At 37.5% G+C, this 60,948-nt stretch overlaps 1 protein-coding gene across 3 annotated transcripts; it reads right to left on the minus strand.

Moving 5' to 3' along the window:
- Positions 1–2,981: 2,981 nt before the first annotated feature.
- On the minus strand, positions 2,982–57,808 carry pak1 (p21 protein (Cdc42/Rac)-activated kinase 1). Of its 3 annotated transcripts, none has more exons than XM_084409866.1 (15): positions 57,626–57,808; positions 22,901–23,117; positions 20,614–20,708; positions 19,491–19,638; positions 18,837–18,874; positions 18,050–18,163; positions 13,611–13,827; positions 11,341–11,404; positions 11,203–11,251; positions 10,155–10,267; positions 9,406–9,523; positions 8,005–8,104; positions 7,439–7,635; positions 5,424–5,561; positions 2,982–4,064 (listed from the first exon to the last, which is right to left on the minus strand). In XM_084409866.1, exons 2-15 carry the CDS (start codon positions 23,091–23,093, stop codon positions 3,978–3,980), a joined length of 1,671 nt encoding a protein of 556 aa, XP_084265992.1. In that variant the 5' UTR covers positions 23,094–23,117; positions 57,626–57,808; the 3' UTR covers positions 2,982–3,977. The 3 variants fall into 3 exon arrangements, with proteins under 3 accessions (XP_084265992.1, XP_084265991.1, XP_084265993.1); XM_084409865.1 differs by having other exon boundaries at positions 57,356–57,743; XM_084409867.1 differs by lacking the exon at positions 57,626–57,808 and adding an exon at positions 24,666–24,748.
- Between the last annotated feature and the right edge of the window lie 3,140 nt (positions 57,809–60,948).

Genomic DNA, 60,948 nt, shown 5'->3' on the forward strand with positions numbered 1-60,948 from the left:
TCTTTCCAGCACATCCCAAAGGTGCTCTATTGGATTGAGATCTGGTGACTGTGGAGGCCATTTGAGTATAGTCATTATCATGTTCGAGAAACCAGTTCGAGATGATTTGAGCTTTGTGACATGGAGTGTTATTCTGCTGGAAGTAGTCATCAGAAGATGAGTGGTAGAACAATACTCAGGTATGCTGTGGTGTTTAAGGGGCTCAAAGTGTGCCAAGAAAATATCCTCCACACCATTACACCAACACCAGGCCTGAACCGTTGATATTGACAGGATAGATCCATGCTTTCATGTTGTTTATGCCAAATTCTGACCCTACCATCATCAGACCAGGCACCATTTTCCCAATCCTCTATTGTTAAATTTTAGTGAGCGTGTGTGAATTTTAGCCTCAGTTTCGGTCACCGGTGTGTTCTTCTGCTGCTGTCCGTCTGCTTCAAGGTTGGACATGTTGTGCATTTAGAGATGCTCTTCTGCAAACCTCGGTTGTAACGAGTGTTTATTTGAGTTACTGTTGCCTTTCTATCAGCTGAACCAGTCTGGCCATTCTCCTCTGACCTCTGTCATCAACAAGGCATTTTCACCCACAGAACTGCCACTCACTGGATATTTTCTCTTTTTTAGACCATTCTCTGTAAACCCTGGAGATGGTTGTGTGTGAAAATCCCAGTATCATCAGCTTCTGAAATACTCAGACCAGTCCTGGCACCAACAACCATGCAACGTTCAAAAACACTTAAATCTGGTGAATGGAGGTGAGTGGAGTGAGTGCATGTAGTTTATATGATAAAACTAATCCTAATGTTAGGAAATAATTCTAGTTTTAATCATTTAAACAGGCTTTTGAGGTTTGGGCAAGAAACTCATGGCAATTATGTGTTTTTGTGTATTTTATTTAGGCAATTTTTTCACAGTGCTGAAAGTCATATATATGGCCACTGTGAAACACAGAACACCTTGTATGATTTTACACTGAAATGTGTTATTTTGACCATGCACTGTGGCTTTAATTCGCGTTTGTGTGAATAGCCCTAAATCCCACACTGCACTGCACAAAATAGCTGCATTTTTGTTTGTGTGTGTATAATTTTCACTCAGAAATTGCTTGTAAATTTAACAAATCATTACAAAGAATCAGCCAGTTTGAAATTTTAAAGTAGAAAGACTAAAATAGTTTTTTTTTTCTTGTAAAACGCACTCCAATTATATTTATTTTCAACTTCAAAATGTTTTTTTTTACAGTGAGTCCCAAGAGCTCTGACCATGGAGCAAATGGACTGTAAATTGCCTTATCAGTAAAATAACCCCAAAAAAGTAAGCAGTAATGCCAAAGAAGGAACCAAAATCCTGCGTTGCATAAGCAAGAATGAGCCATTCAGTCTGGTCCAGTCTACACCCCAAAATCCATTTCACAGACCCAAGAAAGCAGCTTATACGTCCAAGAGCATTCATAAGATTGTTTATAAAAATACACAAATCTTTCATTGGTTGTTGGGGGAGGTCAGAGATTAGCATGTGGTGCGTTTTGTGTCTTGCAATGTTGTTGTTTTTCAGATCAGGATTATTGAATGCCATTTCATTGCAACAATTCACAAAAACTCCCTCTCAGAGAGGCTATAAAAAGAAAATGATCCTATAAAGGGCTTTTCTCTAGTGATCATGCTTCAAAAGTGTAATTCTAGACAGAGATGATGATTTTATTAAGCCTTATCGCCTCAAATACAACTAAAATGCATATATTGAAAGGATCGTCATCATTTACTCGTCTTTATGATGTTCCAAACTTGTTGGAAGGCTTCAGGTCAGGTTGATCATGTCGTGTCTTTTTGGAGTTTCACAGTGTAAATCACCATTGTTGCATAGAAAAATACTCACGCTTCAACATCTCTTTTTGTGTTTGACAAAATAAAACATGGGTTTGGAACAACATGAGAGTGAGGTTAAAGACGATTCTTGGGTGAACGATTCCTTTCACAGTCCAACTATTCTCACAAAAAGCAGACAGTGGACAGAACATTTTGTTCAAACACTATAACCAATTCACATATGGTTTTGCAGTGTTTTATAACAGTCTCTGGTTATTTCCAGCTAATCATCTCAGAAGCGTAACGGAAGTGCAGTAATCCTGAGAGTGCACTGAAATGAAAATGAAAACCTTAAAACCTATTTGACCCTACGTTTTATGGGTTAAACACATCATTGTGAATAATAAGCAGAGTACAGAAACATACTTAAGCCATTCAGTTAAGTAAACAGTGACTGTGTTCAGAGTAGGAAACTAATGCATTGCTTACTTTGCAGTACTGTATGCACTGTACTGTAAACATAATAAAATAAAATAAAATAAATAAGGTTACACTTTATTTTCGGGTATTCATGTTCAAGTACTGAGCAATAATAAACTATACATAATGTACTTACTTTTTAGGGTTTGGGTTAGGATTTTGGTTTGATTTAGGGTTAGTTGCATGTAATTATATATAATTTATAGTTATTACCACAGTAACTACATGTAACGTGTAACAAGGACACTGTAAAATAAAGTGTTACCAATAATTATTGTGCATTATGCACACAGTACAGATCAGTTCTCATCTCAGAAAAAAATCTTTTTAACTTTTACCTATAATTTTTTATATATTTTAAAGAAAATCCTCATTATGTCCAGACTAACATCCAATTATAATCTCTCTACAATCTCATCCAATTATAATTATGATAAATATTATTTATTATTTATTTAAAAAAGTGATTTACTTATTTATATTTTAATAAAATGTTTTAATTAATTAATTAATTAATAGTGAATTTAATCACTTTTTTACTCTTATATTTGAACTTTTTGGAATTTACATACTAAATGAATCTTTTTGATGAAAAGATTGAAAAGTTATTAAACATGACTTGCAGTCGAGAGCATTGCATTGTGGGATACAGCACATGCAGTGTGCCATTCTGAACACCAAAAAAACACCCGGACACTGTGATTAATTCTGAAGTTTATTCGTCCCATTTCATTAAGAATTTCGATTCGTCAAAAGGCCTTATAAACAGTTTATGGCTCGCAGAGATGCTGATTGCTTACAGGAAAGATTTTCTTCATAAACAAATCCCATCAGTCCATTGAACTGGCAACAGATTGCATCTTCGTGGGTTGTGCCATCTTCGTACTATTCGTTTAAGGCCAAAGGGTACATGAACGCAGCATCAGAAAATTTTAATTTCATTAATGTTTGTGGCAACAAACCATCTTAATGCACAGAATGCATTGAGGTTTTTTTCATTTTCCGACATGTGGAGAGTTAATGGGACAGAACGGACCTCAGGTGGTCGTTTCAAAACTGCATCTGAAATGCAGTCTCTTCATGCACAGGCATCCTTCATAGTACCTTAAATCAATAGTCTGTTACAGATCATTAAGTTTCAATATCAAAAAACGCGTATCGGACGAGATCTTTCTGTCGATGAGATCGCGCTACGGTCGTGCCACGCATCTCAGCTAATCTATGAGCCGACAAACGCACATACGCACTCTCACACATACGCAAACACTTTAAAAAAAAAACATTGTAAAATGAACAAACAAATAACCGACATGAAAACATGAATCATGTTCCCATGATTTGACAGGCATTTAACACAAAATCAAACAAAAGACCAATAGAAAAACTGACAGTGAGACCCAGAGAAAGTCAGCCGGTGAAACACGGGGGCAAATCCCCCATAATGCTTTGGGCCTGACGCACCGTGACCCTTTATTTTTCAGTGATGTCATCATTCAGAGCCTTTTTCGGTGACCGCAGCAGTGACTGCAGACACCCCCTCGGACCCCCATCACAGCAGCACTAGAGGACGAGGGACGGATGAACCCTCGGCACGAGAGCTCCTGACCGGGGCGAGAGAGAGAGAGAGAGAGAAAGAGGGCTGACGGGACGGGGCGGAGGACAGGTGGGGCCGGGGGTCGTCCCGTGGGGGGGCTAGCGGTTGTTCTTGGCCGCCTCTTTAGCCGCTATGATCAGTGGAGTGAGGCTGGACAGAGGCTTGGCCACTTTCAGGAACTGGTGCTGCAGGGAGAAGACAGAGACGTCTCTTATTAGGCTCATCGAGGCTGCATTTATTGGATCAAAAATACAGTAAAATCAGCAATATTTTGAAATATTATTATTACAATTTAAAATATATTTTAAAATAGAATTTATTCCTGTGATGCAAAGCTGAATTTTCAGCATCATTACTCCAGTCTTCAGTGTCACATGATCCTTCAGAAATCATTCTAATCTGCTGATTTGCTGCTCAAGAAACATTTCTTATATTTATCAGTGTTGAAAACAGTTGTGCTGGTTCATATTTTTGTGGAATTTTTAGTTCAAGATTTGACTTTTATGAATAGAAAGCTCAAATAAAGAAATCTGTAACATTATAAAAGTCTTTACTGTCACTTTTGGATCTTACTGACCCCAAACTTTTGAACAGTAATGCATATTGACAAACATGTTAAGGGGTCTATTATGTATTAATTGTAAAAATGTAATATTTATTAAGTTTCTTTTATTGTCCATACATCACACGCATTTCAAAAAGTGTTTAAACGTTTTAAACCTGTGGCGGCTAGAGTGTGACCTGTGGATTTCAGTTCTTATTGTAAAAAAATCCTTTCTATTTTCTGCTCCCACTCACTCTAATAACTGAGATTTCCAGCAGCTTTTCACATTCTTTACACAAGTTTCTTCATCCGTCTTATTTAATGCACAATTGAGTCGTGTAATGTGTTACACAACATCACTACTGATGCTCTCATACTTTCAGCTTCTGGGGCTTTTCTAGAAAGTTCTGGCAGCACTTTTATTCCAACCAACAGACGTGATTTTTCTAAATCAGATGTGAGTGTGGGAGTGACATAAGAGCAGGAGGGAGAGATGCTTTTATGGAGACCAGACTGAATGAGATTACCAGAAAATCTAAAATAATTGGAGAAAATATACACAGTACATAACATAAGCAGCCTTTTAAATCTTTAAAATGTTATAGAAATTATTGCTACACATTAAATGGGTCAAAAATGCTCTCTAGGTAGGCGGCTCACTAGGTTTTGAAACACACATGTAATGTATGAAGGACAACAAATTATACTGACAAATATAATAATTTATAATAGCCAAACAAATTATTTGAAATGCACTTAAAAAAAAAAAAAAAAAAATGTAATTTGCATTTCTTAATCCATTTGCTCATCTATTTATTTGTTAGTCATGAAAAGTGATTTATTTTTTACTTAATGAACTGATACAGCTGTATTTTAAGCCACTATTCACTGATCTATAAAGGTCAAGCATTAAAGATTGATACTGGAAGGTAACATTGTTTTTGTAACATTGACAATCCATAAATAACTCTAACACACACACACACACACACACACACACCTGTAAGAGCTCCTTGGCCGAGTCTCTCTTCTCCACGTCCATTTCCAGACAGCGGTTTAAGAAGTCGCGAAACACGGAGGAGAGTTTCTCTGGGTTCTGCAGTTCTGGAGTTCCATTGGTGGCGATGAGGTACAGGGCCTGGACAACAGCAGGGGTTAAAGGTCACACAAAAACCATGAACATTAACAACAGCACCAGTTGCTTTCATTTAAAAGGCTATTTGAAACGTTCTTGTCTAAATTAAAACTTGAGGAATAACCAATCCAGAGGTTTCTAAGAATCTACAAACAGTCCAATATTTGCCCCATTGCTGCCAAATACTTGCCTCAAGTTCACAACTACTTTTCACTAGTCACTACTACTTCATTTTTGTTTGCCACAGTTTTTGCCACGTCATTGAAGATAAAAGCGTTTAGAGCTGATGGAAGTCGATATTAACTTGCTTTCTGTCCAAAATGAAATAATTTTCCATCATTCTTTCTGATGCTGTTGACATCAGGAAAGCATCTCTGATGTCACTGGTGCACATGAGGCCATCATTGAAATAATTCAGTGATTTGAAACAAAGGTTGGATTTCATCATCATCAACTTGGGATCACAAGTGAACAGCATTAGGTCCATATGTGCAGTTGGTCTCATGCTACAGCGTCACATTCCTCTAGTCCAATTCATTTATTTATTTTGTATGTAAGCTGCTAAATTTTAGCACTCTGGAACAGATATATTATTAAAATGATTATATAGATTTAGATAGAGTTTTGTTCCACTCTTTACAAGGCAATAAAGACGATATTAATAAATATATAAACATTTAGCATTGACAGATTTTACGATTATGTTTCTAGATTTTGCATCTTTATTAGTATTGAACATAATGGGTTTTTCAATTGCATCTACTTATTTAAACTTTTTTTGTAATTATGTGTCTTAAAACCTTCTTGCTTTATTTTTTTCATTTTGTATGTAAACTGCTACATTTTAGCACCAGGGAACAGATATATTATTAAAATGATTATATAGATTTAGATAGAGTTTTGTTCCACTCTTTAAAAGGCAATAAAGACGATATTAATAAATATATAAACATTTAGCATTGACAGATTTTACGATTATGTTTCTAGATTTTGCATCTTTATTAGTATTGAACAGAATGGGTTTTTCAATTGCATCTACTTATTTAAACTTTTTTTGTAATTATGTGTCTTAAAACCTTCTTGCTTTATTTTTTTCATTTTGTATGTAAACTGCTACATTTTAGCACCAGGGAACAGATATATTATTAAAATGATTATATAGATTTAGATAGAGTTTTGTTCCACTCTTTAAAAGGCAATAAAGACGATATTAATAAATATATAAACATTTAGCATTGACAGATTTTACGACTATGTTTCTAGATTTCGCATCTTTATTAGTATTGAACAGAATGGGTTTTTCAATTGCATCTACTTATTTAAACTTTTTTTGTAATTATGTGTCTTAAAACCTTCTTGCTTTATTTTTTTCATTTTGTATGTAAACTGCTACATTTTAGCACCAGGGAACAGATATATTATTAAAATGATTATATAGATTTAGATAGAGTTTTGTTCCACTCTTTAAAAGGCAATAAAGACGATATTAATAAATATATAAACATTTAGCATTGACAGATTTTACGATTATGTTTCTAGATTTTGCATCTTTATTAGTATTGAACAGAATAGGTTTTTCAATTGCATCTACTTATTTAAACTTTTTTTTGTAATTATGTGTCTTAAAATGTGTTTTCATTTTGTATGTAAACTGCTACATTTTAGCACCAGGGAACAGATATATTATTAAAATATTATATGCATTTAAATTGTGTTTTGTTCCACTCTTTAAAAGGTAATATTATTTTGTCTTAGGTGTTCCAGCAGAACTGTCTAATTTGAATATTGCTACTATCACAGGAAAACTTTGCAAAAACTTCTGAAGTGACTTGATAAGGTGCACATATTATTGAGTTAGGTTTAGATGTCTTTAATCTTACCCTCAGAGGGTTTTCGTTGAGGTACGGCGGTTCGCCCTCTATCATCTCTATAGCCATGATGCCCAGGGACCAGATGTCCACTTTGGGTCCGTAGGCCTTACGGGTCACCACCTCCGGTGCCATCCAGTAGGGCGTCCCCACCATGGTGCTTCGTTTGCTCTGTTCAGGAGTGATCTGAGCGCAGAAGCCGAAATCAGCTGAGAGACACAGACAGACAGATGTTTAGACCGCCTGGTGTGATACAGTCACTTCATGTGATTTCAAAAATACAGCAGGAATAGTGAAGCATGGTCATAAAATGGATTCTTGCTCCCTCTACTGGTCAAAAGTTGCACAGGTGAAAACATCACATTCAGGCTTCCTTTAAATCATAATCAAAGTCAACGGTGAAAACCGTAATAATTATCAGTAAGACCTTATTTAAACAGCACTCAATGCCAAGGTTTAGGTGCATATGTCACTAATATGCATACAATTTACAATCCAGAACGGCCTTAAATGTTTTAGATGGAAAAACTGAAACACAGATTAGAAGACAAATATTTGTAGATGAGTTGTGCACTCACTGAGTTTGACAGATCCGTCCATGCCTAAGAGAATGTTGTCACTCTTGATGTCTCTGTGAATAACCTGATTCGAGTGAAGAAACTCCAGGGCTTGTAGACACTGCATGGACAAGAACAACCCAGTTAGCACATTAAAACATGCACAGGGTTCACGTGACCTAAAAGCAGTTTCAAACACTAGTGAGCTGCCTAGATAGACAGCATGCATTGCAAACAAGCTCTGCGCAGTGTTATTTTAGTATTATAGGTTTTAGTAATATTTTGAATTTGCTTTTATTTTATATTTATTGTTTTTATTTTCATTTTAATTGACCTTTTAGTAATTTGACAGGATTTTATCAGTATTTCATTTTTATTTCAGTTTTAACAATTTTATCCCTGGTTTCACAGACAAGGCTTGAGTCTAGTCCCAGACTAAAATGCATATTTGAGACGTTTTAACTGAAAGCAACTTGCACTGGAATATCTTAAAATATGTCAGTGTCACTGTTTTGTCTCAAGATGCACAGCAGTAATGTGTTTTTTTCTAAAGCACGTTTATAAAAGCCACTTAAACGCCCTAATTGAACTAAGGCCTAATCCTGCCTTAATCTAAGCCCTGTCTGTGAAACAAGGCTTAAGAAATATTGCATTGGTAACTAACTGAAATAAGTTAAAGCTGAAGTTTTTCATCTAATATTTGTATTAGTGCTGTCGATTGGCGATTAATCACATCTAACATAAAAGTATTTGTTTATATAATATATTAAGATATGTGTGTATAAATATGATATATTATACAGTATATATTACGGCTGCATGATATTGAAGAAAAGTGCGATATGCAATAACTCATTAAATAATGTGATATTCGATATGCGATACGATAATGCTTAAAGTGTGTAAAATAAACTTAAATTATCTTTAAAATATATTTAAAATGATATAACCTACATATGTGTTTCACATTCTTTTTGTGACAAGAAAACATCCCTACAACTTCTGAAAGTGAACAGCAGTGTTTTACTGTAGCATAGGAAGTGTTATTTTAACATCAGTGTAAACCACGGGGTTTAGGGTTTCAGGTTATTAGGCTTATTTAACAACAGAAACTGAATGTGTGTGTGTGTGTGTGTGTGTGTGTGTGTATACATATACACAAACAAACTTTAATAATTTGGGTGCACTGTCTATGTTTATGATAATTAAAATATTTTGTTGTTAGCTTAGCTAACATTAAACTCTATTGGAATTAACGGATTCTCTGTGCGTTTTTTTCTAAGGAACACTGTGAGTTGCTGCCTATGCAGTGTTCCAGTCATTTATGAGGTTCCATTTCACTAAGGATTCTGCTGTAGTAGATATCTAGACAGCAAGGCAGCTTTTTTTGTTTTGGAGAGAGTTGAATAATTACACACTCACTTCCCGACAGACAGCGGCGATCTGCGCTTCATCCATACAGGTTTCCGTCACCACGTCTGTCAGGGAACCTCCAGCCAGATACTCCATCACCACCCAGAGCTCATCCCCCACCAGGTAACTATGGCAACAAGACAGCATCGTCAACAGACGCCACATCGCTGAGTGATGTAGCGGCATCGCCGTGACAACAGAATTATTGGATGTGTCTGCTTTTATTAGTGCAGACATGAAGCAATTCACCATGGACACAGAGAAAAGCTTTGAACCAAGCTTTGGATTTTTTTGAGATAACAAGACTTGTTTTTAAAGAAAAAATATTTTAAATTGTTTAGTTCTTTTTTTGTTTGTCTTGAGCATAATGAAAAAAAAAAAAAAAAAAAAAAGTGCAGGTACAAAAAGCAGAAAGAAAAATAAACAATACAATACAATACAAATAAAAAAAATATAACAAAAAATATAACAAAAATACAACTAAAAATAAAAAGACAAAAAATAAACAAAAAATAAGATCACTTGAAAATTAAAAGAAAATAACAAAATGTAAGAAAAAATAAACGTATATAGTAAAAAAATAAAAGACAAAAGAAAATACAACTTAAAATAAAATAAAACAGTTAAATTCTTTTATAAATTCTGTGAGAAGAAAAAAAGCTTTTGACATAATTTTGCTTCTAAAGTATAAGTGCTATAAAAAAATTGTATTTTAACAGGAAAACCAGATCAATTATTGATTAGGAAAATGATTTTACCTGTCCAGGTAATTGACGATGTTGGGGTTCTTGTTTTCCCTCATGACTAAGATCTCGTTGATGATCAGCTCTTTCTTGGGCTGCTGCTGTAGGTTCATCTGTTTGATGGCCACCTGAAAGACCAAACATCAGAATAAAAGCTTTTAGACACGCTTGAAGATTAATCCGAGAGACTTTGGCTCCATTAGGCCCGTCTCTGAGCATCTCTCCATTAACACGAGTGAGAGTTAGCTTTGAGATGAGCTCTCTTTGTGTGCAGGTAAGATTACAGCGCTCGCTCAGCTCAGAGGAATGTCATCAGATCAATAACACATGCCGTATCCCCTGATTTATTGTTATCGATCAGCCGAAAATGTCGACGTCTCTGTCGGAATCGCATTAATGATGACGATAGGTGCCCTCTATTAAACTGAAAGAGCATGTGGACACTGAAAAGCCTGTCGATATCTCCAACTCCATGATTGGAGTTCTCCAAATAGGCACAAAATCATTAACCCTATAAGCAATAATAATAGTGATGCTTGCCTTATTAGTGGTGTTTGGTAAATAGTGACCTAGTGAGTCGATGTTCCATTTTAAAGGAATAGTTCACTTAAAAAATGAAAATTCGGTCATTATTTACTCACCCTCAAGTTGTTTCAAACCTGTATGAATTTCTTTCTTCTGCTGAACACAAAAGAAGATATTTTGAAGAATGTTGGTAACTAAACAGTTGATGGACCTCATTGACTTCCATAATAGGCAAAAAATACTATGGAAGTCAATGGGGTCCATCAACTGTTTAGTTACCAACATTCTTCAAAGTATCTTCTTTTGTGTTCAGCAGAAGAAAACTATTCTTTTAAGCATTATATTTGTTGGAATAACATCATTTAACGTCTGCACTACGTCATGCATGTGTTGAATGTTGTTTTAACCTAAATCAGGAAATGTTATAATGGCATATTGCAGATGAGCAAACACTCTTCTTGAAGAAAACACACGTCTAGATGACGTATGTGGCATCAGTGGAGAAACGCATTACTGGCTGGCACCTCAAAAGTCTCACCTCTTGTCCCGTGGCGATGTCTATGGCTGTGTAGACTGTTCCAGACGCCCTGATGAGGGAAGGAAGTGAAGATTTGGATGAGTGTTTGAAGATTGTGGGATTTGGCATAAATGAGAAGATATCCATCATAAAACTCACCCCTGGCCAATCTTCTCAAATCGCGTGTACTTCTTCTTCGGGTCACCCACGCTGACTATACTTCCTGTGGAGTGAAGGTCACATGTTATCTTCAGAGATATAACAATAAAAAACAAACACTACAAAAAAAAAGAGAGAGAGGAATGGTGAGGAAAAACAGCAGCATTTTAAAAAGACAGAAAGAATGAAAATGTAACACTTCAGGGTTTGTGACAGAGCTGCACAACTTATTACATTTATAATCAAAATCGTGATATGATTTTGTGCAATTATTAAACTGGAGATTAGAAGGCGACGCTGAGAGAATTTGAAAAATCAGACAAAGGTTAACTGGAGGGCCTTACAATCATAACATAAAATAATATAAAAATAATCAGTAGTAAATCATTTATGCTGTTTATATTTTCATTTTATTTTATTGCAGTAAGAAATATAAACTTATTTCAAAAATATTCTGTTTAATAATCTATTTAAATATTCTATTCTAATAAATAAATAAAATAAAAAAATATTTTTTTATTTTTACACAATTTTGCTTCTTATTTAAATGCTTATTTTTCTTTAAGAATTATATTTATAAAATTATAAAATTAGAATTTTTACAGGTAAACAAAACCGAATATTATGTTTATTATATTTTAATCAAAGTACCTGTGTTCCAAACAATGTGTGTGAAACGTTAACCAATATATTAGCTCTGCTCAACTTTATGACTTTGCCAATGGTCTCCGTTGCAGCCATCACTTTATAGTTCTTTTCAAATGCTTTGTTCTAATAGTCTTTTATAATGCCATTTGTTAAATATTTGTCAAAAAGTGTAATATAACGTTTGCCAAATCAGGCAGCCCTAGTTTGTGAGGATCAACCGAATCGTTCCCCTCAAATTGGTCCCGTATAAGAAGAGGGATGCTCAGCTCTAAGAGGACACTGAGATCAGACTTCAGTCAGACACACGCTGTGGAGTGAGAAGCAAACGATCGTTTCCAGTCAAAGCGAGTTGACCTAGCAGAAGAATGAGAGAGAGTGGGGGGATGAAAAGGCCTCGAAACCTTTGGGAAAAGACAAGATTTACAGGCAGTGAGGTAACAGAGGCTTGGAAAAGACATAAAGGAAGAAGGCCGAGGGCTGATCAGAGTTTTACGACGTCTCTGAGTCTTAAATTCAGGCCACATAAGGGAAAGACGGGAACATCTTCAGTTCGACGTGTAACCCGGCAACCGTTGATGAATGGATGTTTTGGATGAAGAACGACAAATCTTTGGCCAAGAGGGGCCTCAAGTGACAGAGTGGGGCAGGAAAGACACACTGGATGGCTGCAGCAGCATCCCGTTCTTACCAGTAGAGGGCGATCTGAGCACGTCTGTAGCATGGGGTTTTTAATAAGATACAGGTTCTTAGAAAGTCATGCATGGCTTGGGCCGCTCATAAAAAAAAATTACTGGGAATAATTTCAGCCAAAATTACATGCTAAATAATAATAATGTATATAAAATAGAATAAAAAAAATACAACTCAGATGCACAAAAAAAAAAAAATGTATGAATGACTCAAGCAAGAAATAAAAGCATGTTGGAATTTCTCAAATACACCACACATACTTTATATGTCATATAATGTGCAGTCAGCTGGTTATTAACGCAAAAAGAATAAACCTTGACAGGGTGACGGCACATTGACAGCAATAATGACTTAATGACGGCACATTATCCTACTTATTACAGGCCTGCTTACCAAATAAATTAATAATTGGACATGAAATATTGATTTGTATGTAAATTATTATACTATTATACTAATAGAAAGAGACCAAAAGAGAGACATGGAACTAGCATAGCTATGTGAAAACTCAGCTGTCAGGAAATCTAAATAAAAGAAAAAAAATCTAATCGAATAAATTTTTTTATATATTATTATTTATTTTTTGTTAATTTGTGTGTGTGTGTGTGTGTGTGTGTGTGTGTGTGTGTGTGTGTATGTATGTATGTATGTATGCATATATATATAAAATATTTATTAAAAAAACTATTTTAATTGAATTAAAAATAAATATTTAATATCAACATAATTATTTAATAATTACTGTTAATTTTGTGCGTATATATATATATATATACTGTATATATAGAAATACACTGTGTGTATACACACACACACACACATTTAGAGAATATTTAAGAGAATATAAATAAATACATTTTTTGTATAATTTAATAAATAATTATTATTGTTACCTCCAATTTTAGTTAAGCTATATCTCGTGCATCACTTACGCAGTTTCTCGAGTATCTCCTCGTCGGTCATCTTCTTCTTGCGTGTCTTGTCAGCACTTTGCGGGGTGGAGGGTGTGGGGGTGCTAGTGGCGGTGGTGCTGGAGGGTGTCGGGGTGGGACTGCCGGCGTCAGAGGTCGCGTTGGCGATGGGCGATGTGGCGGCGTCTTTGGTGGAGAGCGGAGGAGGAAGAGGTTCAATGACGGAGCGTGTGTAGATCTGTGGGGTGCACAAATGTGTTGTATTAGCAGTGGATTATATCAAATAAAATAGTAACTAGTCCTGACCACTGACCACTAGAATAAACTGTATCAGATCACATGGGCCCAAACGAAGCAATGGATGATTCACAAGGCATTCTGGGAAAGGACCCACAGAGACAATAAAACACATATTCCAGAACAGCTCAGTCTAAAGTGACTCAAGTGAATATAATTCTCTCCTCAGACATTCACAAGCTGAATAAAACCCTCTACATTTCTGCTCACTGGAGCCTCGGGTCTTAATCTGTTCAAACAGAACCAGGATCAAGTTTCCTGCTCTTTTCTTAGAAGACTGCTTTACTACACAGGGGTTGGGCTTGTGTTCTTTAATTCATTTTAGAGACAAAAACACAGGGCACAAACAAGTGGCCGAAGAGCTGAAGTGTGCAGTCAGATGTTGACTCATCACGTGGAAACAGGGTAACAGCAGCTTGACACTCATTTACATCACACACACATTCTCAAAAAAAAAAAAAAAATTTTAATTATATATATATCGCTACAACATTAAGACACATATGAGGTTAAATTTGTCTGAAAAGAGAATAAAAAACTCAAAACTATTAAAATTAGTTTTCATTAACTGAAAAAAGCTACAATATAAATAAAATATATAAATATTTGTTTTAAAATATACAAAATATACATTTATTATATAAAAACTAAAACTTGAAGTACTTTGCAACTCATTAAAATTAAAATAAGTTGAGGTTGAAGTACTAAAATGACTAAAACTAAAACTGAAAAATATCAAATAAAAGATAAAAAAGTCATTTTTAAAAGAGAAAAAAACTAATAAAAACGCCAAAGATACATAACCTAAAATTAAAATGAAAACTGCAAATATAAATAATACTAAAATAACAGTTTCAAACATCCAAAATGAAGTGCTCATTTTGAGTATTTCTCGCTTGGAATTAATTGAATACATTTTTTAATAAATAAAAAAATCCAGAAACTAATTAAAAGACACAAGCATTACTGAATATTCTTCTGTTTTTCTCAGAGCCAACTTTACTTTTCTGAGACATTTTTGCAACGACTCTAAACACACTCTGAGTGATGTAATCAATATATATCCTATGTTTTCCCTAAAATATTTTATTTTATGTTCATTTTGGCAAGTTTTTAGCAAAGACTAACCTATAGATAAGTTCAAAGTTAAGAGACATGCACTATAAGTGACTTGTGGCCACTGTAGCTGTAAAAAGCAGCATCATGTGAATGTGTGCTTGAACACATTACAGGACATCATTCATCTCCTCTGGTTTAAAAGCTGACATAATGAGGGTGAAACCCCTTCGAATTGAGAGCTGACAGCTCACAAAACTACGCAGGAGTGCTGATGGAGCATCTTTAATCATCCAGGCGCCTAAAAGCCCAACAGGCTTGATCCCGTGATCTCCAGACAGATCAAGGGAATGTAATGAGGCTTCACTGCACCCCAGACGGCCCTCAGTCGCTCTCTCCATCAAACACACACGCTCCTGTCCTCAGTGCAGCTGTAATAAACCTCCAGTCACCTACACACCTCTCTGAAGACATGCATATTTATTCGGTAATTACAGGTTAGCTTGAAGGCGCCTAGAGTCAGAGAACTCATTATTCCAGACTACAGACTTGACAGTCATGCAGCTGCCCAGCCAACACCCACAACACAAAACCTTACACTTGTCTGTCTGTCTGTCTGTCTGTCTGTCTGTCTGTCTATCTGGAGATCTATCTATCTATCTAGATATCTATTTGTCTGTCTGTCTGTCTCTCTGTCTGTCTATCTATCTATCTATCTATCTGTCTGTCTGTCTGTCTATCTGTATGTATGTCTATCTGGATATCTGTCTGTCTGTCTGTCTGTCTATCGATCTGTCTGTCTGTCTGTCTGTCTGTCTGTCTGTCTATCTGGATGTCTGTCTGTCTGTCTGTCTATCTATCTATCTATCTATCTATCTGGATATCTGTCTGTCTGTCTGTCTGTCTGTCTATCTGGATGTCTGTCTGTCTGTCTGTCTGTCTGTCTGTCTGGATGTCTGTCTGTCTGTCTGTCTGTCTGTCTGTCTGTCTGTCTATCTATCTATCTATCTATCTATCTATCGGTCTGTCTGTCTGTCTGTCTGTCTGTCTGTCTGTCTATCTATCTATCTGTATGTCTGTCTGTCTATCTGGATATCTGTCTGTCTGTCTGTCTGTCTGTCTGTCTGTCTGTCTATCTATCTATCTATCTATCTATCTATCTGGATATCTGTCTGTCTGTCTGTCTGTCTGTCTATCGATCTATTTGTCTGTCTGTCTGTCTGTCTGTCTATCTGGATATCTGTCTGTCTGTCTGTCTGTCTATCTATCTGTCTGTCTGTCTGTCTGTCTGTCTGTCTATCTATCTATCTATCTATCTATCTATCGGTCTGTCTGTCTGTCTGTCTGTCTGTCTGTCTATCTATCTATCTATCTATCTATCTATCTATCTATCTGGATATCTATCTGTCTGTCTGTCTATCTATCTATCTGGATATCTATCTGTCTGTCTGTCTGTCTGTCTGTCTATCTGGATATCTATCTATCTATTTGTCTGTCTGTCTGGATATCTGTCTGTCTGTCTATCTGGAAATCTATCTATCTATCTATCTGTCTGTCTGTCTGGAGAACTATCTATCTATCTGTCTGTCTATCTGGATATCTGTCTGTCTGTCTGTCTGTCTATCTGGAGATCTATCTATCTATCTGTCTGTCTATCTGGATATCTGTCTGTCTGTCTATCTGGAAATCTATCTATCTATCTATCTGTCTGTCTGTCTGTCTGTCTGTCTGTCTGTCTGTCTATCTATCTATCTATCTATCTATCTATCTATCTATCTGTCTGTCTGGAGATCTATCTATCTGTCTGTCTGTCTGTCTGGAGATCTATCTATCTATCTATCTATCTATCTGTCTGTCTGTCTGTCTGGAGATCTATCTATCTGTCTGTCTGTCTGTCTGGAGATCTATCTATCTATCTATCTATCTATCTATCTGTCTGTCTGTCTGTCTGTCTGTCTGTCTGTCTGTCTATCTGTCTGTCTGTCTGTATGTATGTCTGTCTATCTGTCTGTCTGGATATCTATCTATCTATCTATCTATCTATCTATCTATCTATCTATCTATCTATCTATCTATCTATCTATCTATCTATCTATGTGTCTGTCTGTCTGTCTGTCTGTCTATCTGGATATCTATCTATGTGCCTGTTTTTCTGTCTATCTATCTGTCTATCTGGATGTCTGTCTATCTATCTGTCTGGATGTCTGTCTATCTATCTGTCTATCTATCTATCTGGATATCTATCCACGTGCCTTTTCTGTGTCTGTCTGTCTGTCTGTCTGTCTGTCTGTCTGTCTGTCTATCTATCTATCTATCTATCTGTCTGTCTGTCTGTCTGTCTGTCTGGATGTCTGTCTAGCAACCAACCACAACAATCTACTAGCCAAGCCACCTTGCAACTACTCAGAACACCTTAGAAAACACCCTTAGCAACCATCCTATCCATCTATCTAGCAACCACAAAACCTACTAACCTACTCAAAATTAAACTAACAATGACAATATTTACTTTGCACAGTATTTATTAATCTTTGTTAATTTAAGGTAATACAAATATAGTTGTTCATTGTTTGTTCATGTTAGTTCACATTTGTTGTTTTGTTAGTTGCATTAACTAATGTTAACAAATACAACTTTTATGAATAATTAATTAGTAAATGCTGAAATTAACATTAACTAAGATTAATGCTGTAGAAGTATTGTTCATTCTTAGTTCATGTTAACTAATGTAGTTATTGTAAAGCGTTTCCTGTTTTACTTTAACATTGTTATTTTACTTTAACTTTTTTGTCTTTTTTGGACAAAACACATGCACTTAAAAAAATGGTATATGATTTACTTAGAATTTTCGATTGCTAGTAAATTTCACAAATTACCAAGAAAAGGCTAGTAACACACCGAATGAAATGTGAAATTTTTAAGAACAAACACTAAAATTGTATTTTCTTGTAAAAAGTACATTGATAATCTACATTGACAACTTTGGCATGATAAACACTGCATTTTCAGTCAAGCACATTCAATGAAATGATACAGACAGTGAAAGAGAGACTAAATCAAATCAAGCAAAAAGCACTTTTTCCCATATCCCGTAAGCAAATACTCACAGATTTGGTGTGCTCGGGACGGGGTGCGATCGTGGGTGGGGGCGTGGCTTCATCCTCATCATCATCCTCGGAGACGGTGGCCACGGCAGGGGGCTCGGAAACGGTCTTGGAGTTCTGAAACAAGCCAAGCAGGAAGTGAGGCTGACCGACTGACATCACAACATGGCTGCAAAACAAACCCAACGCCAACATGCCAACCACGAGAGCGGTGCTGCGTTATTCACCGCTGAGCTCCACAGGCCTCATCATTCCACCAGATTACACCATAACCAGTGCATCCTCTAAAAGTTTACTCTCCATCTTGCTCTGCAGCAAACCTGTTTCAGTCGCAGCACTACTCAGTACTCACTACAGCACTACTCAGCAGGAGAACTGCACAAAAAACATGCTGATTCACAGTGCAGAGAGAGAGAGAGAGAGAGAGAGAGAGAGAGAGAGAGAGAGAGAGAGAGAGAGAGAGAGAGAGAGAGAGAGAGAGAGAGAGAGATGAACCCGCTGGCATCGCCTGGAGTGGCTGGCATCAATTCTGTCCTTCTGTTGAGTGGGCAGCCCTTACGGGACTCTGTCACCTTGTTGTTCACTGCACCTCTCCTGTTTTAAACCCCCCATATCAGCTCTCAGTTCCCTCCTCTCTTTCGCGCTTTCCCATAGCAAACTTCCTTCTGTCCGGTCTTTTGTCAATCTGTCGTGTGAGTGGAGAGGACATTTGTCCACATTCCCCTCCTGACCTCAAACTTCTCTCAGCATGTCATAAATAAAGCTGGAAAACACAGTCACAATGACTCACCACTGCGTTGGAAGAGCTGTAGTTATCCACACCTTTATCTGAAATTAAAAAGAGATGAATGAGCAATGGGAAAGAGTCATAGAAGTAATCTTTAAACAACATCACACTGATACTGTTTTTTTCAACTGCTGTTGCTGATTTATAAAGGATTCGGTGGCTGATGGCTGATTTAAAGTCATTTTATTACATCATAAAATGATAATATTTATTTGACACAGCAAAACACATTATGGAAATTGTGACACTGAATTGAATTAAGAATGGTTTTATGAAAGATTTACAAATCAATTCATTCTTCGGTCTGCTCATCTGTCATGAATGAAGCCCAGTATTACAAACAAAAAAAATCTACCAAACAGACTAAAAAGATCAAATGTGATTATCCATTGACAAGATATTTGATAAATAAATAAATAAATATGAAATTGCATTCTTTTTATATACAAAGTACACATATTTATATTAAAACTACACATAGGAATACATATAGGATATATTCATTGTATTTATTTACTATGAACATATACACACATATATACATATATATATGCACATACTATATTCATTCATACTCTATTCATATATGTATATATACTCTATTATATATGTTCATACATCTACACTGCTATAGCTGTAATATATGAAGTGTCACACCTGTAAAGCTCATGTATTTCTGGCTGTTGTTTGTTTCTTTAGAGTCGTAGAATTTAAGCACATCTAGAACCGCCTGAGGATTCTTCTTCTGCTCCAGTTTGGTGATGTTGGACGTCTGGAGTAACCGTGCCCACTGCTCAGGCATGCCCTACATAGAGAGCCACAAAAAACAGTACCGAAAACTGTCTAAACCCTGTTAATCAATCATTATTAGAGTGACAATGAGGCTTTCAGAAGCACACTTGAGGCAAAAGCAAAGGTAAATTAGACAGACAGATAAATATAGTCACAGTACAGCTGTGTTCTGATCAGAATGAGTGTTAGTGGTGAAGGCACGCTGCGTGTCATCTGACCACCGGTGTCAGTTTAAGGTCTAATGGACTGAAGTCATTTAAACGTCTCTGTTGGCGAGGCAACGTGGTTCTGACCCACCGGCTCTCATTAACACTCATTAGCCACACTGAACTCCTCTCTGTTGTACAAAGGGGAAACGTACAGCTGATTTATGTTTCAGACAAAGAGCACAGCTCATTTAATATCTTATCAAACACAATAAACCAATTGTAACGAGGAAGATAGACCTGGACCCAGAGGTTAATGCTGTGAGTTTATTCTCACTATTTGAGAACTCCAGTGTCAAATCGGTGGAATCTATCTTTAGCGATGTTTCTTTCCGTTGATCCTTTTTTGTTGCTTGTGTGGTAGATTTTTCCCCTACGCACCTGACTTAGGTTGAACCTGATGTCCTTGACACCTGAAAATATTTATACACTACCATCACACTTGCTTTGGCATTTTCTATTTATAATCAGGTGGAGTTTGTTAAAATGTTTGCCTCAATGTGCTATTTAAGAAGTTCTTATTGAATTTTACTTTTATATTTAGCTAGAATTTGTCTTAATTTACCAGTGACACATGGATTATTAAACATTTTGTTCAAAGTGTTTGGATGAAAACTATTTCATCTCAAACTATCCAGATATGCAATTAAATGTGGAGTCACAAACAGATTGTGTAATTATACAGAAATATATGCATGTGTAAAAATGGCATGTATAGAATTTTTTTTCTACATAGACCGTGTGAGCATTGTGCTGAAAAAGATTTTTTTGCTCACACTTACAGTGAACTCTCCAGTGACTGCGTCAAAGCCAACATGGATGGTGTGCTCAAAGTCCGACGGTAGAGAGATCTCTGGACGCTCCTTCTTCTTGTTGGCTGAGGGACGAAGATAAGGGTGGAGACACAGTTGAGTGGGAGAAGAGAAAAAAGGTTAATGGATATTTGAATGTAGATGATTCCAATTATTAACTCTAAAATTACAACCCATCTTTATTAGACTTTGTACACATAATTTAAATAACTTACTTTAATTATATACTCAGCAAGGATACTATATTTAAAAGTTAAAAACCAGGAAGTGCCACAGCCCTGCAGAGTTTATTTCCAACCCCGCTCCTGTGGTTTTCAAATAAGCCTAAAGAACTTGACTAGCTGGATCAGGTGCGGTTAGGGGTTGAAGCTAAACTGCAGGAACCCTTGGTTTAAACAATGTTTTTCATGCTTGCTCATAAACAATTTTTGCACACGAACCTGTTTACAAGTGTTAGACAGTTCAAATAACTTAGGACACTCTGAAAAACACCAGGAGAAAGATGCTCAGGGTCCCTGCTCTCCTGCGTGAGCCTGCCATAGTCCCGCTGCAGGAGGCATGAGGGACACAGATGTGCCCAGAGCAATAAAATGCAATATCCAAAACGTAAGACGCCTAAGACAGTGCCGCAGGGAGACAGGAAGAACGGCTCATCGTCCTTGCAGTGCCAAACCACGTGTAACCATATGTCCCCTCAGATATGTTCGGGAAATTGTAGGTGTTATTGTGGAAGAGTGAAGTAACATCTCACACCAATAACTGACAGATCTGTCTCAGTCCGTATATATATATATATATGCCATGGACTGAATCTGAATAATTAGGGCATTATTCGATGGGACATCCATTTGTAGTGGTGTCCGAAACCGTAATGGACTTTAATGAGTGCACTCATTCAATCCCACATTGCACCGCAATAACGAGTGTACAGCCAATGTACACTCAAACGAATTTGCTCCCTCGTTTTCATTCACTCCTTCAAGTGAACTGTATTAGTGGACTAATGTAGGAAATAGGGATTGAGGGTTTAGGGGGCAATTTCAGCCATTACAGCCATGGTCTGTCTGAATACTCGATTCTGATTGGCTGGCTGGAAGGTGTGCAATAAAACCATTTAATGAAAAAGTAGTTCCAGGTCACTTTAATCACTGTACTATATTAAAGGGATAGTTCACTAAAAAATGAAAATTAGCCCATGATTTACTAAATCAAGTCATGTATATGACATTCTTCTTTCAGACGAAGTGAATGACTGTTTGACTTTGGAAGTCCATTAAAGCGCATCTATTCATGATTAAAGTGCTCGACACAGATCTGCGAGGGTTAATAAAGGCCTTCTGAAGTGAAGCGATGCGTTCGTGTAAGAAAAATATCCATATTTAAAACTTTATCGACTAAAATAACTAGCTTCCAGCAGACGGCCGTACGCATCGATTTAACGCCAAAAGAGTAACCCTTGAACTTGACGCACATTTCGAGTGTTCTTATTGTACATTTATTTATTTATTTATTGATACTTCTGGAATATTCTCTAAAGGATCACATCAACCCCTAGTTTTTGAGAAATCTCCTTTTAGTAAATATTTAACACTAGTCCGCCATTTTAGGCTCATTCGTTTTTTGGATCAGTGCTGATTTTCATAAAGACAATATTACAACATAAACACGGTCTGGCACAGTCTCAACGTAGCTATTGCGTTCTGCTCCAGTTCCTGTGTGTGTCGGATCTGAGCGGATGCTGCTAATGCCTATTAAACAACGGCTGGATCTCATCCTCATCTGCTCGACGCTGAAGCCAGGCAGGGTCTTTAATATTAATGATGTGTTAACGGGCTGGTAATTAACACAAAACAGGCTTCCTGAAACACAAGCCGCTCAGGACGCAGGAGTGCAAGAGCGAGACGAACGATTGACACGGAGACATGAGTGGACGCATGTTATCAATTGAGAAAGTGTGAAAATCTGATGTCCCAAATTAGGAGAAATGACCCAGCAGAACTGTGTTCATTATTCTGAATAAATTAAACATCAAAGGTCAAAGGTTTATGGCCATAAAGCTGCTGTTTGCTAAACAGATGTCTAATAAACTGCTTGTGCTCATCGTGACCTTTGACCCTGAAGCCAACCCTGAATGATTGCCAATAGAAATTCCTCATTTAAATAATTATTTTTCTGAGCTGCCAAAAGGCCTGTTGAGGAAGATGATTTGTTTCCTTGTAGAAAACAATACTAGCTAGTGGAAATAATGGTCACTCACTCTTGTCTCCTCCTCCGGTGAGTATGGATCGGATGAAGCCTTCTTTTCTCCTCTTGTCCTCTGGGTTGGGCGGCAGAGGTTTGGAGCCGTGATTCAGAGGGCCTGAGTCTTTACTGGACGAACCAATCATTGTGCTGGTGTTTCTCATGGGCGGAGCTGGCGGCTTGTCTTCTACTTCCCCATTGTCTGACATCTTCAGCTGTGGGCGTGGCAAAATCTGAAACAACCATTTAGAGCTAGAGTTAGTGAAAAGGGGAGGGGCTTAAGTAAATCAACAACATGGGTTGCTGGAATGAAACTGAAGACATAATTAGATTGACCAAATTACCACCAATCTTCTTTTAATAGTATTTAGAATTTAGATTAAACTAGGACACAGCAGGGGGAAAAAACAAGCTAAGAGAGGAGGGGCCACTGAAGCATCACGGTTTCCACAAAAGTATTAAGCAGGTCAAATGCTTTCAACATTTATAATAATATGAAATATTTCTTGAGCAGCAAATCAGCATATTAGAAGGATTTCTGAAGGATCATGTGACACTGAAGACTAGAGTAATTATGCTGAAAATCCCAGGAATAAATGATATGTTCAAATGTATTCGAATAGAAATTTTAAATTGTAATATATTTCACAATATTACTGTTTTACTGTATTTTAATCAAATAAATGCAGCCTTGGTTAGCCTAAGATACTTGTTTCAAAAATGTGTGTGTGTATGCATGTATGTATGTGTGTGTGTGTGTGTGTGTGTGTGTTTATTCAAATCACTAACCCTAATATGAGTAATATTAATAGTAATTTGTCCCTTATAAACCACAACAAACTAAAGCATAAATGAATGTAATTGAGTTTTCGGTAACACTTTAGATTAGGGAACACTATTCAATATTAACTAGGCTGGTTGCTTATTAGCTTGCATATTACTAGCATATTGGTTGTTTATTAGTACTTATAAAGCACATATTAATGCCTTATTCTACATGACCATTTCCTTGATCCCTTAATCTTACCCTACACCTAAATGTATCCACAACTACCATCTTACTAACTATCAATAAGCAGTAATTAGGAGTTTATTGAGGGAAAACTCCTAGTTAATAGTGAATATTTATTCCCCAAACTAAAGTGTTACAGATTTTTCATTTATGAATCTTTTCTGAAAGGAGCAAACAGTCCAAAAGCAGCCCCATCTTTGCTATAAACCCCCACCCCACATAACTCATTGCAGTGAATCTGACATCAGTCCTGACACCTCGACTCAAACCAGGGTTATGTAATATTGGACAGATAGCATTATTTTTTGGTTTGTGGCTGGTTAACATGAAATGCTTTTGGGAAGCTGACATGTCCTGTAGCTTGACATGTTATTCTCCATTTAAAACTATTATTATCATGTATAGGTTTTACTTTTACGTGCTCATACTAATGCTTATACAGAGACTACGTGGAATATTTGTGCTTTAAAAAAAAAATGCACAAACCAAGCTGGACATTGACAAAACAAACAATATTTATCTAAAACACATACACACTGCCAGCAATAGTAGTAATATGATATGTGTTAATCAATGCCAACAGAGATACCTAGAGAGCACAATGCTAATATACACACACAATACAATTTTACGACATCTTTTTAGGATTTTGAGAAAATTGCTTTTACACAACATTTACTCAAAATGACCAAATATAAGTCTATCACTAACGACTAGTTGACAACAATAAAAAAGCTGAATCTGAATAGTCTGTAAAACTTCACCTTACCAAAAACCTCTCGGCATACCGACAAGGAATCCCACCAGTATTCCCGTAAAAAAAAGCACCTCCAGATCCCGCTGGACGCTGAGAGAGTGTGTGAGAGAGACTGTGTGTGTGTGTGTGTGTCGGCTTTAAGAGGCTGTGCCTTCCCTGATGTGATGTCACAGGTGAACAAAAAAAACTATGAGTTTGATCTGTGACTGACTCGCCATGAATGGTGTAACATGATAGCAGAGATTGAGAAAAACACACAGACAATACAAATAGGAAACTGTATTAGCTGTAAACATACTTTAGCCACAAGCAAACAGACATCGAAAAGGCAGCAGGGCAAAAAAAACACACAATCAAAAACAACACGGGTGTGTTAAAGTCACAGAAACACTACACGCGTGCACACACAGCTGGTGAATGACTGTTTGAGACAGACAGGGTCCATGTGGACGTGTGAAACCCTTTACACTTTCATGTTTGCTTTTCTATCATGGTGGGGGACTTTCAACTGACCTCTATTGTTTATAGCTGAGCTAATGATATTTTATATAGCCTAACCCTAAATCTAACCCTCACACAAATGTTTTTGCATTTTTATATTTTTGTGAAAATGTTTATTTATGCGTTTATTCAGCCATTTTCCACTTGGAGATTGTTGACTGGCCTATAGCTGATTCCAGGTTGAACTATCCTTGTGGAGACATTTAGTCCTCACAATAGACACAATAGACCTGACCCACAAAACACACACACACATACAGGCAGACTAACAACACCCATGTGGACTCAGATTTCAGACAGCACTGTCACATTTAGCAGAGGCCTGTCATCACTGTGGTCTCTTTTATCTCTCTCACACAGACTCACAGACACACACACACACACACACACACACACACACACACACACCTTAGTTAAACTAAACACAGATCGGAGGTCTTAAAGTCTTTAAGATGAAGTCAAATGTCTCAAAAACACTTGCACACATCCATTTAAAAATGTAAATGATTTAAAAATAAATAAATAAATAAAAATAAATAAATAAACTGGAGAGACCGAGCAATAGCATGATGAAATTAATAATAAAATAATTTGATAACTAAATACATAAATAAATAAAAAATACATAGATAAATTGGTAAATAAATAGTTCAATACAAACAAATCTGAGAGAAAGAGTGATTGGATAATGAAATAAATAAAAAATTAGATAACTAAATACATGTTGGAGCTTGAAGCCTCGTGGGCAGCATGCCGACAAATAGCACGAATGCGTTTCGGGTGACCCGAGTTCGAGTCCCGCCTCATGGACCCTTCCCGATCCTGTCCCCCTCTCGCTCCCATTTAGCTTCCTGTCTATTCTATACTGTCCTATCGAATACATATATACAAATTTAAAAAAAATTACAAAAACATAAAAAAGTTACATAGATAAATAGGTAAATAAATAGTGATACAAATAATAATAATAATAATAATAATAATAATAATAACAACAACAACAATAATAATAATAAATGAATACAGAAAAAAAAAACGTTTGTTGTTTGATCTGAACAAACGTTGAAAATTCCAAATAAAAGTCACTGATATAAAGTTGCAATTATGAGAAACAAAGTTGCCATTACGAGATTTAGATCCACAAAGTCGCAATTTTAAACACAAGTGCACTAGTTTTAAAGACAAAGACCAGTGAAACAGCAGGAATGAGGAAGTGAGTAAGTCTCAGGGACTTTGGTCTGGTCTCTGGTAATTAAATTAACCTCAGTGCTGTTACACACACACACACACACACACACACACACACACACACACACACACACACACACACAAGCATCTAACAAACCTCAGGTGCATTTCATTCAAGTAAACAAAGGGCTTCATTCACAGTTGAACTTGAGTGTTCCCCTTCATCATTGTCTCAAAGAGAACATGCAAAAATAAGAACCAAGTTCTGAGGCATGAAAACCACCATAGGAAGATCCCAAACATATACCGTAAGAGGAAGATGTTCTAGTGCGTAACTGTGACTATTAGGTCAAGGTCGTCCACACTTAAATGACATGATAACACCAGATGATTTTTCCTGTGCTGCTTTACCGCGTGACGTACTGGCGAGACATCGAACATGTGGTTCGGCCTGTGCTTAGTCATGTGTTTGTCAGGTACCATTACTGATCGCTAACAGTATTTCACTTCTTCATCCTCACCTGCTGCATTCAGCTCCCCTGATTTTCCTTCAAACATCAGCGGAATTACTTCAATTTCCATGTCTTCAGCCACAATCAATGGGTTCTGATTCAAAAAACATTCACTCAAAATCCCATTGATTTCAATTGAAATACTGACTGGAAACAGGCTAAATGATGCTGATGCACAAATCCCACCTGCTTCAGCCTTAAAGCTGCAGTCCGTAAGTTTTGTGCTCAAAATGTACAAAAATTATAAAATGAGCGAGTACATCATGAATCCATCTTCCAAACCGTGTCTTATCCTCAATCAATACAGTACACCTATAATAAATGTTTATATTCTAACTATTTTAGACTGGTTCGGGTCATACCACTGCGGAGTAGCCCAGTCCCTGAGTGACTTCTCATAGACACAAACAGAGAGAAGAAGCTCCGGCTGCTATGTTCTTCCGCAAGTTCTGTTTATTCTGTTTATTAACTTCGAGCGTCAAAAGTTACGGAAAGATGAGGTGGAAAACCGTGGTACTTTACATATTCATGGTACTTCAAGGAACTTCTAAGACCAACATGGTGGTGTTAATATGGCTCAAACTATAGATCTGTGATTCTCTTCATTTAATAAAACACAACACCAGTTAAAATGAACAACTCAATTAGCAATGTGTCTCAACAAATAAACTGGAATGTTACCCAGCCAGAATACCGTGTGGAGTGTCGTTATTTTGAACTACAGCTAAAAATGAATTAAAATGTAATGGTTATGGTAAGGGGCGTGACATTTCCCAAACACGCTCGAAGCAAATCACAACACACTGGTCCAGCTGACCAATCAGAGCACATTGCATTTTTCGGAAGGAGGGGCTTCATAGAGACATGAACTAAACAGAGCATTACTGACAGACTGGAAAAAGAGGTGCTGCAACAATGTCAAATATGTGAAAAATAAGGTGTTAATGTATAGGTGTCTAGTAGACCCCAAAAACGAAATCAAGGCATATTAGGTTCTCTTTAATAATAATAATAAAACTATATAACTAATACTAAAATGACAATGCATGCGGAGGTCCTGACTCCTGACAGAGATCAGATGGGGTTTTCTTAGCCCATGTGAGATGAACAAAGACACATCATTCATCAGGATAAGAATAGCTCTGATCTCTCTAGAGGTGTAACAGAGCGAGGTGTGACGGAAGCACAGAGGCTCCTTCAGCTATTTAAATAGCCATTGCTATAGATGTAGGAATTCTGTGAATTTATGGATTGCCTTGTTAAGCAGGCCAGTTTCTACGTGTAAGAAAAATTGAATTCTGGACAGGATATAAGCGGGGTTTCTGATTACTCCTCGCACATGCTAATCACTGTTGTGGCATTCTTTCAAGTCACCGGACAGGTTTTAGTAAATGTTTCCTGAAGTCATTTCTCTGACATGTGGTTAATTTGCCTCGGGTTGCGAGAAACAGCCTTTATGAGACCTGCAATGCAAGGCCAGAAACAGATTTTCATTACCTTTGTGAAGCCATGCAGAGACAGAACTGGCACGCATGCGGTTTAATCTCGTGTTCAAGCTGGCGTTAAGAAAATTATACTAAACAGAGACACGTGAGAGAATGTGTATATACACACGATGTCTCTTCCTTAGAGTAAAATTGCATTGAAAGCATCTTAAAATATTCATTCCAATAGTCAGAAATACATCACAAAATCATATTTTGAATTAGCTTTTATTTTTATATTTTCAGTTTTCACTTTAATTTTAGTTTAAGTTTTAGTCATTTCAATGTGCTTTTGTCCAAAAAAATAATTGTGTGTGTGTGTGTGTGGGGGGGGTAATATTTCTATTTCTATTTTATTTCCTTTTTATTGTAATTTTAGTGTTTCAAGTTTAGGTTTTCATCTAATGTTTAAATTTTGTTTCAAAATTGTTTTTTTTTTTCAATGACTGAAAAAAAATGAAGAAAATTACAGAATGTGTGTAGAGTTTGTAACCATAATTTCTGTCTGTACACACGTTAAAGAAAATTTCATAGACATATTTCAGAAAACAAAGCCTCATAAAAAAATCATGGAACTAATCTTGCAAAATTGCTGTAGTTAGTTCTCAAAAAACTAAATGCATCAACCATATCTGTATCTTGTGCATGACAATGTGATATCTGTGACCAATATGCACTTATAATTTTAATGAATATACAAGGTGTATAGGCGTTCAGTCCCGAGGCTGACTGCTTTTTTTGCAGCTCTCTTCCAGTGAAGACATTGCATATAAATGAAATGAACCTGTCTCTCTCCTCCAGAGGATAAATTTACACTCGTCTTTCTGTTAGACCTCGTTTGAACTTCTGTGTGATGTCCAAACACTTTATGACACAGTGATGGGTTCACAGACATGACGGATCCATTTCATAACAAGACCACTGAGTCTCTCGACGATCCATTCGACTCTGGACAGGGGAGAGACATTCACAGTGGCCTTTTAAGTCAACATTAAATCATTTTTTGCTTTCCTAATAAATGTTCCTGGTCATAATGATTCATCACTAAACATTATTGTAAAAGGAAATAAAATAATTGAATAAGTTTGTTTTCACAGTCTTTTATCAAAATGTGAAAATATCTAAAATGACTTTTATGCTGATGTATTAGAATGTGTTAAAAGTATTCAAATCCTCTTGGAAAGAGCAAGTTATACAATATTTCCTGATAAATATTAATTTTCAATGTGCGCAAATGCATTGAAAATGATAGTTGATGATGCCTGTTAAGACAGTGGTACTAATCAATGCATTTACCATTCCAACTCAAAACTTAAACTATGTGATATTGGAACAGTTGAATATTCATAACTTTCTGAAAACTGTATGACAGCGCCATCATGCACAGAATATATCACATGATGGGCAATCAAACTCTACGTTCAGTGGCGTCAAACCTCTGTCATTCCCTGGAGATCCAGCTTTTAAAAAAAACACGCTCACATCTCCCCAAGAGGACGCGCTCTTCCTGGGTTAAACTGGGTAGCAGGCGGTAAAACACGCACACACACAAACACACACCCACACACACACCCTCCAGACAAAATACTTACATATTCTGATGTTCAAAGATGGATGATGTGAGAATGAGCAATGCGTGTGTGTGTGTGTGTGTGTGTGTGTGTGTGTGTGTGTGTGTGTGTGTGCATGTGCATAGCCTGGCATCTGTTCAAACCAAGAGAGATGATCACAACAGCGCCAGCGGTCGGTGTTACAGACGGAAAAACAGTGTTGCAGCTTTATGTACATGCTAATGATCTACACAGGGTGGGGTGCAGGCAGACACTTTTAGTGTATATTTTATCATATATTAAAAAAAGCACAGCTCCTCAATTTTCCCAAGACACGAAGGAATATTGAACTCACAGATTTGAAGTTGAATTTGCTGGTAATTCTTATGAACGTTCTGAAAACAATTATTATTATTATTATTATTATTATTATTATTAACTCCTGCCCTGAAGAATCCGCACAACAAATATTCACATTTAATCCACAAAACAAATGATAACTGGATTCACACACACACATTATCTGGTTCATTAGTTTACATCCTGGTTCTTAAAATCATGTGTTGTTCCTCTGAGCATCAAAATATTTGTGATAATGTTTAAGCCCTTCCTGAGAAGTCAAGCTGGATCTTAACACAAAGACACAAAATTTAAAAGAGTTGGTTAAAGTTTTAAATAGGATGACTTGTGTAAATATATTCCAACATATATGACATGAAAATATTTGTTATGTCAAATAAATAAAAATAAAAACAAAAGGCATTTTCTTTAAAAAAAGATAACATCTAGATTGTGCAAATGGTATACAAACCTGGGAGAGAAAAAAAGCACCACATTATAATGCCTGCAATTAGTATAATGTAACTTACAGTATAGTGTAAAGTAAATATATACTATTATATTGGAATCAGATGTTAATACTGAAAGATAACCATATTTAATGATCCACTATATTTACATCATACCTCAGGGTACTTCAATGATTACCATGGTACAACAACTAGATACAGTATGTGTGTGTGGTTTGATTTGTTATTGGAACAAAATACAATTTTGGGGTTTAGGTTAATGTTAATAGAACAAAGCTAGTTTTGTGTGTGTGTGTGTGTGTGTGTGTGTGTGTGTGTGTGTGTGTGTGTGTGTGTGTGTGTGTGTGTGTGTGTGTGTGTGTGTGTGTGTGTGTGTGTGTGTGTGTGTGTGTGTGCGTGTAGCGGAACTACAGAGATCATCAAATATCTGGAGTCGTGATGCTGCCACGGCCAGAGCCCAACTAGAGCAGATGGTACTGAAGAAACATGGCCAATTTACATAGAAATCAACAGACAGAGAATGAAATGACGACCTACAACACAAGATTTCATCAGTGACCATAACAATACTCAAACTCAACATTTGTCAGACTGGTTCAAATTGGCTTAGCTCTTGGATTAGTCTTGGATACTTGGATTAGTGTTGGATAAACTTGAGCATAACATGCAAACACACAAATTAACACAAGTGAACTGTCCAGACCATCATTTTGTACTGATAGCAAGGCAAAACCTCATGGAGGATGAAGGGAGACTTCATCACGTCTGTCTGTCTCAAACACAAACACGTTTACTTTCCTTAAACGTCTACTGTTTCGAAATAAAGCTAATAATAAATACCAAAGCCACTTGAAGGCAAGCCTGCAACCTTAGCCCAAAAAAGTGTAATACCTGCTTATGCTGCGGTACGCAGGGAAGGAGACGAGGCAATTTTTTTTAATGGATGTCAATGGAGGAGAGGCTTCACTACGCTTTTGTGAGGAAAAAACTTATAATTGAATGAATCAAGAGCCCATAGGCTTATCTTCAACATGTTTGCACTTAAACATTAGTTCTGGATTTATCTATTTTTAGAGTTTACACTGAAGAAAATGCTGTTTTATAAGAAAAGTCACAGACAATTGCGTGTCGCGACAGGTATGATTCAGTTTACGTCACTTCTCATTCATTTCTATAGTATCCACAAACAGTTTTTGACTGTCGCACAACTCTGAATGAAATTCAGTGATGTCAAGGCTGTAGTGTGATTGGTTATCAAGGCACACGTGATCCAAGTTAGCCATTACGCTTTCTCCAATGGTAGAGCCACGGACCCTTGTATCTCCCAAAAATAACGTCTCTGTAAATACTACAACCTAACCGTAACGCAAAACTTTCTGCATTTAAAAATAGTTTAAAAGAAAAAAAAAATAACTACTTATATATATTTTTTTCAAATGAGGACATTCCCAGATATCCCCCAAAAGGATTTTTTCTGTTGTCAAATTTAGCTGACTTTGGGCGATATATTTGTACTAAGTAGTTACAGACAAATACAAATACAAGAAATTCTTGCTCTTAGCTGGCTTTGGGCTTTAGGCACAGATTGTACATCAAGTGGAGACTGAACACAGTACCAAAATTGTTTATTGTATAAAAATATTGTAAAATCAATACTTAAATGTAGGGATAGATTGAACATGGCAAAAACTCAAGTTTATTTTTAGGGATGCACAATTTGGTCGACGATTTTGTGATAACTCTCACAGTCTTAAATTTAAACACTTTGTATAAACGTTCCATCAGATGCTTTTAAAATAAATCTCACATTTCAATTCATGCATTTGAATAAAACTAAGCTGACTCCGTTTTTATGTGCTTTAGTCATAAAGAGAGATCGTACGGTTAAACATAGACATGCTATGTTTGGATTCCTCTATCCTGAGTCTCGCTGTAGTCTGACAAGGAAGAATTACCCATGAGTCACAGTATTGATCCGAGATCCAGAGCCCATCTTACAGCACTCAGCAGTACCGAGCTAAGGAAAAACCTTGAGCCAGAAGCAGATCAATGAAATCGACCTCACAGACACTGTCTTTAGAGTTTCTTACAGGCCATTCTGTTAGTCAAACTCCTAAATGTGCCATCACAGATCCGCTCTCTTGTCCTGTGCAGCGAACCTGGAGATAACCCCTTCCCCCTTGAGTTTAGAGTCCCGTAGAGACCCTCCCTTCCACCCCCAAAAAATAGATGCTATTGTCTCTCTTTCTCGACTCCCAAAGGACTCTGCAAGCAAGATGGCCGTATGTTCCTTAAACTAACATTTCACGGGGGGTCTCATTAATAATGCCCCTCTGAGTGAGCGACACACATAGATCTAGACTGGAGCTTCACGCTGGGATGTGTCTCATAGATTATGCCGGTGCATTTGAGGTCTGCCGTCCCTCCAAGCATCAGGGATGAGCCCCGTCTGTTGCTGGACAAATGATGGGACATAAATTGAAGTTTTATGGCTCCCCTGAAAGTGTGTACTTCCTGTTTCCCATGTTATTTTTGGCAATGATGTGTTTATCTGGTTAAAATGCAGCCGTCGGGGACGGATTGGAGCCGCGTGGTTGTCACATGGTGGATTGTGATCTAAAATTCTTAGTTTAGTAAGTTTTGCATATTGTTTGGTTTATGCAGTTCACGACAATATTAATACACTTAAAGGAAGGGTAGGCAATTTCAGAGAGGCTAGCAATAGCAAGCTAGCTTTGAAAGCATAAGATCCCACCCTCCCTTCGAAGCATCTCCAAAGCCACGCCTCCTTCAAAACACATGAACGAACGGCTAGAGCAGAGTCTGCAAAGTGTCACGTGAGACGGCGTAATTACCTCATGACTCAAAGCACATAAAATTACAATAATAATGAACGTAAACAACTTACAGAGCTCTTGTACAACCTGATTAGGCATGAGGACGTGAACAACTCCGAGTAGAACTTCACGGGTTGCCGTCTTGTAATTACGGTTATGTAATGATGTGAACGCAGCATAAGCTTGTTGTTTTGGTTCAGGAGGAACTGTAAAAGGTGGCTGGTGTTTGTTGACAACTCTTCATAGCATGAAAAGTGCTGATGACGGGTGATGTCTGCGCGAGCATTTTCTATCCAATGATTGGATGAACATTTCTTTATTTTTTTGTATAATATTTAGACCACTTCCATTATTGCTTGCTATCAGAATTTGAAAACAGAGTTTCATCCAGTATAACAAAAAAGTGTTTATTAAAAAAAATGTCTAACCTACCTTTAAAGGTGCTCTAAGCGATGTTGGGTGACGTCACTTCTTGTTGACATTCGAAGTATTGTCAAACAAAACGGAGGCTAGCTCAACCCTCCCTCCTCCTCATCCCGTCCTCTCCCCCTCCTTTCCGTTCTTCCTTTTTCCTCTTCTTTGTTATTTGTCCATCGGAACGTCGTCTCTTTGGTCGTGTGTCGGCCACATCAAAATTCAAGATAATATAATTCTAAAGTTAGTCGTTGTCTAGGACATCTCTCCTCTAGCTAACTTCCCTCTTCATGCTTCTCTCTCCTCCACTCCCCACACCCCCCTTCATGTGCACGCGCACTAACCCCCCCATAATGATATTTTTTTATATCATATTGAATAATTATTTATTTATTTAGTCATGTACACTTATATCATGTCCAAAACTATTTCAACCCTTTACTCAACACAATTTTATATATATTTATATAGCATCACTGACAAATAAAAATATCTTATCTTGTAAAATGTGTGGTCAGTAACGCCGCTCCCTATAAACAGAGTACATGAGATTGTGAATTCTAAAGCCAAAGTGAAAAGCAAGCAAACATTCAAAAGCGATTTCAACAATATTCCGCATATATAGATAGCGGCACCCTGATGCCTACGAATTATACTCTCTCTCTCTCTCTCTCTCTCATTATTCATAATATTGATGAGCAATAACGTTAATAAACACAAAGCCAGAAAGGACTCGGTCACGTGCAGTACAGGCATTTGATTTTCCTGCCATTCCTCCTCTTAAATAAATCTCTCTCAGTCTCTCAGACAGTAATGTCAGCAGAGCAGGAGGCTTGGCTCCAGTGCCGATGGAGCAGATTGGGTGTAATATCGCTTAATGTTCGTACCCAACATAAAGTGAGCAGCACAGTGGTAAGATAAATCACAACTACTGCTGATGTCAGGAAATCTCTATAATGCAGAGATACACATACACATGTTGGTGTGGACTTTCCCATTGACTTCCATTGTTTTATACTGGGCTAATGGTATTTTTTATACCTTAACCCTACCTGTACACAAACCTTTTAGCATTTTCTATTATAAGTAAGACATTATATCTTATGTTTATTAAGACATTATCTCATAGGAACTGTTAAGTGCCCACTACTATGCAGGTGATTTCAGGTTTTACTATTCTTGTGGGAACATTTAGTCCTCTCAACGTAGGCAATACCGGATCACAAAAACGAAAATTACTGCGGCTCATGCACACATACAAAACACACAATGGCTTTTACGGCTTCTTATTCCAAAGACAGCAAAAAGATGATCATGTTACTAGTGCTTAAGGGAGACACATCAGCTCAATTTAAGTCCCGTTGCTGTAGTTACGCTGCATGTATCCCAGACTGCCTTGCGCTCAACTTTTTGCTCAAAGCCAACTAAAACTCTCTGTTTTCTCTCTAAGGGCCCGTCAAAGTACTGTAATCTCATGACATCATGTGCAAAACATTCCCTGACCCACCCTTGGATTCCTTTGGAATCAAAACTAGATTTTTTTTTTATATAGAAATGCAAGAGGTGAATGCACACAGAAACATCACATGATGCTAATCGTATAATGCTAAAATATTTTCGGTGGTTGCCAGGATATATATATATATATATATATATATATATATATATACACACAGTACTGTGCAAAAGTCTTAGGCATGTTAATATCCAGTGAGATTTCTGTATGCACAAGGAATCTGACAACAGCCAGGATGAGCTGATCTTAACATGCCTAAGACTTTTGCACAGTACTGTATATCTATCCAACAGGTGGATATCTGAAAGTCTGATCACACCTCTCCTCACACTTATGAGCAAAAGTAATAGTAATATTTGCCTTTACAAACACCTCTAATAATTATATTTTTACTCAATTCTATAAATATTTAAATCTAAAAAATAAATTAAAAATGATAAAAATAAAAATAAATCAATATTTAAGAAAATAAAAATAAATAATTATTTTAGAAAATAAATCAATAAGATAACAAAAACATGCATGTAGAACAAACTCTCTCTCCTCGTCTATGAACTTTCTGGTGTGTTTGGGAGCTTGGGAGAGATTTTAGGAGTGAAATGAGAACAATGCATAGCCTGTGGAAGAATAGATCTTTTCTATTATTCATCAAACCACCCCCACCAACCTCACTCACCTCTGCTGCTATAACAGAAGCCTCATAGGTATCAGGTATATAGTGCTGAAACCAGAGAAAGAGACCAAAGAAAGAGAAAGAAAGACTAATTGTTTTGTGTCCAACTATGGTGCATGTTTGAGGGGAGCGATTTACAATGATTTTTCATAGATTAAAATATAAATGGGCAAATATTCGTATTTTATACTGGAGCATAAGTGTTGGAGATTTTCAGTGACTCTTTCTGCAGGAAACACTGACATGCCAGTATGTGGCGACAAATGACCGTCTTAATGAGCGAGTCACTGATTTATTCATTCAACTGATTCGTTCAAAAACACTGATGAATTAAACTCAGGAACAAAAACATGTGGCTTTCTTCATGAGTTAGTTGAATTATTCACTAAAAATATTTGCTCAAAAATATGGATTCATCTTAAAAAAATAAAAAAAATAAAAAAATAAAAATAAAAAACACACACACAGTTCCAGCTGTATGTTGCTCAGAGATGCACGAGGTTATTGGACCCTTTTCAAAACTGTAATGAAGTAGTTCCACAACAATTAACATCACATTAAATATACATTTTGTGTGTGTGTGTGTGTGTGTGTGTGTGTGTATAATATATAATTTTTTTTTTTTTTTACAGTTTCTTAAAACAGCTTAACAGGAGAGCATTTAAAATGTCCTTTAAAAATGTGTGTGTGTGTGTGTGTGTGTGTGTGTGTGTGTGTGTGTGTGAGTGAGAGAAGAGTTCAGATGCAAAAGCCTTTTTCTTCTAGAATGATAATTTTTATCAAGCTTGTATATTTAAGTTCAGTAATTACACTTAAATGACAATTAATAGGTAATTTTCATTGCCTAATTTATATATATATATATATATATATATATATATATATATACACACACACTGAACAAAATTATAAATGGAACACTTTTGGTTTTGCCCCCATTTTTCATGAGCTAAGACTTTTTCTATGTACACAAAAGGCCTATTTCTCTCAAATATTGTTCACAAATCTGTCTAAATCTGTGTTAGTGAGCACTTCTCCTTTGCCGAGATAATCCATCCACCTCACAGGTGTGGCATATCAAGATGCTGATTAGACAGCATGATTATTGCACAGGTGTGCCTTAGGCTGGCCACAATAAAAGGCCACTCTAAAATGTGCAGTTTTATCACACAGCACAATGCCACATATGTCGCAAGTTTTGAGGGAGCGTGCAATTGGCCTGTTGCCCGACCATAAGCTGTCTCCAAAGTCGTTTCAGAGAATTTGGCAGTACATCCAACAGGCCTCACAACCGCAGACCACGTGTAACCACACCAGCCCAGGACCTCCACATCCAGCATCTTCACCTCCAAGATCGTCTGAGACCAGCCACCTGGACAGCTTCTGCAACAATCGGTTTGCATAACCAAATAATTTCTGCACAAACTGTCAGAAAACGTCTCAGGGAAGCTCATCTGCATGCTCATCGTCCTCATCAGGGTCTCAACCTGATTGTAGTTCGTCGTCGTAACCGACTTGAGTGGGCAAATGCTCACATTCGATGGTGTCTGGCACTTTGGAGAGGTGTTCTTTTCACAGGTGAATCCCGGTTTTCACTGTACAGCGCAGATGGCAGACAGCGTGTATGGTTTGCGGTTTGCTGATATCAACGTTGTGGATCGATTGGCCCATGGTGGCGGTGGGGTTATGGTATGGGCAGACGTATGTTATGGACAACGAACACAGGTGCATTTTACTGATGGAAATTTGAATGCACAGAGATAACGTGATGAGATCCTGAGGCCCATTGTTGTAAAATTAATCCACGACCACCACCTCATGTTGCAGCATGATAATGCACGACCCCATGTTGCAAGGATCTGTACACAATTCCTGGAAGCTGAAAACATCCCAGTTCTTGCATGGCCAGCATAGTCACCGGACATGTCACCTATTGAGCATGTTTGGGATGCTCTGGATCGGCGTATACGACAGCGTGTTCCAGGTCCTGCCAATATCCAGCAACTTCGCACAGCCATTGAAGAGGAGTGGACCAACATTCCACAAGCCACAATCAACAACCTGATCAACTCTATGCGAAGGAGATGTGATGCACTGCATGAGGCAAATGGTGGTCACACTAGATACTGACTGCCTTTTATTGTGGCAAGCCTAAGGCACACCTGTGCAATAATCATGCTGTCTAATCAGCATCTTGATATGCCACACCTGTGAGGTGGATGGATTATCTTGGCAAAGGAGAAGTGCTCACTAACACAGATTTAGACAGATTTGTGAACAATATCAGCTCATGAAAAATGGGGGCAAAAACAAAAGTGTTGCGTTTATAATTGTGTTATACACACATACACACAAATAACATTGCTATATATTATTATTATTACATTATTATTATATTGATGTATATTGTATATATATTGTATGCAATAGAAATAAAGCTATGTCAAGGAAAACAGGTTAGAAAATGTGTTGGGTTTCCAGCAGGATGTTTTTTATTTTATTAAATGGATCACTTGATTGGTGTGAAATGTTGTGACATTCTAAGACAACTGCTGATAAACTGGTTATTTCACATTACTCTGGATTTTAGATCAAAATTAGCTACACAACAAAACAGAAACCACTTTTATTACATGCCTGCAACAAGCCAAGAGTATAACCGGTGTATTGACTTCTAGGATGAAGTATGGCTTGAACTCTGGTTCGGACCGAGCGATCGAACCAAGTGTAAAAACAGCCTCTGAGGTCTGCAGATGAACTATTTTACAGCACTCTTGAGCAGAGATCAAGGGGAAAAGCAGATAAAGTGCTCCAGACAGGCTATCCCACAATGCACTGGGCAGGCTCCATCACTTTTAAGTGGATAAGCATGAGGGTACGAGTATCGTGCAGAATGCAGGGAATGCTGGGTGATTGATGGCCGTCTGAGTGAATAATGATGAATGTGTACAGCGAGGGCACAGTGTCTGCTCTGGCACGGAGAAACAGATTTCCCAGCAATCGTAGTTTGAGAACAGCACGTCAGTCCCAAAACATCTCCAGCCCCAGATACACACCTGTTTGGCAGCTAAACCTAACATGCACTTGCATTTGATTTGGTAAAATAAGGGAACTTGTTCAATAATAACAGCAATAAAGCAGAACACTCAACCGTTTACCTGCTTAAAGACCATCAATAATGAACATTTGAGCCAAACTATAATTTCAGAACAGAGCAGAGAACCCAGGGTGTGATCTTACATTCTGAAAGAAAGAGAGAGAAAGAAAAGAAAGAAAGAAAGTTGAAGGAAAACTCCTTTGGGAGTTACTGATATGGGTCAGACAAGCCAATGGCCCGTTGCATGAAACTAGCTGAACAAACTTTGAGTTTCGAATTAGGTTTAGAGATGACAAAACAATACAAATCCATCCTGATTTAGATCAGGTTCAGCGGGCTCACAACGCTCTTTATAACCATTCTCTGTCAACCCAGGGTTTGATGAACTCTAGAGCACACTTTCAGTCGATTCACTTCTATGATGAAGATTAAGAGATAATGAAAATATTGTGAATTTAAATGCACTGAAAGGCATGACGCTGCAGCGAAAGTTTGAGAAGGCAGCTGAAAGAAAATGTCTGACTATATCAATGCAAGTGAATCAACTGAATTTAAATAATAATAATTTATATTGGTTCACAAAGAGCTCAAAAGAGAACATGTAAGCTTGATCATTTTAAAAGCTTTTATATATATAATAAAACTTGTATATGTATATATTTATATAAATGCAGTTAATCTATTATTAATTATTATTATGATTATGATTATGTATAAAATGATTAATATTATTACTAATCATCGGTTTATAGAATAATTATATGAATATATTGTACTAATTATAATTCATATAATATAAATATAATACATAATTAGTAAGTAATACTATTACTTACAAGTTAGTAATACTCATTACTTTGATAGATAAATAAATTATATATATATATATATATATATATATATATATATATATATATATATATATATATATATATATATATATACACACTCACCTAAAGGATTATTAGGAACACATGTTCAATTTCTCATTAATGCAATTATCTAATCACCCAATCACATGGCAGTTGCTTCAATGCATTTAGGGGTGTGGTCCTGGTCAAGACAATCTCCTGAACTCCAAACTGAATGTCAGAATGGGAAAGAAAGGTGATTTAAGCAATTTTGAGCGTGGCATGGTTGTTGGGGCCAGACGGGCCGGTCTGAGTATTTCACAATCTGCTCAGTTACTGGGATTTTCACGCACAACCATTTCTAGGGTTTACAAAGAATGGTGTGAAAAGGGAAAAACATCCAGTATGCGGCAGTCCTGTGGGCGAAAATGCCTTGTTGATGCTAGAGGTCAGAGGAGAATGGGCCGACTTATTCAAGCTGATAGAAGAGCAACTTTGACTGAAATAACCACTCGTTACAACCGAGGTATGCAGCAAAGCATTTGTGAAGCCACAACACGCACAACCTTGAGGCGGATGGGCTACAACAGCAGAAGACCCCACCGGGTACCACTCATCTCCACTACAAATAGGAAAAAGAGGCTACAATTTGCACGAGCTCACCAAAATTGGACAGTTGAAGACTGGAAAAATGTTGCCTGGTCTGATGAGTCTCGATTTCTGTTGAGACATTCAGATGGTAGAGTCAGAATTTGGCGTAAACAGAATGAGAACATGGATCCATCATGCCTTGTTACCACTGTGCAGGCTGGTGGTGGTGGTGTAATGGTGTGGGGGATGTTTTCTTGGCACACTTTAGGCCCCTTAGTGCCAATTGGGCATCGTTTAAATGCCACGGCCTACCTGAGCATTGTTTCTGACCATGTCCATCCCTTTATGACCACCATGTACCCATCCTCTGATGGCTACTTCCAGCAGGATAATGCACCATGTCACAAAGCTCGAATCATTTCAAATTGGTTTCTTGAACATGACAATGAGTTCACTGTACTAAAATGGCCCCCACAGTCACCAGATCTCAACCCAATAGAGCATCTTTGGGATGTGGTGGAACGGGAGCTTCGTGCCCTGAATGTGCATCCCACAAATCTCCATCAACTGCAAGATGCTATCCTATCAATATGGGCCAACATTTCTAAAGAATGCTTTCAGCACCTTGTTGAATCAATGCCACGTAGAATTAAGGCAGTTCTGAAGGCGAAAGGGGGTCAAACACAGTATTAGTATGGTGTTCCTAATAATCCTTTAGGTGAGTGTGTATATATATATCTATATATATATCTAAATCTATATATATATATATATCTATCTATATATATATATATCTATATATATATATATATATATATATATATATATATAAATTATTCAACCCCCATTCAACCCTTGTATAGTATATCTAATATATGGTATGGTATATATACTAATTATTAATTAGTATTAATAATACTAATATGGCAATAGTAGGCTATTATGGCCATATTATTGCCAATAATACCAAAGCATATTATTGCTTTGATAAACTAAAATAATTAAGTTATTTTCAGTATATATTTATTTATTAATAAATAAATAACAAAATCACAATGGTTATACCATATGCTTATATTGCTTTTATAAATAAATACTTTAAATAACAAATAACCACAAACAAATAAATCACAACTGTTATACCATATAGTGTTCAGTGTTTTTCTTTTTTTTTGCATAATTTTTTAGTGCGGTCAAATCGAACAATCGTGATTAATCATATATATATATATATATATATATATATATATATATATATATATATATATATATATATATATACACAGTGAGGAAAATAAGTATTTGAACACCCTGCTATTTTGCAATTTCTCCCACTTGGAAATCATGGAGGGGTCTGAAATTGTCATTTTAGGTGCATGTCCACTGTGAGAGACATAATCAAAAAAAAAAAAATCCAGAAATCACAATATATGATTTTTTAACTATTTATTTGTATGATACAGCTGAAAATAAGTATTTGAACACCTGTCTATCAGCTAGAATTCTGACCCTCAAAGACCTGTTAGTCTGCCTTTAAAATGTCCACCTCCACTCCATTTATTATCCTAAATTAGATGCACCTGTTTGAGGTCGTTAGCTGCATAAAGACACCTGTCCACCCCATACAATCAGTAAGAATCCAACTACTAACATGGCCAAGACCAAAGAGCTGTCCAAAGACACTAGAGACAAAATTGTACACCTCCACAAGGCTGGAAAGTGCTACGGGGAAATTGCCAAGAAGCTTGGTGAAAAAAGGTCCACTGTTGGAGCAATCATTAGAAAATGGAAGAAGCTAAACATGACTGTCAATCTCCCTCGGACTGGGGCTCCATGCAAGATCTCACCTCGTGGGGTCTCAATGATCCTAAGAAAGGTGAGAAATCAGCCCAGAACTACACAGGAGGAGCTGGTCAATGACCTGAAAAGAGCTGGGACCACCATTTCCAAGGTTACTGTTGGTAATACACTAAGACGTCATGGTTTGAAATCATGCATGGCACGGAAGGTTCCCCTGCTTAAACCAGCACATGTCAAGGCCCGTCTTAAGTTTGCCATATTTACAAATAACCCTAATCAATTAATAACTCACTACTGATTACTCCATTCCCAAGTATAACTTTATTTTTCCTCCACTTGTGGATGTCACTAGAAGTTTCCAAAAGCAAGTTTGGTCAGATTTAGCATATTTCATAAAGTAAGGTAAAAAGCTGTACTTTGGTGACAAAATTGTCCACAGTAAGAAATCAGCAAAATCTGACAATATTTGCTATCCCACCCCTCACACACACTGAAATGAGGAGAATCCGTGACGCAGCTGTCTCCATCCACCAGCTGTCCAGCTCCTCCCTCATGAAGCCCAATACTCAGAGGTGCCCATCGCCATGACAACGCGCTGAATAATGCACGCCTGCACGGCATGCTGGGAGTGAAGCGCTCCAGCGGAGCACACACATACTTCTCTGTCTTCTGCCTTTGAGTTCACTTTTCAAAGGGGCTCTATTTCACACATTTCTAGCAGTTTACTCTTTCCTTGAAGTCCACTTATGCAGAAGTTTCTTTTACCAAAAAAAAAAAGTTTCATTAACACACTTTCTCCAATCCATGAGTATCTTTTTGTTTCCCAGTAAAAAAATGAAAAAAAAAAAAAATGAAAAAAAAATAAATAAAAATAATAATAATAATAATATCTGCAAAATACACTTATATTTAAGATACAATCCCAGTTTTGTTTCTCAGGAAGTATATATTTTTATTTGAAAACAAGACAACGTGACATTGAGTATATTATACATCAAAGATGAGCATGAATTACAGTAACAGGCTCTTGTTTCCTGCTCAATCATCTGATAGCCTATGTTTCTTATGAAATTAATTTGAGGTGCAGAGGTTTAAATAAACAAGGAAGTCGTCCTGATCAATTCTAGCTATTCATTCACTCACGCTTTATAATTGCAGCTTTAAGAAGCATCTTAAGTCTAATCACGAGATCTGACAAATCCTCAGTCCCGGTTTGTTTTACGCGCAACACAGCTTCATCTGTCATTCTACTTAAGCAGACGCTCCAAAGTGCTACAGTCCTGAAACAGGCATCTTTAAACATCTTTAAATACCCTCCAAACAAACGTTTTGAGGCCCTCAGTCCTTGTTTAATATATCTCTTAGGTCATCTAATGTGTTTTTTGCAGAATATGCAGAGTAATTAATAATTAAATCAAATAAGTAATAAAAATACTAAATACTTGAAATTAAATAATAAAAAATTAAGTTTCCCTTCCCAACCATCAACTGATTGCAATTTTGCAAAGGAAGAGTCTTGAAATTATTCATTTTAAAATAATCGTCATTGCATTAATTTAAGCTACAAGTCGTAATTTCTTTCCACCTGAACTGTGATGAACATTAAAGCTTTTTAAATTGCCCATTTAAAAAAGTATCATGGTTTCTAAAGAAATATTAAACGGCAAATCAGCATATTAGAAAGATTTCTGAAGGATCATGTGACACTGAAGACTGGAGTAATGATGCTGAAAATCATCATTATCGTGATTTCTGTGATGATCATTATCATTATCCCATTTATTTTGTAATTTATAGTGTAATTATGCCACAACTTAATATGCCAAACCAGTTCATGGGATTTTAAAACATTCTGGTGCTCATATCCCAGTAATATGATGCTTTATGATGTCACTTAATCAACATTAGGTCAAAGTACACCTATATGCCTGTGAGCCTAAACATTTAATACATGCTTACTTATGCATTTTGGAATAAAATAATAAACATATTTAATCTAAACATGATGTTAACTTGTGAAAATCAACCAAACTTCAAGAAACTGTGTGGGCCCATTCTGAATGCTGAATGTTCCTCAAAGAATTGTGCATGTGGACTCAGTTCTTAGTCACATCAGAGCACATAGAGTGGGTGGAGTTTGTTTTATGGTTTATATTGTGGGGGTGTGAAAATGAAGTTCATATTTAAAGGATTCTGCTGGAATATGAGTGATGACAGAATACAGTCACCTCTAAAATAAGAAACAAGAAGTTTTGGACTAATAAGGTCATACTGTGAATTAGAACTTAACACAGAGACAGTTTAGAGGAACTAGAGACGTTTATGAACTTCCTGTCTCAGTCAACCGTTGCTTGAGAGGTCAAGAGTGAATCAGACTCATGAGACTCTCATCCAGGTATTTATTTCCATTCCAAACAATGACTGATACACAAAGCAGCTCTGTGATGATGACATTATGCGATGTGAAACAGGTGTAAAAGCGTGAGTCACTAGGTCATTCTTGCTATCTACCCACACAGGCCGTTACCATCTAAGGCAGCATCCTAACAAGACCTCTGATTGATTTGACACACTATATAGTAAGCATGAGAATTTGGCTAAAATAAGCTATAGCTTTTAAAGTCACCATAAAATAAAAAATGACAAATCTTATTTTTTTATGGAATATTGCATTATAGAGCAGCACGATTCTAGCCTGGCAAGCCAGACCTACATCAAGATGTTGGGTCTGGCAACTCACCATAGACACGCTCAATCCGAGGGGCGGGATAAACGGCTGTCTTTCAAATTCACTCTGCACGCAATAGGACAGCGCTTCAACCAACCAGAGCGTTTTCCCAACAGCGGAGCTAATTGATAGATTCAACTTTTGCCATATCTGGCCGGCAAAACTACGAACACATCTTCCTTTTTTTAAGAATGACTTAAGTGCCGTTCTATGCTCTTTTCTCAAAGAAAAACTTAACTCCAAGTCCTCCAGAGTCACGGACAAAGCCGATTCGAAAGATGTTCGCCAGCGGCAGCCATTCTTTGTTTTCAAGTGGCAGGTAACCGTCGCAACTCTGTCGTCATTATGTTAAGCCCGCCCCGCCTACTCTATACACGACGTGATTGGCCTGACCCAATTTAGGTTTTTGTAGCTCGAAAGTCAATGGAGAGTTGCTAGACTGCCCTGGCTGCAAAATACATTTTGCTGCCGCTAGGGTGCGTCTAGATTTCTAGGCTAGCACGATTCTGGATAAATTGAGAATCACGATTCTGAACAACTAAAAGTATGTAATATACTAGAGGATCTGACTAAATGTTAATTGCTACAGTCTATATAAAATGTTTAAAGGTACAATATGCAATAATTTTTTGCCGCTAGAGGGCGCTACATTCCAAACAACAACAACGGCGTAGCTTGATGACGATGTGAAGGAGCGTGGAATGATGGGAACTGTCGTTTTAAACTCCACCGTGGATGTAAATCAGTCAGACGGGAATCGAAAAATCATGTTCATGGATGAGGTTAAGTTTTATTTTTATAATGACATGCTTTTTGTGGCGAGGGGGGCGGTTCAGCGTCCCGCAAGTAGGTCAAGTGCAAATGACGCACACCTGTGTCTTATTGCAGTGATCGGCGTGGAGAGACCGCTTATAAGCCTCGCGCTGGAATGAGAGAGAATTGGACGCAGAGAAAGAAAGAGAGGTGGATCCGAGCTCTCATTTTTGAACTGTTTTGTGCCGTCGCGGTTGCCACGGGGAATGCGCGTTGTGTGCGACTTTTGTTTTATTTTAATAAAGTACGAGTCCCAGTCACGCCGACCCCTGTCTTCTTCCTTCCTGACTCTTGAACCTCATCACACTTTTATTTCATTAAAATGAATTAACCGCAAGAAAAGTAAGGTTTAATACTAAATTGGTTATTAATATATGTTACTGTATGTCGAATTCATTGTTGTGATAACGCGGCGCAGTTTTACGTGTTCTAAACAATTGTTGTAAAAGTACATTCGAACATACCCACATAATTTGCCAAAATACTGATTAATCTTTATGTATAACACATGCTATATTTATTTACATGGCCATAAACACCAGACGTGATAAACAATGTCAATAAACTAAACACAAATCTAAAGCAATAATACTTCCCTTACATAAACATAACTATTACCGAATGCTACATTTGGAAAATATAAAATTAAGCATGCTTTGTTGACAGAACCAGCTGCAATCGGTAAAGAATAATTGTGTTCCATAACAACTGCACAAAACAAGCTAACGTTTGTTGCTTGATAGACGCTACAACTACAACTTCCGCATTTGTCAAGGACTCCACGCAGTACGAGCGGAAACCGAGGGTAACGCGGATATGACGCAATTGACTGGCGACTCCCAGCTCCCCCCTGCTCTAACGCCCCGTTTCCTTGGTTAAAATCGCAATTTTCTCACGATTTAAAAATAGTTGGAAACATTTGGGATATTGTAAGTAATCAACTTAACAAAATATATAACACTGGCCTTGAGATTATGGGATATTTTAATGCAAAATTCGTACATATTGTACCTTTAATTAACTTGAAAGAATGAATGATTCAATGATTCACTAATAAATACTTCACTTGTTTCATTACTGGATGAATCAGTGTTTTTGAACGAATCTCTTGAATGAATGATTCAATGAAAAATAATTTTTTAAACAGTCACTTGTCGCCACCTACTGGTGTAACGATATATTTGATACAATCGTTATTTGAAGCGTCAAGTTGCTTTCAAAAAGTGATTTGCTCCGTTTTGATCGCTTCCGTAGACATCAGTGTTTATATCGTAGCTATAAACTTCTATCCCAGTACTTATGTGATAATATGAGTATTTGTTACACAGATATAACGATACTGTGTGTTTGAAAAGACTGTCTGTGAAGCGGTTTCATACATGATCTGCTCTCTCTGACTCAAAATCAGCGCCAATGTTTCGCTGTGATTTTGTCAACAGACACAGGCGAATCGTTGTCATTTTGGAATATGATCGCGTTGGGTGTTTGTTTGTTTGTTTTTTAACGTTATGCCAGCTTCTGTGGCTTTTCATGGCCAGAAAATTTATGGTAAAACTATATCAGGTTTTTCGTATGTGTGTTTGAATCAAGATCGTGATTTTTTTTTAAAGATTAATAGTGCAGCTCTAGTAAATGTGCATGGGAATTTGGCTAAAACAAGTATCAAGTATAATCTGCCTATAGACACCATGAACATAAAAATGTAAATTCCTATTTTTTATGGAATATTGCAGTATTTATTATAAATGATTATAATATCATAATATCAAGTGCATATTATTATTTTTATTTTTAAATTCATGTGCCTTCATAATCTTTAAACAAAATAACTTCCCCTACCTTTTGCAGCCACATCTCTCTCTTCTCTGATGATGTGTTTACTGGCGTGAGGGCGGGACAACCTGTCACTCACATGACATCCACCAATAGCAAACCACAAATAACAACCAGTTTTATGTAAGGGATAATGTACATCCACCCAGTTGTTATCGCAGAATAAACCTTGACAAGGTTATCAGAACCCCGACAAGAAGCAGAGATTACTTGCTTATTATTACATGGCTACTTGCCACATAAGTAAATAATTGACATGAAATATTGATCAAAATATTTTATTAGCTCTCTAAATGCAAAGCTTCCGAGAAGAAAGCAGTTGCTAGCAAGCGGCAGGTTCAAATTAGACGAACATTTAAGGGATACGGTACAGTCATACCACTTATTACACTGCATTTCACCACATAAATAATTATGGGGATAAGAGATATTGATTTGAGATGAAATCATTCCTGTTTGTTATGTTATAATCCATTACAGAGTGCAAAACAATCGTCGCAAAATGGCAGCAGCTGCGTTTGTGTGAAACAAGAGATCGAGTCCGCGTTACCGAATGACATAATTAAATAACTGTACACAAAATGTTGATTTGACTTTTAATTTTTTATAATAAAATGTAATTGTATAGCTCACCAACTGCAAAACTTTCACAAGGAAAAAACGTTCCTAGGAAGCGTAAAGCGCTGCTGATCAGTTTTTACTAGGGGTGTAACGATTAGTTTTAACAACGATTCGATTTGTATCGCGATTCGTGGTTGTCGATACGATTCAAGGACGATATTGGTTCATTCAGAACGATACGATCCGAATCGATTCAGTGACTTTTTAGCCAAAAATTCTTGTAAGGGAATCAGATATCAATTAATTATGGATATAAACAAACAAGTAAACAACAATTAATGTCAAATGCATTCAGATTTTATTTGAATAAAGTAGGACTGAATGATTATGACAAAAATTATAATTGTCGATTATTCCCTTGAAATTGTAATTGCGATTATTAATTACGATTATCACAACATTGAATGATGTTTTGAATAGTTTGGCCATGGGACCCACATTTCCCCATGGTCATCAAGCCGCGACCCACCTTTTTAGGAATTATATAGGCCGCCTATTATAATACATTTGTTTACACAAAAATTGTTGACACACAAGTTCTGTCCCCCTTTACTTAACATACACATTTTTTTTAAGAATATGACAAATACTGATAAACAGTAGGCACTGCGAGGTTAAGCTATTAAATAGTAGTCCCAAACTAGTTTTTGTTAATACAATCTTGGTATGAGCCACCACAGTCATATAAAAATATACAAAATAACCAGTAAGTGGCATTTTGTTATGGAAACAAACAACAATTAGGCTACCATGGTGATACACAATACTTAGAAGAACTGGTAAAGAAACATGGAAACTGCTCCTGATAAATAGCAACACACATGACGTACTACCAATAATGTAATTTATTGGTATTTTAGTTTTACTTTTATTTCTTAACTTACTAATTTACGACGTTGCATTCTCGTATGTCTTTTGCACTTTAGTGAAGTGATACAGCACGCTCCGCCGCATTTGCGTGTGCAATTGAAGAGTGCGCGCTACTGCAGTATAGCGGCTGAGAGACAGGAAAGTCAGTTTTTCTGTGGTGAGAGACTTTGCGCTGCTTGTTGTCTTTGCGCTGTTGCTGGCGCGTTACGCATGGCGACGACGTCACAGATAGGCGACGACGTCACAGATAGGCAGACTGAATCGAGTAACGTTTAACGCCTTTCAGGGTTTCCCATACATTCATTAATTTGTGGCGGCCCGCCACATATCAACGCTGACCGCCACGGATTGATTCAGATTTTTTAACTATTTAATATGGGTAAAATTGTATTTTATTCGCGCTGCTTGCTCCCCCTCTCTCTCACAAACTGACAATGGAGGCACGACTAGCCCCTCCTTCTCTTACCGCACGATCTGAATCAAAACATGAACATGTAGAGGGCGGATTGTTGCTGGTGCTTAATGCTTATTCCCCCAGCGAAGATTCCAGAATCAATCCGGAGTTGAATGGTTAGTATAATAAACACTGTTGCTCAACATAACTCTGAGAAGTTGTCTAGATGTTAAGCGCGGTCGCGTTTCATTACAGATTCGCGCAAAACTTTTGCGAATTTTTTTTTTTCTAAATATCAATTAACGTTACAACTATTGCGAAATGACGGCGTTTCCATTAACCGATGTTATGCGACTAAAACGTAATTTGTTCCTCTCGCGATCAGTCATTCCAAAAATCATTGCAACGGACGTTGGTAGGTTCATATCACAGCCACCAGACTAGACATTATATTATTATTATCTCCAGGTTCAGGTTGGTGTGTGTTGGTTTTTGTCCACCTCAATCTCCAGGTGTGCGTGTGTGTGTGTGTCTGAGTCTGTGTGTGTCCACCTCCAGGTCCAGTTTGGTGTGTGTGTGTGAGCCTGTGTGTGTCTGAGTCTGTGTTTCGGTCTGAGTGTGTGTGAATGTGTGTCTGTGTTTGAATCTGTGTGTGTGAGTCTTTTTGAATGTGTGAGAGTGTGTGAGCCTGTGTTTGAGTGTGTGAGCCTGTGTTTGAGTGTGTCAGTAAGTTTGTGAGTTTGTGTGTGTGTGTGTGTGTGTGTGTGTGTGTGTGTGTGTGTGTGTCCAGTTCCAGGTTTGTGTGTGAGCAAAATTTGCAACAAAAAGTCTGTGGAGCAGTCATAGCATAGAAATGTAGCAATGGCAAAGTCTTTAAGTTATCTGACACTAAGTGTTGGCAATGGGAATGTGTACTTGTCAATAAAAATATATGATATATATATATAAACATTATATATATATATATATATATATATATATATATATATATTTAACTTAATCACCCCCCCCCCACCCCCGCCCCGCCCCGCCCCGCCCCGGTCCCCGGTCCCCAAACACCACACCACCGCAAATAGAATCTAATTCTGTGGGAAACACATTAAAAGTGCTAAGAAAAAACATCCATATAAAGTCTGACGTGCTTAAATCCAATGCGTTATTTCCTAGTATCGATACAATCGATTCATTACCTTTTAAAACAATGTTAGATTGATATATGTCGTCCGGAAGACCAACTTGCCGAGCACAGATCGATGAAGTTGGATCGTAGGAATATAAATCGATACATCGATGTAGTTGATGAATCGTTACACACCTAGTTTTTACCAGTTGTTATTGGGAATAATGCCGCGTTCCAGGCAACCTTTAACCCGTGTTTTTCCAACTCGTAACTGGGAGTACATCGATCTAGTACGAGTTCACGGGTGGGAAGTCACGGGTTTGACTGCCATTCCAGTGCACTTTCACGGGTATAAGGTTGGAAAAACACGGGTTACAGGTTGCCTGGAACGATGTACTCCCAGTTCCGAGTTGGAAAAACACGAGTTACAGGTTGCCTGGAACGCGGCATAACATGCCAGTGCGGTGCCATGCCATCCAATTTGGCAGATCCCATGAGATCAACATGAGAAGCATTAACAAATACAGATACAACACAAAAGAGGATGAAAGTGGAATAACATATGCACATTTCTTTTTAACAAAGTAAAGCTCATGACATGAATGCAGCATGTTATACAGTAACTATTTATATATCAACAATATAAAAAAAATAAGATTTTTGTAAAACACACTGTCATATAAGGGCGTGGGATGAATGCCAGAGTGTTGCTAGCGTTGCTATCCAGTTCCTAAGGTTTTTTAAGTAGTTTCTAGCACGTTGCTATGGAGTTGCTAAGGTGTCCCAAAGGGTTTCTAGCATGTCACTATGCAGTTGCTAAGATGTTTTAAGCACTGTTAGGGTGTTCTGTGTGGTTTCTTACTGTCCTGAGCAAGACAATTCAAAACCAATGTGCCATACAGTACAAGCTGAGCGGGAAAAAGGGTGAGGAAGAGTTGGGAGTCGGGTTAAATAAAGGGGATTAGAAGAGGAGAAGCGGACAGAGATGCCGTGGCTCATTTCTTCTGAACTCATTTGGGGGACATGTGCGGAGATGATAACGTACAGTGACAGGCATTACATAACAATAAAAAAGGCAGGGGAAAATGGGCCACAGGAACGCAAATTCAAAACCTGCATGCATGCTACAAACTCACAACCTTCAAAAGGTACGCAGGGACTGTATTCGCATAAGTAAATTAGGTTATAAAATTCTGAATGCGGCATCCAGCTCTTGTTATACACCTCCTGAGCAAAGTCCATCTTAATATGAATACACAAACTACATAATGGGTGTGCAGTACTGTTTCACTGCACCAAGTTGGCATTGTTTGTCTTTAAATGTGGGTGGAACGAGACATTATTTCAGCTTAGTTTCATAATCAGAATACAATGAACTATTTAAAAAGATCAAGGGAAATCTTTCTACTGATTATATGACACTTTTAAGCAGTCACATGAAAATCACAATGGCAAACAGGCATCTGACCAGTGACACTAAAGGACCGAGCCCACTACTGACTCCTACACTCTTCCTGTGCAATGCTTCTTTTTTTTATGGACGTGACCTTAAGATTAAACCCTTTTTATTTCCCTTCTCTGCAACGGTACAGAGTAGCTGCACTGTCCGCCGCTGTAACTGGCTAACACAATCTGCATTCTTGCTTTTGTTAGTAACAGAATAGATAAAAAATTATATTCCCACATGCTTCTACTTCCATCAGTAGAACCTCCTTATTTTTACTCTAACTTGTTTCTTCCATTGTTTTTCTACAAACAAATTAAAAAAGATCACATGTAAGCTCAGAAAGATTCTTTTTGAAAAGAAATGAATTATTTTATTCAGCAAGAACACAAGAACAGCAAGAACTCTACAGCCTTGCTTCATTTCGTATATGCGGAACCATGAATATGCAAATTTGCCCCGCCTCCACTCACTTCGACCAGCTCAGAGATCCACTTGGCCAACTTACTGAGGTAAACGCTGCACAATGGTATCACTCACTACAACGTCGGACACATAACGGTAATAAATATATTTAGTATTTTGCTTGACTGTGTTATCAACAGCTAATAATGTGCTGCTAATGTTACACAAACCATGTTCCCGTTCGCCATCTCAAATACCCCTTTTCCACCAAAAAAAGAACTGGTTCGGAACTGGTGCTGGTTCAAAGTTGGTTCAACTTGCGAACCTTCTCAGAACTAGAGAGCCCAGCGAACAACGTCATTACATCACTGTGTACGTTGCCATAGGCTACGTCTTAGCTTGCCTAGAAACGCTTGCGCCAAATTCAAGCATAACAATTACAATGGCGGACTACATCATCTTTCTGCAAATGTTTCTCCTGGCTTTGCGATCCTATATTGGGGTCAGAAGAAGACTTTTAGAACACATTTGTGCTGCTCGTCTGGATTACTATAGATGGAGGTTACGTTCGAGAAGAAGTTCGACAATAACCCCGCCCCCAGTCCCCGACGTAAGCATGACATGGTAAAAGAACGGTTCTAGTCCAGCAAAGAGTTGGTGCCGCTTTGGAACCAATTTTCCTGGCCGAGAACCGGTTCTTTGGCTGCGGAAACACAAAGAACTGGTTCGCGAGTAGGCACCGGCTCCGAACCGGCACCAGCACTGCCTTGGTGGAAAAGGGGTAACAGTCAGGCGTCTGCGTTCTAACAATCATCAGAAACGCTTTGAACAACTCACAAGATTCGCATTTAGGAGATATAAGTGTTCAAAGTTTACGCCCAATATGGATCAACAATTTAGATGACATCACTCTGCACTTTAGCTTCTCATCAGATTTTCTGTCCAATCAAATGCTCTCTAGAATCTAAAGAATCCCACCCACTACATTATAAAGACTCAGCTGAGACTGAAATTGGTCACTTGTTTATACAATTACTATTTTCTATATGGTGAATGGCATACAGTGCATTGTATAGGGGATAGGGAACGACAGTGTAAATATGCTTTACATTGGGGCGAATGAAGTCTGGTTTCACGATAGCACAGGGCGGAGTCATCATATCCGCGAGACGGCACAGACCACAAAACGAATCAGATCCATTTAAATTCTACACAGAATCCTACATTTTAAAGCGATTTGGAGGAGATTAGGAGGAGAAACGTTTAGACAGACTTGGCGTTAGAAACAGCACTGACAAGTAGAAGAGATAACACCGATTCTATGCACCAACATAAATTTGGCTTTTTTAAACTACACAACCTCAGCACGATTACATTCATTGTTTTGCTTTAGTAACAGTTTCATATTAAATCTAAAAGGGGAATCTATTAGACTATGGCTGTCATAAGCTGTCAAATGCGGCTTTACTGAGCTCAAAAGCTCTGGCCAAATTGTTATCAAACGCTATTGGCTATTTTAAAAAGGGGAGGAGCTGCTCAATATGTCACGTGCTATCTTCCAGTTTAAGTGGAAATAACATCATCACATTGAATAATGCTGCAGTGGGCCTTTAAAATATACTCAAAAAGAAAATAGTTACTTAATAGTTAAATAAAATAGTTACTTTAAATTGTTGTATTTCACAATATTACAGTTTTTACTTCAATTTGAACAAATACATGCAGCCTTGGTAAGCATAAGGGTACGTTTACTTGACAATGATGTACTAAAAACGGAAAAGTTCTTCCTTTGCTTTTTTTGTATACTACAGACTACAACATTGTCAAATCGATTACCGTTCAAAGATTTGCAAAAAGGACAAAAAACGCTGTATTATGCTGCCAGGCCTGTAGTTGGCGATATCACTTTGTAAAGAATCACCACGTGCCTATAGACTAAACACGTAATACACATGCGCATGACGCCACCGTTTTCACAAATTCACTTTTTTTTTGTTTAGATCAAAACAATAATGGTATTGTTTTCAAAATTTGCATTTTCAGGCCCCCAAAACACTGTTGTCGTGTAATTGAACAGACAAAGCAAATTACAATTTTTCCGTTTTAAGTTTAAAACGGTGTCGTGTAAACGGCTCCATAAAGACTTTTCAAAAACATTCAAATACCGTAGCGACCCCAAACTTTTGAAAGATAGTGTACATCCTAAATAATAAAAAGGGGTTTTAAAAACATTCATAGCAACTTGAAGGTATTAGCTTTCGATTTTCACAACCATCCATAATAGGGCAATTCCGCGCAAAACTGTCACATCCATAACGCCAACTAAATACCATGGCATTGTGTTGGCGTTATGGATGTGACAGTTTTGCGTGGAATTGCCCAATACCCTAGCATAATGGTGACGAATTTTGCACTGGTAAGCGGCATTTACATTTTCTGCTGAAGTCTACAATATAAAATCAAGTTTGTTTTCGCACGTGGTGTAGAAATTACATACTGCACTTTAAAATAGAGAAACTTTCTGTGCGTACGTGCATAGATTCTGATTTGGTATATAAATCTCATAGTTATATCCAAATTGCACACATTTTATCCACAACACCACAAGTGTGTTATTTGACCTTAGTTGCTGTGAAACATGCGAAAAATTTCCACATCATCCTTCCACCATAAAAAGCAAGTTTCCCAGAAAGATGCGCTTAATGCGCACTAAAAACCAAAGACAGAAAATACACATTTACTGATTATAGAAATCTCTTGCTTATCATTTGTTTTTTAACTAACTGTAAAATGCTTTTGCAAATCTGGTCAGATCAAAAAGTACAGTCAGACACACTCACATAACAATGAGTATGAAGTCACTGCAGTGCTTCTAGGCCAAATAGGCCTACACATCTGTGAGGGGGTGGTTGGGATGTTTTTTGCCCCATGTTTTGGGATGATAAACAGGGTGTTACTGAAACCATATGGTGACGTGTGGCCCAAGGGTGTGCTTACTTCTGAATCAGCGACCCCCACTTCACACTGACAGCTCCCCAACCCCAATAAATGAATAGGTTTGATACTATCTACAGATCTGCAGACGGACGCTGGTACTTCATGCATGCGCTTTCAAGCAATCAGAGTCCCACACGCAAAAATGCTTACATCACACCTAGACAAAATTAGACTGGATGAGCATTTCAACTCACTCAAAACAACACAATGATGCCATCTCACTGCTAAAAATACTCAATAAACGATGACGACAACGTTATGAGAATGAAAACCCTGTGCTCCACAAACTAGAGGCGATACTGCAAAAGCCAATTGGTTGGTTCACATTTTGGTTCAGAAGTAAAACATTGGAATGATGAATTTGTGCTGTTTGCCACTTCCTCGTTCCCTTTAAAGCACATGTATAGGAGAGCTTCTACAGGCCTTTTACAGATATCAGAACTTGGTGTAATATCCCGGAAGAAACACGCGCTTGACTTAACTGGTAAAATACATGATACATGACCCCATTCAGTCCAAAGTGAGCTGAACCATTGCTCTTATCTCACACATATACTATTATGTCAAACAGATCCACCAACTATACTGAAACACCACTGCAATAAAACCACACAAATAACCCTAAAGCTTTCGATCTGAATTTATGCTTTTAAATAAACACACTTGTAAAAGCTTCAGCATATTAAGAACCTGTATACATATATTATTTTTATCCAATGACAAAGGAAGCCAAACTCACTAACCCAATGTAGTTCGATCACTGACAAGGTTCATGGCTTTTTAAAAATCCTGAGGGAATGCTAATGGTATTTAAATCATAATTTGGAAACGATCCAAGGGATCCAATAAGAATCCAACACCCACTGGTGAACCTGAGATTCCCAATTTTGGTTCATCCAGTAGAGCTGAACCTTTCAGATTCTTGGATCTTACCAAAATCTTTATAGAATCTTACCAAAATCTTTATAGAATCTTTTCCAAAATATAACATACATTCCATCAGCAATCTTGGAGTATTTTTGGATGATGGACTTCTCATTAGTCCAGTCTCTGAACACAGTCATGAGCTGCTTACACGCCCAACAGTGTAAACAGTGCATGAGCATATTCAGACTGTTGGACAACTAGGCCCTTATTTTTACATATATATTTATGCATTTAGCAGACGTTTTAAAAAACGACTTACAATACAGAAACATAAGAAATTCATCAAAGAGCCAACAATATAGCCTAGTGTTTTACATAAAATGCGACCCATAAATGAGAACACACATTGACAATAATGATTTTAACAATTTAATTGTGTAATATTTATATTTACTATTCATTATTATTATGTACATATTGAAATTGTTTTTATTATTACATATTGTATTATATGTAAAAAAAACACACAAATTACACATTGATATACATTACACAGACATTATTAATAACACTATTTAGTCATATTAAATATATAATGTTGATACATTTATATATTAATAGAAATATGAATTTATGTATTACTGTTTTATTTAACGTTTATACTGTAATTGTTTATAAAATAATATGTTGAGAAATATAAATATCACACAAATATTGTTATAATTATTATTATTATCCAACATGCATATATTTGGATGTTGTTAGATTGAATGTAAGGCAAGCATACCTTCTGCTGCTGGAGGCACATGTAACTAAAGCAGAGATCAGACGGTGTTATTTGATCTCAAACCACATAAACGAGGAGAAGAATCACTATAATCCAAGCAATTCCTGCTGATAAAGCCACATCCTTGTGCTGTCTGAAATGAATAAGCAGCGCTTTCTCTGTCTGTTCTCCACAGACACGCGCCCCACGCCAGCCAGCGCGTCTCCGCGTCACGCAAGATCCCGGTGAACGCGACTCGCGTGACAGCAGTAAAGAGCAGGCTTCACTCACCTCTGTCCAAAGACGCGAATGTGATTTTCCCCGAGCAGACTCTCCCTCGCTCTGTCACGCATTCAGTGTCTCCCCGCGCTCATTTGCTCCAGTCTTCCACTGTCTGTCTTTAATGTCTGTCTCACTGCTGTAGAGACACACACAAACCTGCTGCGTGAAGCGCCGCCCACGCGCGATCCCAGTGGTCATCAGTTCCCCACGCAGCGCTGCGCTCACGAGACGCGTCACCTGCACCAGTGGAGGAGGAACATGCAATATTAAACACACCACATGTGTGCTGAGGAGGATGAGCTGATCTCATGAGACAAACGCGAGATATTTGGATAAGAAATAGAAAAGATGTGGCCTATAGATAGATAGATAGATAGATAGATAGATAGCATTATGGGATGTCTAAATGTGGTATGCACTAGTTTAGACAAAGTATTAATGTAAAGCTAGGATATGAGTTCATTCTGGCTTGTACACGTAGAAAACTAGAAAAATAATTTGTTGTTGGCTTTGCATTTATCTGATAAAATTACTAGGTTCATCTCCAATGATGTCATGCGAAACCCCATTATTAAGTATTTCAGCGCCCTCTGCAGGTAATTAACAGTTAACAGGCTACTAGTCAAAACAAGGTGAACTCAATGCACCTATATGTTTAATAAATAGGTTTTTATTATTATTATGGATAATGTATGCAATATCATACAAATAAACTCATCAAAAATCAACTATTAGATTTATTAGCTATTATAATCAAAGTAGGCTACCTAATACCATAATAATAATGCTTCATGAAAACTGTTGGTTGGTTTAGTTCTTCATATGTCTGTATTTGTGTATTTAACTGGTTTAATTTCAGTATTTTTAAGGCATAAATAACAAACAAAACCCATATAGCTAAAGTCAATTAGACCTTTTCAGTTTTGCCCCTGATCATCAGGTCTCATAGACTCAAAAACATGTTCCAATATGACTTACTCTCATTTATAGAGCATCACTTTGGAGAGCCATGTTCATTTATATTATTAGTCACACATTAGCTTGGGATTTTCAAAAATCTATTTAAATCTAATAAAATCTAATAAAGAATGTTGCCTGATTATATATATATTTTTATATTATATTTTAACATTTTATTTGACATTATTATACATTATATTATATTATATTTTATACAACAGTTCTTTCACAGACTGGCATTGCATTTTCAAAAATACTATTGTTATTGTATCACTAAATGTAATTTTAAGAGTTTTTTTGTGTAGTTATTTAGACCTCAAATATGTGACTAATATAAAATCATAGTGCCTATTTTACAATCTGTTTGACTGAATTGTTTGCTTGTGTTTATTTCCTATTGTCTTTTATAATGGCTATTGTTGTTAATTTAAATATTGTTGTTCAATTATATTATATATTATATTATATAAATAATACGCCGTATTTGGTATTGAGAAAGGGTCGTATTTTGGACTTCAGTGAGTTACATTATTACGCCATTAGATGGCGGCAAAGACTGTCTTTATAAGTGAGTCAGAACAAGGAAGTTGTTTAAATGGGAAGGACAAAGGGTGCTTCTCAATTCTTATTTGTATACTCTTATTTGTATACTCAAGATATACTCAATTCTTATTGTATATCTGTGTATTTTGCGCGCTGTCGCGGAAGCGTCAGCGGAAGCGTTCAGCTCTCGTGTTCAGCCTCCTCGTGTGAAGACCGACTCGGGTAAAGACCATCGACTCTACCTGCGCGACTCCACCGAGCAGGGACACCAGAAAGGCACTTAAAATTCGCCTTTTCCCTTTCCACTTCTTATCTTATCTTTCTCCCGAATCAGCATGTGTTTTCAACACATTCCTGTTATCGTTCGACAACGCCCTTTCATCACGCGCACAAGGCAGCGCGATACTGCTAATCTGCGTCCCATTCTCTCATCCTCACACACTCCTCTCTCTCTTTCCGTGGGTCTATGGAATTGTCAGTCAGCAGTCAACAAAGCTGACTTCATTCCAGCCTTTGCATCTCATTCTACTCTCAGTATCCTGGGCTTGACTGAGACCTGGATTCGTCCTGAAGACTCAGCAACCCCCGCTGCTCTCTCTAGCAATTTCTCCTTTTCTCACTCCCCTCGCCAGTCTGGGAGGGGTGGCGGGACAGGGCTTCTCGTTTCCAACAATTGGAAATACTCAGCGCTCTCTTCTCTATGCAACAACAATTCATTTGAATATCATGCTATCACACTTACAACTCCCAGTAAGATCCATATTGTAGTAATTTATCGCCCCCCAGGTCAGCTGGGTAACTTCGTAGAGGAGCTGGATGTGCTGCTGTCCTCTTTCCCTGAGGACGGCACCCCACTTCTAGTCTTCGGTGACTTCAACATTCATCTCGAAAAACCACATGCAACAGACTTCACCTCTCTCCTAGCCTCCTTCGATCTCAAACGACACATCACCACAGGTACTCACAAATCAGGCAACCAACTGGACCTGGTTTACACACGCAACTGCATCACAGACAACATTTTGGTGAGGCCTCTCCATGTTTCAGATCATTTCCTCATCACCTTCAGTCTACAACTCGCTACCCCTGCGCCACCAACCCCACCACCAGTCACCCTCAGGCGAAACCTACGCTCACTTTCCCCCTCCCATCTCTCCTCTGCCGTGTCTTCTTCTCTTCCCCCACCCTCACAATTCTCATCTCTGGATTCCACAGCCAATACCCCTCTGTCCTCCTTTTCGCCGCTAACAGAGGAAGAAGTATCTACACTTCTCCTCTCCAGTCACCCTACCACCTGCCCTCTAGACCCCATCCCCTCACACCTTCTACAAGCCATCTCTCCCACACTTCTACCAGCACTCACACACATCATCAACTCATCCCTCCATACTGGCACCTTCCCTACAGCATTCAAGCAGGCTCGGGTCACTCCACTGCTTAAAAAACCAACGCTAAACACATCTTTTGTAGAGAATTACAGACCCATCTCTCTCCTACCATTCATTGCAAAAACACTTGAAAGAGCTGTTTTCAACCAAGTAACATCCTTCTTGTCTCTAAACAACCAGCTAGATGTCAACCAATCTGGCTTCAAGAAAGGGCATTCAACTGAGACTGCATTACTGTCGGTCACAGAAGCCCTACGGATTGCAAAAGCTGCTTCCAAATCTTCACTCCTCATTCTCCTTGATCTGTCTGCTGCCTTCGACACCGTGAACCATCAGATCCTTATGTCCAGCCTCTCATCACTGGGCATCACAGGAACTTCACTCGACTGGTTTGAATCCTATCTCACAGGTAGGTCCTTCAAAGTCGCATGGAGAGGCGAG

This window comes from Rutilus rutilus (assembly GCF_951802725.1).
Source record: "Rutilus rutilus genome assembly, chromosome: 5".
Classification (NCBI taxonomy): Eukaryota; Metazoa; Chordata; class Actinopteri; order Cypriniformes; family Leuciscidae; genus Rutilus; species Rutilus rutilus.

Coding starts and splice junctions, on each gene's coding strand:
- pak1 (XM_084409865.1), bottom strand. CDS start 57,376: ATGTGCCTCCAGCAGCAGAAG. Junction 23,118..57,355: donor TGTGCCTCCAGCAGCAGAAG/GTATGCTTGCCT, acceptor TGGTTGTTTCAG/ATTTTGCCACGCCCACAGCT. Junction 11,252..11,340: donor TTTGAGAAGATTGGCCAGGG/GTGAGTTTTATG, acceptor TTCCCTCATCAG/GGCGTCTGGAACAGTCTACA.